This window comes from Cryptomeria japonica, chromosome 4 (assembly GCF_030272615.1).
Source record: "Cryptomeria japonica chromosome 4, Sugi_1.0, whole genome shotgun sequence".
Lineage (NCBI taxonomy): Eukaryota > Viridiplantae > Streptophyta > Pinopsida > Cupressales > Cupressaceae > Cryptomeria > Cryptomeria japonica.
Genome location: NC_081408.1, coordinates 209,631,315 through 209,703,403, shown reverse-complemented (window position 1 = coordinate 209,703,403; position 72,089 = coordinate 209,631,315). Strand labels below are relative to the sequence as shown.

Genomic DNA, 72,089 nt, shown 5'->3' with positions numbered 1-72,089 from the left:
AATTGAATGAGAATGGTCAAGTTATAAGGAATAAGGCTAGTTTGGTTTGCAAAGGATAATCTCAGAAGGAAGGAATTGATTATGGAGAAAATTTTGCACCAGTAGCTAGGATTGAAGCCGTAAGATTATTTCTTGCCTGTGCTGCTTATAAAAACTACAAGGTTTATCAAATGGATGTTAAATGTGCATTTTTGAATGGGGATCTTGATGAGGAAGTTTATATTGAGCAACCTGATGGTTTTTCACTATCAGATAATACAAATATGGTTTGCAAGTTAAGGAAAACTTTATATGGATTGAAACAAGCACCTAGAGCTTGGTATGCAAGGTTGGATAAATATCTTTTGAAGCTTGGTTTTACTAAGGGCAGTGCTGACAGTAATTTATATTATAAAATCACTTATGATGATATATTGATTTTTGAAGTATTTGTTGATGACGTTATTTTTGGAGGTGAAGATAAATTATGCATAGAATTTTCTAAGAATATGGAGAAAGAATTTGAGATGTCTATGGTTGGTGAGATGAAATTTTTCTTAGGTTTGCAGATTACTCAAATTGACAAAGGTATTTTTATTTGTCAAACTAAATATGCTAAGGAATTGTTGAAGAAATTTGGTATGGGAGATTCCAAACCAGTAAGTACACCTATGGTTACAAGTGAGAAATTGACAAGAAAAGATGTTTCTGCACCGATAAATCCTACAAGATACAAATCTATGATTGGAGGTCTACTTTATTTGACTCAAACTAGGCCTGACATTATGAATGTTGTTTGTATTGTTTCAATATTTCAGAGTGATCCTAGAGAAAATCATGAGATGGCAGTGAAAAGGATTTTTAGATACTTGCAAGGTACATCAAAATATGGCTTATGGTACCCTAAGGATGACAACTTTACTTTATGTGCATATACAAATGCTGATTGGGCTAGAGATGTTGATGACTGGAAAAGTACTTCTGGTGGAGCTTTCTTTCTTGGAAATAAGTTGGTATCATGGATTACCAAGAAACAGTCTTGTACTTCTTTATCTACCATTGAAGCTGAGTATGTTGTTGTTGCTACTAACTATACACAAGTTTTATGGATGAAACAAATGTTGAAGGATATAAAGGTGGATTGTGATGCATCGATAGTTATTCACTGTGATAACTCTGTTGCTATTGATATATCAAAGAATCTGGTATTTCATTCTAAGACAAAGCACATATCTATCAGGTATAACTTTTTGAAGGAGAAGGTGGAAGCAAATGAAGTTAAATTGGTTTATGTGAACACTAAAGAAAAGATTGTAGATATTTTCACTAAACATTTATCCAAGGAATCGTTTGAGTTCCCAAGAGACAGATTGGGGGTTTTTGCCCCTCCGGTAGACTTGATTGATGCGGTTTGGCATCAGTCCGACATGCATTATCAGAGATACTATTCATTCTAGCACTGATGTGGGATGCTACTGCTTAGGGGGAGTGGTCAACTTTGAGATTCAGAGAGTTATGCTTTTGCTTTGATATTTTTGTCAGATTTCTGGCATTGATGTCAAAGGGGGAGAGATAGTGATGTGAAAAAGAAAATGTCAAAGGGAGAGATATTATTTACAGGGGGAGAGACATTGATATTCAGAGCTATGTGCAGGTGATTGTTGGCTATCTTCCACAGGGGGTGACTTGTTTGGCATTTCTTGGTACTTAGATGTTTTTTACATCTAGTGTTGCCATCAATGCAAAAGGGGGAGATTGTTGTCCATTTGGTGAAATTAATTATGTGTTGCATTGATGTTTTATCATTGATGTCAACACTAGTTGTTTCGATGCTTTATCGACACCCTTTTGGTCTCAGTAGGTTAAGTGGTTTCTGGTTAACTTGGATCCGGTATGATTTGGTAGACTCCGGTATAATCTGGTGATGGATTTGGCTTGTTCATTATGCTTGTACTCATACTTGATCAATTGGTTTCGGTCTGGTGATTGGATACTATTCTTCTTACTTGGAAGATTTGTTTCTAGTTTCGGTGAGGGTTTCATCGGCAGAGCTTTTGGTGGAGATCTTTGATGAATTGCATGAGTGGTGTTGGTGTAGCTTCTGATGGAGTTTCAGGATGCTTTTGGTAATCATGTTCAAGACTTGGCATTTGGAGATCATTGTTGAAGCGTGTGGACCTATACTTGGTCCCGGTTGATCTAGGTTATGGACCAACATTAATGTAACATGTGGATAGGACCTATTGTTGTATTTTTTGGGATGTCTTATGTGTTGGATATTATTTGTTTTGGTCTAAGGCCGACATGGTTTGTAATTATGTAATTGGTTTATTGTCTGGTGGCTGACCTGATTGTTTATGGTCGAGGGTTTGTATAAATAAGATGTAAGATCTCATTGTAGATCATCAAGGTTAATGTAAGAGGTCATGGTCAAGGAATGTAATGTGTGAATAATGTAATATCATTCAGGAAGAGGAGTTGGTCGATCATTGGATATTGAATTGGGTTTGTGTAAGAGGATTTAGTCCTCTGGTATTGAGCTTAACCAAAACTGTACTCAGGCATAGGAGATGCTATCTTTTGCAGTTCATCACTTCTCTAGATTGTAGTCTGGATTTATATGTAGTCAGTGAGGCTCCTTTTGTGATGAGCAATGTGCTCTAGGTTGTTGGCCTTCCTGCAAGTGCAGGCCCCTTCATTGTAATTCACATACTTACTGCAGAAGTATTATCTAACTGTGGGTAGGCTTCCCACCGTGGTTTTTCCCTTTACTGGGTTTTCCATGTACAAATCTTGGTGTCATGTGGATGGTATTTATTCTATGATTATTGCTTATTCTTAATTGGATTAACTGTTATTCTGGTATTATTGTTTTGGGTTTTGGTATTAAAGTTTAAATTGCTAATGCTTCTGGTAATTTGTGACAACTAATTCACCACCCCCCCCCCCTCTCAGTTGTCTTTTGGTTATCTGAACTGTTGGTAGTGACAAGACCAAAAATAGGCTTGAAGATGAGCTATGAGAGGGCACACTAAAGTAATGGCCCAAAAAATGAGTGTGAAATTGTAAAGGATTACAATTTATGAGACTACAATTTTTTGTTTTGAAAAAGTCCAATTTTTTTTTTTAAATGCTCTTCCATCCAACATGACCCAAAAAAATTAATTTATTTTTATTTTTAAATTAGAGTGGGGATTTGAGAGGAGCCCTTTGTAGGGGTTTGGAGGCAACACCTTGAATAGGGTGGAAAGGTAGCATGTCTTGTGGGGTTCGACCTTTGAAACCAAACAAACCATCATAGTGCATGCCATTTTCATAATTTTTACTTTTAATCATCATCCAAAAGTCCTCTAAAACCTTGAAAAAATGCTTGACTTTCATGCTTTAACTTTTAATCATTTTCAACTTCGTATGTTTTTTTTGTCTTTCTAATTTTCATTGACTTGGTAAAGTTTACTCATTGTAACAATGATCACAACTCTAATATCTTATTATTAGCAACACTATTTTTAGACGTTAACTAGTTATTAATAAATTCATTTTCCACCAATTATAAGATTTAATTTATTTATTTATTTTAAATAATCAATTTAATAAAGTTAACATGTGAAATTCTTAATTTTATAATTTATAAAAACACTTTTTTATTCAATTGGATTAGCTAAAATCATTTGAGCGTTATGGGAGCATATTTTCAGGAATGATAGATTTTTTAGGCTTTTTATGAGATTTCTTTATATTTAAAAAATAAATATCTATTTAATTTTATTTTCTTTTTCTATTGAGTATAATAAGATCATAGTACAAAATAGAGTAGTCGCCGAAAATCCATCAATCTAAAGTTCATCAGTCAATCAACTCTGAAGGCTACATATACATAATTACATCATTACATCATTCGGTCAAAAAAGAAGAGAATATCAACAGCTCCAAACCATAGTTACAAAAAGACCACATTATGAGGAATCTCATAAGCCTAATCGAAGGAGATTTCACCATCCGAGTAGTTGGAATCTCCCATTGCCTCTTCCCATGTTGTCCATCCTTGTGGACTGTCGTTCCATACTAAGATCTTTCCCCATATAATCAACTCAGTGTAAGGGTGAATAACTGGTATTGTGACTGGAACAACCTAGTTTTGAGCCTAGACATTCCTATTCTGTTGAGAATTCAAGTCTCTAATGATGTTTTCAGTGCAAGCTCAAAGGGATATCTCTCACTAGAGTGTCTAGCCCGGGAGAACCCATGAGAAATTTCCTGAGTGAACATCATGACTGCCCCATCTTGCAAAAATCTTTCAAATTTCTTTCTCTCTAGCCTCATTGCCATGGTAACCTACAAACCAATGTCATGAAATATGAGTCTCCTCAGAGACTCGGTAAGGTTTCTATCCCTACCATTAAAAAGGTTATCATTCCTAAATTTCCAAACTAACCATAAGACTTCAGCAGAGAGAACACACCATAAAATATAAACATTTTTCTTAAGGCTTTGAACATACCCCCTAATAATATCAGAGCTCCCAATATTAACACCAATACAAAGGCCAAAGACTTTTCACACTTCTCTAGCAAAGAAACAGTTGAGAAAGATATGTCTAATAGTCTCAACAACTCGACAACAAGAACAAAGGTTGGGTTCACCACTATTATTTTTTATAGGAAGTTTCTTAAGCATGAGTTCCCAACAAAATCATTTTCTTCTTAGGCTCAATGGGTTTGCACCATAGATACTCAAAGTTCTTTTGCCAAGAGGAAGCATCAAGATTAAAGTTCCAACAAGTATCAACATGGGAAAGAATAAAGTCATTATCCACCAGGCAGGTATAAATATTCTTGGCTTAGTCACGGGCAAGGGAGAACCATCTGGCCATTGGAAAAGGCAAAATTTGGGGTTTTACTCAATGCAATGTTTAGGGAGACTGAGAGGTGAAGAAGCTTCTCTCATCACAGTATAGGTCTTTCTTTGGGAATCAGGGATATCATATTCTACCATGATCTCACTCCAACTCAACAGGTGCCCATATTTGATGATATTTGCTAGTTTGGATAGTCCTTTTCCAGCCCAGTACTTAGCAGAACATCCTTGCACTAATTCCAAGGGTCTACTGTTATACTTCAAGTTCCACCAAATGGACCGCTCACTGCAAAGAGCCCCATCCTCCCAAACTATACCATTATGAGAGATATAGCCTCTTATCACCTCCCAGGATTTCCAGATAGACCTGAAGACAGTCGATCCATAAGATATACTTCAAAACTTCCAGCAGTGATATCCCCAAGTGTCAGACCTCTCCAAGTAGGTCCTTTTCTAGGAGTGGAATTACTGATGTTATGTTGAATCAACACTTTATAGGGTTCATTCCCCCGTAGGGCCACAAAGATCCATTTAGCAGCTAACAAGATTCCTTTCCATCTTAGATCCTTAAGGCCAAGACCCCCCTTACTCTTTCTCATAGTGCACCACTTCCAATTAAAAACATGTTTCTTCTTACCTCCCTTCCCATTTGACTAGAGGAACCCCCTTATCATTTTCTGAATATGACAAAATTGATAATTACTAAACAACTAAGCTGATGTATAGTAGATGTTGTATGAAGACATGATCTTTTGAAAAACTTATATTCTTCTGGCCAAAGAGAGGAAGTGTATGTTCCATTTGCCTATCTTTTTATCAATTTTCCCCTTGACCCACTCCCACATAGCTTTTAAGTTAGGTTCGATGGCAAAAGGAATTCCAAGATATTTTACCAAATGGTTAGGGCCCCCCATAAGAAGGAGTACTTGTTACACCAATCTGGAGGGTGTGTTTTCTAGCTAAGAGTACTAATTTGGACATTGACACCAACTGCCTGAAGCTTCAAAGAATATATCTACTTTAGTCATTAACTCATCAATATTGGTCTCTTCTAGCCTAGCAAGAATAGCAATATCATCTGCAAACTAAATCCTCACCATTGGGCAAAGTAATCCCTTTTATTATACAGGTAGATCTAGATTCCCTTAGCAGATAGTATAAAGCATTGATGACTATCACAAAAATTGCTGGTGCTAGTGGACATCCTTGTCTAGTGGATCTTGGGAGCTCAAAGCTGTCATATTTTCTTCCATTGATCTCCACAGAGGCTTTAGCATCCTTCATTAGAATATTAACCATGTTACAAAAGTAGTATGGGAATCCTTCATTAGAATATCATATGCTTGCTCAAAATCTAGTAACAACATGACAATGTCCTGACCTGATTCCTTAGCTCACTACATAGCTTCCCAACAAGTGAGCAAGTTTTCTAAAATGTAACTCCCTTTGACAAATCCAGTTTGAGGGGACATAATATTCTCTACTCTTTTAGCTAATACCTTAGCCAAAATTTTGTAAGACACATTGAGTAATGTGATCGGTTTGCAATTTTTAATTAGGGATATGTCCCCTTCCTTAGGAATTAGTTTGATTAGGCCACTACTGATGTCCTCCCCTAGAGAACCCTTAGTAGCAGCTTATTAATAGACCTGGAGTAAATCTTCCCCAATCCAATCAATACCAGCCTTATAAAATTCCATCAACAAACCATCTGGTCTGGGAGATTTCCCATTATTGAGAGCCTGGATAGCTTCTCGAATTTCCCCCAGGGAGAGTGCTTTATTCAACACTTTAGTATCTTCCAAGTTAACTTTCCTAGGGATTATATCTCTGAAGTAATCCCTGGCTCTAGCCTTATCCAGGTTATTCTCTTCAAAGGAAAATAATTTCTGATAAAACTGTGCAAAACCTTTAGAAATATCTGATCGACTAGTGATAACATTAGCATCTTTCTAATATATTATCCACATTGACTCTTGCCTCTCTAGATTTCAATAGTTGGAAAAAGAATCTAGAACCCTTGTCTCCATGTTCCAACCAATTCAGCCTCGCTCTAGTTTTGGCACCTTGAATCCTTCTAAGTGAATTCTTAGCATGACACATAACATCCAAGGCCTCAGAAGCATAAGGGCAACCCTGTAAGACTTCTTTTGCTTTTGTGAAGTTTGAGGTGTGCCCAAGTTTCTTCGAATCTAGAATCCTTGGCTAGCTTCTTTCCTATAGTCTAAAACATTTTTTTCCAGCTACTCACCATTTGGTTCCACCTCTCTCTGAAGCTGCTGTGTTTTACAATAGTATTGTTATATTGCCTGATAATATAAACTGTTGCTTTAAGCTCTTCTCTACCTTGGAGGCTAGTGTTGAGTGAAAAAACCCCTCTACAGATATTATCATTAGAAGGTGATGGTCCTGAAAATGACTATGCAAAATTTTGATGTCCCTATCAAAATTTTAGTCATTTTTTAATTAATGACGCTCTCTGTTCTTACCCTCAAGGTTTAGGGTTTTGGGTTTGTATGTTTCCAAAAGTAAGTCTTTTGTTAAAAAACCCAAAGCCTATTATGTTTCTTCATTGCCTTTTTCACTTAAACGTGAGGGTCTTTTTCATCGTCGAGGGGACTTGGTCTTTTTTCCTAGGCATTATTTCTTATGGCGGCCCTTTTGAAATTTTCCTAAGTCTACATTTTTTTTCACCATGGTCGGGCCCCCCTTTATATTTTAGCAAGTTTTTATTTTCCCTAAGTCTGACCAAAATATTTTGGCTAATGTCTCTATGATTAATTATCGAACAACTAAATGTTCCATAATTCTGCACGTGCATCAAGTGGACGATGATGTTTTAAGCCAAGTGCATGAAGGATAGCGGTCAATGTTAAGCGGTTGTTGTAGCTGGTTTGTAAAGAGAAAACAAATCTGACAGCCTTCACAGTCTCGCGAAGGAAGATACAGGGAAGTTAAGAACCGTGACGTCATAAGATGATGTCGCGTGTCCTAGGCAGACCAAGAAGGTGCGATGGTGGGGCCGTTCATAGAATTGAGTTGGAAGATGACTAGATGATGCACAGTTAGACTTTTGTGGACCCATTTGCCATAGGGGAAGGTCAATATTATATTGATTGATGGTGATCATGCGATGTGCCATGTTGGACAAAATCTACAGTGGACGAAGAATGTATTTCAAAGTAGAGGTGATTAAGACTGTTTGTTGTCATTCGCGAAGAAAAAAGGGGCAAGAGGAAATAAGCTTGTCGACTTAAGATGAATAGAGACAAGTTGAGCCACGTGGACGCCGACTGATTTTCAAGAAACCTATTCTAGAGGTTGTTTTACAGATCGAAGTGAATTGGCAAGCAATGTTGGAATTTTTTTAGGGAGTTGTCTTAGCAAGCTCCATTGCCACGACAATGAGAGATTGAGATTTCTAGAAGTAAGGGGATAAGGATAATTTCTAAGTTCGCAATGATGTGATCAAGGACCTGTAAACAAGATCATAAGTTGCGTACTGTCAAGGATTCTCACAGAAAGGTAAGAATCAAGAAACTGTCTCCGAGAAATTTTCAAAAGGATAAGGACTCCATATCCAAAATAGAGATTCTGAAACAGAAGTTGTGCAATCAAGAAAATAATGTGATCAGAATAAAATCATTCACATAAGATGAGCTTTGTCAAAGGGCGGCGGATTGACAATTTGAATCTGGTGGTGTCCTGGATCTAAAGGATATGATTTCTTAAGACCATTTGCTGGCAGGATGAGTAGAAAGCAATGAAGTAATGATTTTTCATGCATGAGTACCACTAAGTGAGATAGTTTTGATTATAAATACAACCAAGTGGTGATTGTTAGGTCCCGGAGACAACTGAGAGGGGGGTGAATCAGTTGTTTAATAAATTCAAACCAAAAACCAATTAACCAACTTAATGCTTAATACCGGTAAATCAATTAAGTATGCTGGTAGACAATGTTAACAGTAAATTTCTATACCGGTAAAGATTAACGCATGAAACATAAACATAAAGTCATACACAACACATAACACCAATATTTGTACGTGGAAACCCTGTAAGGGGAAAAACCATGGTGGGAAACCTTACCCACAATCAGATGATACTACTGCAGATAGTAAGTGTACATAAATGGGGTCTGCACATGCAGAAAGGCTAATAGCCTAGAGCTCACTGCTTAATCACAAAATGGGAGTCACACTGACTACAGTTGGATGGTTAAATCCAATAAGAATGTACTGCACAAAAATAGCATCTTCATATGCTGGATTTAGTACCGGTGTAATGTTGATATGCTTCTACAAAAACCTAGCTTCACCTTCAAATGATGTCTTTGTGTATACCTCTGCTTAATCTCGCATATACCTTCTCACAATTCTTTTTCACATTCCCACATTCGATCTTACAAATAAGATCTTACATTTATACCATACCCTAAGACCAATTTTAATAGGTCGGCTCTACAAGATATTACAATAAAAACATTTTACAAACAATATAATATCCGATGCAATAACTGATTGAACATGCCGGCTTAATTTATTTACAAGAATAATAAATCATCTCCATAGCGTGCCATGCTGATCTGGAAAAGATAAACCTGCTGGTGTAACCCTATGTAACCCTGGACCTATTTGTCGATAAAAGAAAATATGCAAATATGAATATACCAATGATTAATTCTTCAAAACAAAGTGTCCATACGATGTCTTTGACATTACCAAGTGTCTTTCATATCATTCCAAGTGTCGGTGATCATTATATCTTGCCGATGAACCGTATACCAGTAACTGTGCAATAGTTACTTGCTTGCCGGTGAATGTTGCTGGATATCCAAAGTGCTAGTGTTCCAGTAGGTGTTGACATCAATGACAAAACCATAGCAAAATACCAACAATCTCCCCCTTCGGCATTAATGGCAACACAAGATGGAAAAACCATCAAAGTGCCAAAACAGAAATGCCAAGTACCAAAAACCAACAATCTCCTCTAAACAATTTCTCCCCCTGGGAGCAACATGTGTTTATCCAAAGATTTATTTTCAATACCAATCTTTCTGCCAATCTCTCCTCAAAAGATAATGTGTTTTTCCATAGATATCTCTCCCCCTTTGACATCAAATGCCAAAGTTACAAAAATCAAGTTCATATACAATATACCAATCAATTCAATATACCAACTACTCCCCCTGAGAAGTAGCTTCTTCATCAAAGACCGGAGTAAAAGATTTGTCTTTCAATTCTGCCGGTTGATGACAATCATCAACTGTCTAAGTTTCTATTGGTGGTGGTATGACTCCAAGCTAATCTCTGAGATATTCAAAAGTCTCCTTAGGCAAAGGTTTTGTGAAAATATCTGCAAGTTGTTCTTTAGTATTCACATAAACTAGTTTTATCTCCTTTTCTTCAACTTTTTCCCTTAGAAAATTCAGTTTGATAGAAACATGTTTTGTTTTAGAGTGTAATACTAGATTCTTAGATATATCAATTGTTGTAGTGTTATCACAATATATAGTAATAGGTTCCTTGCATTTTACCTTTATATCTTTCAACATTTGCTTAAGCCATAGTACCTGTGTACAGTTAGTTGCTGCGGCAACATATTCTAATTCTGCTGTTGATAAAGATGTACAACTCTGTTTCTTACTCAACCAAGAAACTAATCTCTTTCCAAGAAAGAATGCTCCTCCAATGGTGCTTTTTCTATCATCCACATCTCCTGCCCAATTTGCATCTGTATATGCACATAAATCAAAATTTTCATCTCTAGGATACCATAATCCAAGATTTGTTGTGCCTTGTAGGTACCGAAAAATCCTTTTTACTGTTGATTCATGATTTTCCCTAGGATTACTTTGAAATCTAGAAACAATGTACATACTGCATTCATAATATCAGGTCTGGTTTGTGTCAAATATAGTAGACCTCCTATCATAGATTTATATCTAGTTGGATTAACAGGTGTAGATTCATCCCTTTGAGATAATTTGTCATTTGTAGTCATAGGTGTGCTTACCGGTTTAGAGTTCTCCATCCCAAATTTCTTTAGTAATTCTTTCAAGTACTCGGATTGACTCAAAAATATACCTTTATCAATCTGTGAAATCTGCAATCCTAAAAAGAATTTTATTTCTCCAATCATAGACATTTCAAATTCTTGCTGCATTTTAATAGAAAATTCCTTACATAATCCATCTTCTCCTCCAAAGATTATATCATCAACAAATACTTCTATAATCAAGATGTAATCATTAGTTATTTTGTAATATAAATTGATGTCTGCATTTCCTTTAGTAAAACCAATCTTTAAAAGATACTTATCCAACCTTGCATACCAAGCTCTCGGGGCTTGTTTCAATCCATACAAAGCTTTTCTTAACCTGCAAACCATATCATTGTCATCTGTCAAAGAAAATCCATCAGGTTGTTCAATATAGACTTCCTCTTCAAGATCTCCATTCAAGAATGCACATTTAATATCCATTTGATAAACTTTGTAGTCCTTGTGAGCTGCAAAAGCCAAGAATAATCTGACTGCCTCAATTCTAGCTACCAGTGCAAAGGTTTCATTGTAATCAACTCCTTCTTTTTGAGAATATCCCTTACATACTAGTCTTACTTTGTTTCTAACAACCTTACCATCTTCATTTAGTTTGTTTCTAAATACCCATTTGGTTCCAATTACATTTTTATCTTTAGGCCGGGGAACTAATGTCCAAGTATTATTTTTCTCAATTTGTCCTAATTCTTCTTCCATAGCTTTAATCCAAAATTTATCTTCACATGCCTCGTTGATAGATGATGGTTCAATTTGAGAAATAGGACACACCTCTTCATTTGCCAATCTTCCTCTTGTCATAACTCCTTTAAATTTGTTTCCAATTATCTGATCTTCAAAATGATTCAATCTTACATACCGGGGTGTCTTAGTTTGTTGTTCTTCAATTGTTGTGGAATCCTCTGATGGTACAGGGGTGACTGGATCTTCATTCTATACTGGTGGATTTAGTGTAGGTTCATTTGTCACAATTTTTGTTATCGGTTCAGAGTCTATATACCTTGAAGTTCCTTTGAATTGTTCATCAATCTTTACAATTGTACTCTCAACAATTTTCTGCAATCTTTTATTAAAACATCTATATGCCTTGCTCTTAGATGAATAACCAAGAAATATTCCTTCATCACTTCTAGGATCAAATTTTCCAATATACTCATCTCTTCTAATATAACATTTACTTCCAAAAAATTTGAAATACTTAAGAGTAGGAGTATTACCAAACCATAGTTCATGAGGGGTCTTACCGATTTCACCTTTGATGTGAACTTTGTTCAATGTATAGACAACAATGCTAACTGCTTCTCTCCAATACACATGTGGTAGATTTGCTTCAGATAACATACTTCTTGCTGCATCCAAGATAGTTCCGTTTTTCCTTTCAACAACTCCATTTTGCTATGGTGTACGAGGTGCTGATAACTGTCTTCTGATTCCATTCACTTCACAGAATGTATTAAAGTCTTTAGATGTGAATTCTCCTCCTTGATCTGATCTTAAACATTTGATTTTCTTACCGGTTTCATTTTCAACCATTGCTTTGAACAGTTTGAACTTTCCAAGTGCTTCTGATTTTTCTCTGAGAAAAGTAACCCACACATTCTAGAATAATCATCAATAATTAGCATGAAATATCTATCACCTTTTAAGCTTTTAGTTCTAGCTGGACCACATAAATCAATGTGAATTAAATCAAGAGCATTATTGGATTTTTCTGGAATACTTTTGAAACTAGCTCTAACCTGTTTTCCAAATTGACATTCCTTACAAATTGTATTATGAGGTTTCACAATTTTAGGTAGATCTCTAACTGCCTTAGAAGTACTGATTTTCACCATGCAATCAAAGTTTACATGACATAGTCTCTTATGCCATAACCAACTTTCATCTATATGTGCAATTAAGCATGCCTTTTCGCTATTATTCAAATGAAAGATATTACCTCTAGTCTGATTACCGGTTGCAATTTCCAAACCAGTTCTATTCATGATTTTGCATTTTCCATTTTTAAATTGTAACTGAAATCCTTTCTCAACTAATTGACCAACACTTAAAAGATTATGCTTTAATCCTTCAACATAGTAGACATTGTCAGTGTTATGCTTACCATCAAGAGATATTGAACCCTTACCTTTGATTGAACAGGCTTTTTCATCTCCAAATCTTACTAAACCTCCATTGTATTCTTGAAAGTTCAAGAATTTACCTTTGTCTCCTGTCATGTGATGTGAGCATCCTGAGTCAATGATCCATTCATCCTTTACTTCAACTTTAGCTGCTAGGGCTTGTTCTATAGGTTGAGCAGTAGGTGCTGGTTGATCTTCTGTTATAGCAACAAAAACCCATCCATTGTCTATTGGATCCTCATCAGAATCATCAGTCACACCTTCATCGGCAATGTAACAAGATTTGTCTTTGTTCTTCTTAAATCTGTATCTCTGATATTCAGGATTAGGCTTGTATGTTCTTCTAGCTTCTTCTCTGAATCTAGCATGTCTATTAGGGCATCTCGAAGCCATATGACCAATCTTATTGCAGTTGAAACATTTAAAGGCTGCTTTACCTTCATACTTACTTCTAACTGGACCTTTTGGCATTTTTCTTGCAAATAGTGCTCCAAGTTCTTCAAGCTCTTCATTCTCCTTCCTGGTTTCTTCATGTTCTTTTGCATAAAAGGCTTTCCAGTCTGATTTGTCAAATGATGGAGCAAATGATGTTGATGCTTTAAAGGCCAAATCAGTCTTTATAGTAGCAACAGGACCAAATTCCTCAATTTCAAAGGCTGAAAGTTTTCCAATCAATGTATCCCTAGTTATTGATGTATTAGGCATTGTTCTCAACTCATTTATAGCAATAACCTTCATTTTATATGCCAGTGGCAATCCTCTTAAAAATTTTGAAACAATTTCATCCTCACTCAAGGTTCCTCCACAACATTTAATACCTAAAACAATTTCATTTACTCTTTCCATAAAAGAAGAAATCCTTTCATCTTCTTCCATTTTCAGATGTTCATACCTGACTCGGAAGCTTTCAAGTTTTGCAATCTTGACTGTGGAATCTCCTTCATTTCGTGTTTCCAAATGATCCCAAATAGCTTTAGCAGTAGACCTATCTGATAGTCCCATGATTTGTTGATCTGATAATGCGCTCAAAAGTGCTTCTCTTGCTTTGCAATCATTCTCCTCATCTTTAGCTAAGGTAGTTGGAGCAGTCTGACTAGCTACAACAACAGTATAACCATTCTTTGTAACTTCCCAAATGTCTTTACCAATGCAATTCAGATGTGTCTCCAACCTGATCTTCCATATCCCATAGTTGGTTCCATCAAGTTTAGGACTGTCCTTCCCGAAGTAATTAGTAGTCATTGGATCTCCTCAAGTTTTTAAACTTCTGCAAAAAAAAGGACTAGGCTCTGATACCAATTTTTAGGTCCCGGAGACAACTGAGAGGGGGGGTGAATCAGTTGTCGAATAAATTCAAACCAAAAACCAATTAACCAACTTAATGCTTAATACCGGTAAACTAGTTAAGTATGCCGGTAGACAGTGTTAACAGTAAATTGTTATACCGATAAAGATTAATGCATGAAACATAAACATAAAGTCATCCACAACACATAACACCAATATTTGTACGTGGAAACCCTGTAAGGGGAAAAACCATGGTGGGAAACCTTACCCACAATCAGATGATACTACTGTAGATAGTAAGTGTACATAAATGGGGTCTGCACATGCAGAAAGGCCAACAACCTAGAGCTCACTGCTCAATCACAAAATGGGAGTCACACTGACTACAGTTGGATGGTTAAATCCAATAAGAATGTACTGCACAAAAATAGCATCTTCATATGCTGGATTCAATACGGGTGTAATGTTGATATGCTTCTACAAAAACCTAGCTTCACCTTCAAATGATGTCTTTGTGTATACCTCTGCTTAATCTCGCATATACCTTCTCACAATTCTTTTTCACATTCCCACATTCGATCTTACAAATAAGATCTTACATTTATACCATACCCTAAGACCAATTTTAGTAGGTCGACTCTACAAGATATTACAATAAAAACATTTTACAAACAATATAATATCTGATGCAATAACTGATTGGACATGTTAGCTTAATGCATTTACAACAATAATAAATCATCTCCATAGCGTGCCATGCTGATCTAGAAAAGATAAACCTGCCGGTGTAAACCTATGTAACCCTGGACCTATTTGCCGGTAAAAGCAAATATGCAAATATGAATATACCAATGATTAATTCTTCAAAACAAAGTGTCCATACGATGTCTTCGACATTACCAAGTGTCTTTCATATCATTCCAAGTGTCAGTGATCATTATATCCTGTCGGTGAACCATATACTAGTAACTGTGCAATAGTTACTTGCTTGTCGGTGAATGTTGCTGGATCTCCAAAGTGCTAGTGTTCCAATAGGTGTTGACATCAATGACAAAACCATACCAAAATACCAACAATGGTGATCTCAGTTGGTAGAAAGAACATAAATCTTATTATCTTTTAGGAAGGTTTTGAGATGATGAGAATGATTTTTGAGCAATATCATGCAAGGATTTACAGTGAGATCCGTGATACTAGATGCAAATTCTTCTTGAGTGAGTATGCTTATAATAAGTGGAGCCTTGAAAGTTGGGAGGATAGTAAGTGGAGGCTTGAAATCCATTTTTCATCAGAACAAGCCCTGCATGACACATCCTCTGCCTCTCCTTCTGCCATTGGTTGGCAAAGGGTTCTACGAAGGGCCTCACGAAGGAACAAGAGCAGAACAAGGTTGGGGAGGAGGCAACAACCAGTCATCTTTGCAACGACATGGAAGCTGCAACGCCTTCCCTTCACTTTATGTTCCTTTGCGAGTCCCTTTTCCCACTTTCTCTTATCCTGGGCATGAAGGCTTGAGCTCCTCTTCTATTTGAGGAGCAACTTTACTTCTTGTTGGGATCTAAACCCTCTTCTTAGAGGGAAATGCTCTGTAGAACAAAATGACGCATCTCACAGTCCATTTGGAGGCATCAAGGGTGATAGTGGCACGACTCAAAAGGTTTTGTTTCTACCAAAATGCAGATAGGAATTTTGTCTCTACCTCATCATGAAGTGCTGGTATGGACAGTTTTTTGGAGATTATGAAGAATCACAAGCAGTCTTGTGAGCCTATGACAGGTGTCTCCTCTGGTCTGAAGCTTGTTTGCTCCCTTGTTTCTATAAAAGGGAATTCAAGGCCATGAGACGGGGGTCGAGAAATTTGGTCACAAATCTTGGGTCCAAATCCTTGGTCATGTACAATGAGTCTAGGTGAAAATGGGTAAGCTATAAAAGTCATTTATAGAGAAAATAAAAATGGGTCTTGTGTCATATTTTTTTACAAGTTCTTGAAGGAGTTATATGTAAGCTGATTTGTAACAGAAAATAGCTTTTAAATGAATGAAAACCTATTTCAAATCCATTTCTCCAGTGTGTAACTCTGTTATGTTTTGAATGAATTGAATCAAGGGTTCTCTCATTCGTTGCATTGTTATGATGTATGTATGTATGTTCTATTTTTGCTTTGATCTAAGGGGTCAATTAAATGCTTGGATAGAATTGCAGACTGATAGGGCTTATACATGGATTCAGATAAGTATTTTGGGTTGGGATATACAAATGGGAGATATTGCAAGGCAGTATTATCTTGGATCTTTATCTATTAGACAAAAGTTTTGTTATATTTTCATCTTATGTATTGCAATTTCAGTTGCCCCAATGGATAAGACACTAGTTGATGGCTTGTAATTGTCTTCAATCACAGTTTTGTGCTCACAATTCACCGACAACTCATTGTGAATTATGAATCAGAATATCCTTTCATTTTTATGCTTGTTACCTCTTGTTGAAAGTGTCTTATGCTCCAAAGTAGGTCAAGGATCACTGAGAGCTAGCCACTCTGTAGCATTCTCCCTCTTCGTTGAGCCCTCCTTAGAATGAGATCTTCTGCTTTGTTTTAATGTCATTTGCAAAGCGTGGTGCGGAGATTGCAGGTGCATTAAGGGATCACCCTCCCGGGTTCTACAAAGCTCAAAGTGTAGAAGGATTAGCGGAAATCCTTGTCATATGTTGGTCCAAGTCCTTGGAGATTTCGATAGTTGGAGTTGGCTTCTCCCCTAATAAATCTGAAGAATCAACTTAGTTTCTGCCTGCTCACAGTGTAAACCCCATTTTGGGAACCAACAAAAGGCATGCTATTGTGAGATAGAACTGCTTGAATAGGGTGATGATCTAAGGAGCAGGGTATGACTTTCACCCTAGATCCCTCACTGTCTTTAACTACATTGAAGAAATTCTTATTAAAGTAGAATCTATCCAACCTACAATAGATTCTTCTTCCCCCTTTCTAGCTATTGCACTAGGTAAACCATATGCCCTTATGTTCACTTTTACACCCCGCTAAAGGGTCTACAAGACCAAGTTTATTTATTATTCTATTCTGGAAAAATCTCTCCTCTCCTTTCCATTCAAATTTACATCCCCCTGATTTATCCACCCGAATTTCCACCATATTGAAATCCCCTCCTATGATCCAGTGGATGTTTTCCAATTCAAACATCCATCTCCAAAGTTCAGTTCTATGTTTGTACTCATTCAGAGCATAAACCGAACATATTCCAAACTCCATGTCTCTGAAGTTCAGAATAACCCAAACCACTTTATTACAAGGCGAGCAACCCCATCTAGTCACCATTCCTTCCCAATTAACATTAAGAAGAATGGTTGCGCCACCTTTACCTTTAGTGTGATTAGTGGTGTAATAAGTAGATTCCCTCCATATAAATTTTAGATTAATATCCAACCAAAAGTTCGTTGCTTTGATCTCTTGTAGAAGCAATACATCCATATTTTGTACAATTTCAAGAATCTCTTGACAACATACTTCTTGTCAGGGGTTTCCAACCCCCTAACATTCGAAGATGTAATGTTTAAATCCATGAAGCGGGTTACAAAGAGGTTTCCATTAGAGCCCGAAAGTTGTTAAAGCATTTGGACAACTTTTCTTTAGGAGCTCCCTTACGTAAGAGGCTAATAGAAGAACCATTAGGCCATCCTCTTTTCCTTTTGAATACAAATTCTTGCTCAACACCTAAGGGGGAAATCATTGCTAAGTTTTTTATAGACCCTATTCTTCCTAGAGTCCCTCTTCTTTTTTGGCCCTCTCATCTCCATACAGCTTCATAGTGCCTTCCAAAAGATCCTCTTTACCTTGTCCATCACATGGGGCAATGGCCCTATTAGCAATCTCATTGTTGTTGGTCACATCCACCCCTTAATCTTCAACATCCATGTCTCCCAAGGACTGGGAGTTTCCCTCCTCAAGAGTCCTCTCCACATTATTAGTGAGTTTAGTGCCAAGGTTGAATGGGGGGGGTGCACTGAGTTCCAAGAGGCAAGTTCTTCTCTTGTAAGCTCTAAAAAAATTCATCATTTTTATTAACACTATCATCCCTCTTAGGACATGGCCTCGAGGAGCACTCCTTAGATTCCTACGTGCCAAAGTTGGAACTACTCTCACTAGGCTTGTGGGTGGGATCCCCAAGGAGACTATCCTTATCCTTGATAGTAGAGCCCTTAGAGGGTGAATTAGAATCCATAGACTTATACAAATATTTTTTTGTTCAATTTGCTTAGCTAAAATCATTTGAGTGTTATAGGAGCACATTTTTAGGAATGATAGATTTTTTAGGCTTTTAAGATTTCTTTATATTTAAAAAATAATCTTTGTTTTAATTTTTTTTTCAATTTTTTATTTCTCAAAATATAGTTAAGTAAATCAAATAGCTATTTTATAGAAATTTAGATTCACACTATTAAAATAATAATAAATTATAACTTAAATTAAAGCACATCCTTAGCATAGGATAAATAATCTTCTCTATTTTATAAGGATTTGATTTTAACAATTTAATTAAAAAATTAAACTATTTCATTATAAACATTACCATTAATACTTTACTCCATAATAAATTATTGTATAGATCTAAAAATATTTAAAATTAATATGTATTTCCTATATATATATATAAAACTTGGGGTATCCTTGAGACTTGTTAAACTATCCCACCACATCTTACCTTGGACTTACTTTTTTGAGACTTGTTAAACTATCCCACCACATCTTATCTTGGACTTATTTTTAACATAGGTTTCTAACATTTGTGACTATGGTGTTTGAAATTCCCCACGGAGTTTAGCATAGTTATTTATAGATATGGAAAATGTTTTGGCCCCACTAAAATTCAAAATTTCAGTTTGAAAATGATTTTTAAACGGCAAGCATCCGTAGAACTTCCACCGTATTTGGCAAGTCGCTTATCATTCCCACTAAAAATTTGAAGTTCAAGTTCATTTCCGATGCCAATTTTTTACTACCCAATATTTTCTACTATATCTGGCGTTGGCCGTTATCCCGCTCGATCTCAATTCAAAAATTTGAAAACCTGTCCAACAAATAAAAGGATTGCTAGATTTTTCAAACCCAAGATTTGCAGAAGCAGGATTGGGGTTCAGGAAGGATGTATGGAGACGCGAGTGTCTGATTTTTATAAAAGTGTAGCGTGGGCATACGAAGATTTGCAGCAGTCGATCAAGATTGGGAAGCAGAGCGAGTCGACTAGTTTGAGTAAAGGCGTGGGAGTCGAAGTCTGAGGTGCCAAGTGAGTGGGCTAACTGAACAGAATCCTTCCATACTGTAATCTATGTAAGTAACCCTATGTGATTCATATTTTCAAGTAGCTTATAAACTCTGCACCTTTTATACCTAAATATTTCTTTTCATTCCATGTAATTAAACCTGTATAATTCACATCTTCTTGCAGTTTGGAAATTATGGAACCTCAAATCCTACCCGTGTTTCTTTGCATTGCAATTGATCATTTCTGTATGATTCACATGCTCCAAGATGTTAGAAGTGATTCCTTCTTTACATCCATCTTTTTCTTTTTTCACACTTAAATGTGATTAACCCTCTACGATCCACATCAGCCAAGATTCCAGTTCTGTTTTGACTCGAAGTTTGGTTCTAGTCTTCCGACATTGATTTTAGTCTACTTGTGTTAAATACACATTGTAGCAGCATAACATTTTACTGGGCGAAGTTAGGAATCATGGCAAACGAGCTTCATGTTTAGTGTTTAAATCAGTCTTTTACATTAGTGAAAGTTTGAAGAATTTATTTCTGAGGTAATTTGATGGTAGGGTTTCTAATTTTCCTAATAGTTTTAATCTGTTATGTGGCAGATTAGCGTTTTGAGGAGGGGATTTGTAAGTCATGCCAGAAGAGCGTCAGATTTTGGATGCTAGGCAGGGTTCACAAATGGACTCAAGCCATGGGTCAAATATTGGTTCAGGTCGTTCTGAACAACAGAGTTCAACTGAAACTCTACGCCGCCCTAGACATTCAGAAAGGAGGAACCCTGAGATGTTGGCAAGGGCTCTATTGAGGGCAAGGGAGGGCATTCAGGACAAAGAAAATAGGGTTCCTGAGAAGTCAGGGAGCCGAAGGCGAAGACGAAGGAGGGTATCTACATCAAGGAGTCCTTTACCTGCAGATTATCCTCGTGCTCCTCTCCAGGATATAACACTATATATGCATGTAAGCATTCTTTTTCTGAGTAACTAAAATTTGTGGCATTATGCATTAATGATCTATAACTCTATGACTTCATTTAGGGCTTACCTTAGGTGAAAAATAAAATGCAAGCTTCATTTGTTAGGAAATAAGTTTAAAACTATTGGCTGGAGGTACGTCACCAGGTAGCAATCGTAGTCTAAATTTCATCTTTGGTCTCGAGTCTGACACATTTTTAATATGAAACATAGATGAGGCAATTGCTCTTTCCTATCAACTGGCACACATTTTAGTCTTCCATCTCCATTTTCTATTAGCTTCTTTTAATTCAAAATTACTTCTATCTGATATCGCTAAAAGGATGCAAGCCTCCTATGAAGAAAGATTTTCAAACTTAAGTGAAGTCTTAGCCTTTCAATTGAATTCATTTGTTTAATGATCTATAACTCTACAATTTCATTTAGGGCTTATCTTAAATGAAATGTAAAATGCATGCTTCATTTGTTAGAAAGAACTTTAAAACCATTGGCTAGAGGTACTTCACCAGGTAGCAATCGTAATCTAAAATTCCATTGACCTTGGATCTGACACATTTTTAATACCTAACATAGGTGAGGCAATTGCTCTTCCCTATCAACTGGCACACATTTTAGTCTTCCATCCATGTTTTTTATTAGCTTGTTTTATTCAACCTCACTTATTTTTGATATCACTGTAAGGATGCAAGCCTCCTATGAAGAAATATTTTCAATCTTCAGTCAAGTATCGTTTGTTTTTTTATTCCTCTATGCGTGCCATCTAAGAGTCATCAGAGTGATAATTCTGCAGATAATAGCAGAGCAAGTTCAATGATGATTTGATCCAGCTTTCTATATTTTCTGTAAATGACAAGCCACGTATGGGACTGATTTCGTAAACTTCTAATGCGAATGCCAAATGTCAACTCGCAAAATTGTTAGGAATCTATTTCCTATTGTGATGTCTGTCAAATGATAAATACCAGCATCATACAATATTGACTGTACATTCAAAGGTGATGATCATAATAAGGAGTGAAATCCCCATATGTATATAGTTCTCTTTAGGAGAAAACCCTTGGTTAGCTATTAAAATGTGAAAATCATCAAATGGTTCTATAATATAAAAACAATATTAAATTTAATTGTGTATAAAAAACGGTTAACATATGTATATAATATAAAGTTGCAGGTTGAGGGCATGTCAATTTGCACAAACCATCCAGAATAATTGATCTGAACAAAAAAGATTGCAAGCTAGATATCTAGCATATCTCCAACCTAGCAATGAATACAAATGATTGTGTATAATTTACATCCTCAAGGCGATTCTTTGTATCTGTATATCTGCCTGAACAAAATTCCACTATCCCTCTTTTGCTGGATGTACAATACACCGCTGAAATTTGACTGGACTTAACTAGCTTCCAAGTGATGTGTTGACCATAATTATGTTCGAATATCATGTGTATGGTTACCTGTTTTCCATAGCACAAATGTAATGCAATGCAAGAGAACCGATGTTTAAACAACTGTGCAGATGTGGTGGAAGACCAATGTAGCATCTTCATTTATCGAATTCAAAACTAGGCTCAAGTTCTTTGTCCTAACAGAATCCATAGAGGTGGTAGTTATGCAATTGAATGTACTAAAGAGAATTGATTATCTTCTCGTGGGTTTATTGTATAGCTGACAAAACCCCCCATTGTAAAGTGCAAAACAGGCTTACGGGCATAGCTAGTGAGTTTCTAAGATCCACGAGTAATAGATGAAAAATACAGCAGCTGTCCCATTGCATGCCCTCTACAAAACTGTCAGTTGAAATTGCCACACAGATCCATTACGCACGAAACCCTTGACAACGTGTCTGCCACTGTGTTTGTAAACATACCTTCATCACAATCTCTTAAAAAGCCTGTAACCTATCTGAGAATGTGTCATCTAACTAGAATACAATGTTCGCCCATTCAAAAATTCACTTTGGAATCAGAATCATTGCCCCACTTTTTATTTTTACTTTTAAAAATGAAAACAAAAACATTAGAAACCGTGTAATCCGCACCGATTTTTGCTTTTCCCATACTATGTGATTGGATGATATTTTACATTTATTTGAAGAATATGTTAATTAAAATCCTTCTAGATAAAAACGTTTCCAACATTGGAAAAATTAGAAAAATAGAAGGAAACAAATAAAGGAATAGCTAAAACATTAGAAATGCAATATAATTTTCCACTAGGGCAAATTAATACCAAATTTAATGAGATGAAAACATTAGTCCCTGCTTGTAGGCAGAGAATAATAATTGGTCAGCATCAGATCTGTTATCGGATGACTTAAATCCAGTTAGCTCCTTTTGCATGTTTTGTTTGTCTGGCCAATGTGACTCCTCCAAAATCTTATTAAGGCATTATATTTGTAATTATTAAGAAGCCCATGGTTTAGTCTGAAGATTCTTCTTTATACACTACTTTTTAATGTGCTAATGTGTTTATATCTCTTATTTGCCTGCAGATTCTTCAGAGGTCTAGAACTAGGGCTAGGGCTAGAAGGCAGATTCATGGGAGAAGTCCTCCTAGACAGCCCATAATTCATGTCAGCCCATCCCAGGAAACAGATCCAACATTGGCCCTCGATGACCCCTTGCAAGAAGCAGAGACCACCACGGTAAATCCAATACTGGTTCTGGAAAGTCCTTTGCAACAATCAGAGCCCACCATAACAAGTCCCAGACAGCTGCCAGAAGATAGCACACCACCAAATTTTGTACAACTTCCTGACCAAGAATCCCATGGGCTAACAACCGACACCCAAACCGAAGAGCAAAACTATGCTCTAGACAGGACTTTGAGTTATCATGGAAATGTAAATACAGATGGTTCTTTAACAGCAGAGGTGGGAATGGGATTTCATCACGACTACATTACAGAAGAAGCTAGAGCAAGAGATGTTTCCATGTTAGCAAATCAAGAGCATGGCGCATTTGGATCTGTTCTGCAGTCTAAAACTTGGAATGAGCAAAGTGGAAGGGGCAGAGGAGGTAGTAATCCTCAACCAAAGAAGAAATCATCGTTGAAGCCATTGATGAAAATGCGTTGAAACAGTTCGTTTCGCAATGGTTATGTGTTATATCTTTCTGGGCCAAAAATTATGTTGGCAGTTTTAATTCTCAAAAGCTGCATCTCTGATCAAGAATAACCTTCTAGCCCATTTAAATATTTCACTTGATTGTTCACATGGTCAGACTTCTAATTAGTTTCACATATTTTGTGAAACTCCCAATGGCCCTGGCTTCTAAGTCAGGGCCATTTTCAAAACTACTTATTTGATGATTAATCCTCTTTTTCTACTGTGCCAAATTTATCTCATAATTTTACAAAATTGAAAGAGTTGTTTCGAATAACAATGTAAAGTTTTAGTTACTATTTGAGTGGCAACAAAAACCACGGGAGACAGATTGGAGGAATTTGTTCACCGCAAGAGGTGTTCGCTTGTAGTTCATTTAATCGGACTTGGATGTATGTCCTTCTGAAAACAAGTCCCACTGTTACGTAATATAATACCCATACTTCCAAGGATGAATGCGTTGGAATTTATTGTAATCTTGAGCGAATTGTCAGAATTATTTATTAAATTTGTCAGAATGTTCTTGGGATCTATTAGTTCCCATCTTCCTTGTGACGCTAGCTGCAACAATTAGTTTTAGTTGGCTGTGAACTAAATGCGCGCTTAGTGAGTTCAAATTTGATGCAAGTAGGTACTTCTGGGAGAAGTCAACAAGAGATAAAAGAAAGGAATGTTTTGGCATCAGTAGTCTTTGGAGGAAGATTAGAGAATTGCAACAGTATAGTGTTGAGCAGAGGAGTATTAACAGCAGCTAACCTGCATCAACTGCAATTTTGTTTGAAATTATTAGTGTCTATAAATCTATAAAACCCACTCCGCTTGTTAGTGGATACTTTTGTAATTATTTTGTAAACAATATCCCCTTAGTTTGTACTGATTGCTGGATGGATTTGTCTTGTGGTTTGATTCTCCTCTAATCCTGCAATATAAGCATAGAATTCGGTGTAGATATTTCCTCTGATAATAGTAATGGTTGGTTTCAATCCAATAGTATTATTGTTACGAATCCTCAGTATATCATTTCACAATCCTCAGGTACTTATAATTAATTCCACATAGTAGACATGAATTTTTCACAGTACATGAAGCTGGTATGAAAATGGAATGAGAAGCGCTTTTATACACAGTTAAGTCGAAAAGCACTTTCAATACCATTTCCGTGTAGTTTTTGTTTTTGACCTACTGCTCTGTTCTGAATTCTAGATATTAATGCTAGAATAAGTCATAACAGCTGCTACATATGTATATCATCTTCCAGTTTGCTGGCAGCAGTACTCAATTTGTTCTCAAACTCATTAGTTACCAGTCCATCTACAGTTCGTTGTCAATGTTCAGCAGTTAGTTGTCAGTATCTTTAGCAGTTTTGTAGGGAAGTGTGTATTCACTGCTGTATAGATAAGCATTATTTTTATACAGCATTATTTGATTAATAAGAGAGCATCGAGTTCCTTTGATTTATCTATTTTATTTTCCTTTGTTTTATCTATTTGATTTCTGCTGCTCTGTTTTATTTTCGTGCTCTGTTTTCTATTTAAATTATCTGCTTTTTATTTCTGTTGCTCTGTTTTCTGTTTATTGAATGATCTGCTTGTTCTGCTGCATTAATTTCTGTCACAATTTCAAGTTAATTATATCCTCCCTATGGCACAATTCACTTGTCTAAGCCATTGAATTTGCTAGGATCTCCTATCCGTCTCTTGGAGGACGGTCGATTGCAGCATCTAACCATTGGTTGCTGATGACAGAGACTTTGATCTACTGTTAATTTTTTTAATTATTGTGATTTACCTGTTTAGAGATGATTGAATACCTGTAGACAAAAAAGCCTCAACTCGGATATATGGTAGTTGCTGCTGCACAAATGAGTGGTGAAGTGGAAAGTGCCTAGAGTTGAAGAGTATCAGCATAGTGCGGACTGCTGCTGAAGAAATTGACTTGATATGTGAGCCGTTTTCTTAAATTTATGGATTGCGGAAGTTTATCTTTATAGGATTGGGTCAAATGGATGTGTATGTTGTGAAGCCTTGCTGTTGTGCATTCAGCGCTTTTGTTGCCTGTTAGTTCAAATGTGGGATAAAGGCTTAGCCTATTGTGGTTGTATTATCTCAAAGATTGTGGTAGAGGCATTAGACATGCTCTCAGGGAACTTGAAATCACTGGCATAAACCAATCTAAACTAAGTTAGTTCCCAGAATTATATGCAATCTTTGCCTGCAAACCTGGCCAAATTGTCCATTTTCAGATAATTAGAGGGTTCATGTATGCCAAAACAATGAAAAAATCATGTCCAAGTCCGGGCACTACAAATTGCCGATGAACATTTCATCCATGTTGCTGTACACATTTCTTGGCTGGTCGATCAAATCATTAAGCTGGTAAAGAAGTTGAAACACTATTGTTCATGTATGCCAAAACAATGAAAAAATCATGTCCAAGTCCGGGCACTACAAATTGCCGATGAACATTTCATCCATGTTGCTGTACACATTTCTTGGCTGGTCGACCAAATCATTAAGCTGGTAAAGAAGTAGAAACACTATTTTACTCCTCCCCAAAGGCAATTAAGGCTGGTGATCCATGGAGGGGGCTTCGAATATTTTAAAGCTGGTGGTCTAATAAATTTTGTACTCTAGTTCATCTTAAAAATTTAAGCTCTTAAATATAAGAGTGCTGGTGTTGCCATGAATTTTTTTGTGCATAAGTAAATTGATGATAAATAAATTTAGTTTTTCTTTTAAAATTCATATGATTGACAAATGGCATAATATATTCCTAAGCTGGTGGGGCAATTTCTAACCCCACCTCATTTTCACTGGTTTAAATTTTAAGGCCTAAAAATTAGGGGCTCTATTTTTAAGGAAAAATTTCAAATAATCTCGTAGCAAATTTTTTTTCTTCCATGAGACCACCTCTTCCTTAAAAGTAGTCTAAGAACTCTTGTTGATTATTCTAGACACTAAATCAAAATAGCTACATTGGACACTTGACCTCGATTATTTAATAATATATTGACTTCTTTGTAGTTTGCTTGCTTGCGTTCATGCTCTTTTTGTTGATTTACTTGATTTACTTGTTTTAACTCTTAGTGGTTGGGGTTACTTCACCAATAGTCACAAATCTCAACTTTAAATACTTTTAAGAATAATCGTAATTTTAGTTTGACTAGGTTATATTATTCATATACTAGATTAAATAAGATGGAAGGATGGAGGAATTATATGCTAGAATAACCTCTATTATGGGTTTAGTGAAGATACTTTAACCTTTTGTGTAATGGAAGTGTAGATAATGATATGATGATGAACACACTATTGGATGTGAATGTAATGAACACACTAAATGATCAATAATTATTTGTAGATGTCTTACAAGTTAGATTTGTAACATGGAAATTTTCTTATGGAAAGAGAACAAACTTCAAGTATCATTATTCAATAAATGAAGATATTATTTATCTACTTGAGCTTCAAAATATTAGTTCGAAGTTCAAAATGAGTTATGTAAGCACAAGTTGAATGCAAAAGCAATCACTAATAAGTTCGTTAAGGTGTCTCTATATCCAACCAACATTATACTATGTTGATTTTTTAATATAATCGACCCAACAAATAACTTCTTACCCTATTGTTCAAAAATAACGTATTTAGTCACTATAGTGAGGTATTGTATGTTGAATTCATATGGTAAAAATAGTTAGCATGATAATTTGAAAAAGATAAAAAAAAAATTGTTGTTGCTCTTTTGTCTAGGCGCCACAATGCGATGTGTCAGATATCTCTACCTATTATACTTTCAAGTATAAACCCACTGTCAAATTTATTTTATATTAACACTCCAATGCAACTAAAAGCATATACTCTATCATATATATTTGGTATTAGCACTTAAATGCAACTAAGATCATATACTTTATCATTTATGTTCTATTAGCACTCTAATGCAACTAAGAGTATACATTCTATCATATACATATTCAATATTAGTACTCCAGTGTAGCTCGGTGCATAAACTCTATCATACATATTTCATATTAAGTACCTTTCTATCACAATGCAATTGAATATTCACACTTAGTTATATCTATTTTAATTACCATTTTTTTGTTGTAAATATCACTAAATATTCATGTACTCTATTTTGTTGTTCTTATTATATTCTTCTTTATCAATAAATGGAATTACTATTGGGATTACTCAACAAAGTGCATATAAGGCATTGAGTACCATTGTGTATGTAGACACCTAAAATATTCCTTAAAACACCTAGTCCCAATCGACCAATTTCATCACCTAGGACGTGTACCTTTCACCTAAGGTCTTTCACACTTAATTAAAATAATCCTATTATTTAATTAATCATCATTTTCATCTCACCCAATAAATAAATAAATACTTATTTTCACCTATTTTCCATCTCATATATGGCTAAAATAATTAAATAAGATATTTAAGTATGTGTATATTCCTTCAACACAATCCAAGAACAAAAGGGACACAAGGACAAGTTCCCTCCACTAAAGCTAAGATTATAGGCCCACTAGATGCACATGTTCCTTATCTTTCTCATGCAAACAACCACTTACCAAATTTGGTAAATTAATCCTAGCTGTCCACATTCTAACTACCCCCATTTCATCTCTCCATTCCCTCCTTGATCCTAGGGAAATCCTCTCAAGTTGATGTCATCTTTAAACTTTGAACATTCATTTATCCTTCCCAAAATCTACAAATTGAGACACATCCTCTATTATTTTCATCCATTGTCACTTAAGCTAAGTACATGTTGTCAAATTGGTTATCTTCAAGCAAAAGAGCATCCACATACCATCTCGTCGTTGGAGCAAATTTTTCAACAATGGAGTCATGGTTAACATTTGAATTGGTTTTTGATGTTATTGCTTTGTTTGCACTCTCTTATTGAGTTTTATCTAGAGGTTTTGCATTGATTTGAATAAGAAGTTTGCATTCTTGTTTGCTTTCATTAAAATTTAAATCATTAGCACTAAATTAGGAATGAATTATGTGAGCATATGTAAGTATATGTGTATGCCTATACATATAAACAAACATGCTTATGTGGTATGCAACAAAAGTTATAAACCTTAATTTTACTTGCAACAAAAAGGAATTTTGGAAATTTTACTTGCAACAAAAAGGAATTTTGGATTAGCTAGCTAAATGAGTTTAAGATTGTGGGAAACTATCCTACAAAGTAATAAGTGAACACAATAAAGTTGTAATAGATTTGTTAAAAAGCTTCAATTTATTATTGTTGAGATTAATAAATGATTGAAATTATGTGTTATGCTATACCCTAGGTTTAAAAGTTGGAATGGTAATCAAGATTTTGGATAAAGAATTGTTAAACAAATATTTGTATAAAAAGTGTATAAATGTTGATACATATATGCATAAATATATATGTATATTCATAACTACTTATATAAACTTATATAAATAGTGGCCTATTATTATTTTTACTAACCAAAATAAAACAAATTTTCATGAGTTGAGAAGATATACGAGAATGTACCAATTATAGCATATGGAGAATCTACAAATTTTTTGGGGATTTTTTCTTAATTTAGTGGAATTGTTTTACTATCCATCGTAATTGTCTCTTGTATTAATTGTTTGTTGCTTTAACATGTTCAAGTGAAAAAAATGAGGTCTTTGAATGACTAGTTTAAGAAAGAGTTGTGTGAACTATAGCACACACATCCATATAGGAAATTGATTTTATATTCAAAACTTTGCCCAAAGCAATGTAAATATTTCTCGCATTGTCAAGTCACTATATCTAATATGTTGCATCTAGTCAAAGTTTTCATACTTAGCCAAAGGGTATCTAGGGTTGTATGGTAGATCATATGCAACAAATTTAGTGCACTACACTAGTTCTTGAATATCATGATATGATGGCAGACCCTCATTTACCTATGACCCTCATGAAGGGTAGGGCCCCTTCTAGTTGGGAAGTGTATGAGGGACCGTCGATTGGTGGTTATAGTTAAGGCACTCTAATGATGCTCTCCCTCATGCAGCTGAATATTGCCAAAGACTTTCGTCAAAGACAAATAATATGTATTCATATGTATAATGAAAGGAATGAAACTCTATGTGATCTTAAGGTGTATGCTTTATTGGCAGATAGATATATGCACATGCCAATGATTTATACTTGAATTCAAATGTGAAATGAGTTTATATCCAATTGAGTATGTGCATTTATTACTTGATTTGAATACATTTTTATTTGTGATTGAAAAAAAAAATGTGTTGCTTTGATAATTTTTATTTAATGAATGGTTGTTTGTTACATGGTATACAAGAAATGAATCTAGTGTTAGAGGTCCAATGGATTCATTCCCTCAAGAAAATATCACAAATTTACAAAACCATGGAGAGCTAAAATTTCATCCTAATACTAAAAAGGTTGCACTTTATGATATGGCCAATGGTGTTTCTAGAGAGATTCTAGCTAAGATGATGGAGAGAGCTTTCCGTAAGTGATCAATAAAGTGGGCAACTCAATGCTTTATGAAAGATACATCTAACTCGATGGTAAGAGATGTTATCTTGTTGAGATATAGACTACTTTGGATAGGCATGGTACAATGTTCGATGATTTATTTCACGGATTGCCTCCTAATCTAGGGTTTGAGCACATCATAGAGCTTGAGACAACTTCTAAGCCTATCACAATTACTTTTGTATTGTTGTAAATTGTAGCCCTGTATAATTTTACACTCCTTTTTGTGCCCTTGCCTTAATGTGTTTCCTCTTGGCTCTTTTCCAAGCCTATTTATGGCCTTTGCATGTAAAACTATCGTCATATGATCTGGGTCTTTTTTTGAGCCTAAGTGCACTTCAACCATCCTTGATTCACCCCTTTTTGGGAGGTTAAAGGTTCTAGGCACCCTTGTCCTAGTGGTCAAGGGAACTAGGGTTCCTCGTCTTAATGGTCATGGGCTAGGTGTCCTTGTCCTAGTGGTCAAGGGCGTTAGGCATCCTTGTCCTAGTGATCAAGGGCTCTAAGCATCCTTGTCCCCCAAATTGAGTCCATTTTTAAATATGTCGGTGCCTCAGTTCCTGCCAGTTGATCCCCGATCACAATATTTCAATATGACCATTGGAGGTCAACCTATTTTATGAAATACATTAGGAACCCTATATAAGAGCATCTTTTCAATTCATTTTGATACATCTTCCATTATCATTTCATCCCACCGTATCCTATACCATTCAAGAGTATAATTCCTTCATATCCGAGCATTATGGAGTAAGAGGTTGCAACAATCTTCATGCAAGAATGTTTTCATGACGATTCCTTTTATGTCTTGTCATGTTATGTTATTAAATCAACATTTATGGGTCATACTCAAAGAACATTGCATCATCGCCATTATCAACATCTACGAGATTGAAGTATAATATTGTGAATTATCCAACATTTTACTTTAGGGCTTTCCTTTCAATTAGTTATTTAAGGGTTAATTCCAAACTTAGGGTTTGACCCAGGCAAACCTTTTTCCCCTTTTATGTGTGTTAGTGATAGATTTTGGAAACAACAAATATAGATTTGGAAAGAGTAGAGTAAGATGCACATAACTAGATTTTGAAGAGACAAAAAGACCGAGTCAAGGCTGCCTAGCATCAGTGTCTAAGGCTTTTTTGACAAAATTTTAGGGAGATACTTAGAACAACATCTTAATTTCAAAATTATTTCTGTTGGTTGTATCCAAAGATTTTGGGTCAAGGTCGCCTACCATATTTGTCCTAGATTTCCAAGATTAGATTTCAACTATGTTCCTCTCTACTCCCTATTTCTAGATCTATACTTGATGTATGCATGTCTGTTTTGAAATTATTTGTGCATGTTGATTACTTACAATTTTCCTTCATTGGCCCTAATTCACATTATCAAATTCAATTTCAACTCAAACAAGGAGAATGAAGAAGTCCAATCTATGCTCAGTCATTTTTAATAGATTTGAGGCTGAGCAGATTAACTCTCATTTCCCCTTAATGTAATATGGTGGAAACAGGGTCTTGTTCCTAGTTCATATTAGACTAGCGAACCCTCATTTTTCACATATCACAACTCCATATATCATCATTTGAGAGCTTTCAAAGAGGAAATAGAAAATGCAATTAAGGAGTTGTTGGATGTGGGACACACATGTCCTAGTTCTAATCCCTTTGCCTATTTGGTAGTAATGATGACAAATAAAGATGGTACTATGAGAATGTGTATAGATTATCACACATTGAAGAAGACGATGATTAAAAACAATTACCAATTACATAGGATCAAAATGAGTTGATTGATGAGATTCATAGAGCAGTTTGTTTATCCAAAAATGATTTGAGATTCATTTATCACCAAATCAAAATAAGAGATGAAGATGCACACAAAACAACCTTCAAATGCCATTATGGTCATTTTGAATTCTCAGTTATGCCTTTTGGGTTAACCAATGCTCCAACTACGTTTTAGTCTTGTATGAATCATATTTTAAGAGAATAGTTGAGAAAGTTTGTTTTATTGTTCTTTGATGACACTTTGGTGTATAGAAAAACATAGGAAGAGCACCTAAAACACTTAGAGATATTGTTGGGAATTCTTGAGCAACATACTCTGTTTGCATTGATCTGATTATACTTTCTCTATATTTTTGACACCTAAAGACTAGCGGTATTTAGAAACACCTTGGAAGGGATATTGTTGTGTTACAAGGGGACATGTTCTCCTATGTCATCCCATAAAAGTATGCGTAAATGGTTAAAATACCCTTTACTCATGCATATTCTCCTAAAATGATCATGCAGATAGATAGATTCCTTTTATTACATTAATCAATGTGGTATAATGCCATGGGCACTAGATGATAGGAGATTCTTGGATGTTTAAGATGAAATGCATTGAATGCCCTAAAATACAAGGACGTAACAATAAATTGCACAAATGTTTTTTGAGTTGTTTGTTAGTAAAAATGAATGGGCAAGAACTAGCCAAAATTTGAATTTGAGGGGGTTAAGTCTACAACTATAAGGTTAACCCCATAGTTTGCAACAACGACACAAGACATGAAAAATACCAAACCAACATATGTACATGGAAATTTGTGCATATATAGTAGTACTTAATGTATTGACAAGGTGAATGCATCAATATACAAGGCTATTTGAATAAAGTAAGGATAGGGCATTGCAATGTGTACAATAATGCAAATAAATAATATGGAAAAAAACCCAACTTTACACAAAATTATGTAATCATTAAAACACTCTCATTAAAAGAAAAAAAGAAAAACAATGATAAAAATATACAAATTTTACAATATACAATACTAAATTCACTATTTAGTAAATTTGAATTTGAGGGGGTCAAGTCTACAACTACAAGGTTAACCCCATACCTTGCAAAAACAACACAAGACATTAAAAATACCAAATCAACATACATACATGGAAATTTGTGCATATATATATATGTGTGTGTGTGTGTGTGTGTACTTAATGTGCCGATAAGGTGAATATATCGATATACAAGTCTATTTGAATAAAGTAAGGATACTATATTGCAATGTGTATAGATATATAAATAAAAAACATAGGAAAAATACTTAACTTTACACAAAATTATACCATCATTAAAACACCCTCTTAAAAAAAAATCCAATGATACGAATATACAAATTTCACCATATATAATACTACATTCACTATCTATACTCTTAACAACAGATATAAAACTACTTTCACCTTATTAAGATAAAATGAAATACATATACCACGTCTCCTATTTATACTCTATTAGCTAAAAGTCCCTTCTACTTTCTATTAACCAATGTAAGGATAACTTTACCAATAGGTTGATACACCTATTCACACACACATACATTAAATTTAAATATATTTTTTAATATAAACTTTACAATCTATACAATAATATCTAATTTTATAGAACTCCATAACTAGAAATATGATATTTCTACAATTCATATAATACAAAATAATTTAAAAGACTACATTCTTGAAAAAAAGAAAGGAATAAAAATTCTTTTATATTCCTTGATATACCATTGACTCTAAATATATATTTTTAATATAAACTTTAACATCTATACAATAATATCTAATTTTATAAAACTCCATAATTAGAAATATGATATTTCTACAATTAATATGATACAAAATAATTAAGGGATCTATATAAACTATATCAACTTAGACTATAGAGACCAACTTAAATTCTCTACACTAAATTAAAAAATAAAAACAGAAAACGAAAAAGAAGAAGACTATAGCAATTTATGATACCAAACTCATTCATCAAGCTACGTAACTTCAACTTGTGGGCGGGGCACAACATTATAATTCACACCTAGGCTTTCATTTTAGCCGTTTATAGTGCTTTTCAGCTATTTGCGTTAGCTCCAAACCCCACAAATAACTAATTCAAATAATTTTTGGAGTCCACGTTTCTTTATAGATCTTTGTTTCGTCAAGTACTAATCTGTCACTTAGATTTAGTTTCTCTTGATTCTTATTTAGGACTGTCGTGAAATTAGGTCAAAGGATCTGAGTCCTGGATCCACCCAATAAATATTTTCCTAAATTTTTTGTGCTTTCGACTTTTGGATCCACATTGTGGCTGTCAAATTTTAAGCTTTTAAGCCCATTTTCATTTTTTTGTGAAGATATATAGATATTTGTGAACTCACGGTTTCACATATCGAAGCCAAGTCAAAAAGGATTTGAGGCTGATTTCGGCTGCCGTGTATTGCATTGTGGGTTTGAAGGATTTGCTCTACTTGTCCTAGGGTTTAGCCTAGGGTTTTAGCTTCAGATTTAGTCCAGGGTTTAGTAACCAGCTCAAATGGACCTTTTTGGATCTGGCCGCAAGAGGCCCAGGGGTGAGACTTATTTGCAGGAGAATGGAGGTGCCTATGCTGACGGCAACAGATTCAAGCCCTTCGGTTCAACCCCAGGTACTTTCATTTTACTATATAATTCATTCTTTCTTTGATTCATTTGGAAATGCCAAGAGAATAAGAGATTATGCATATACTAATCGAGCTCAGGCTTTCTGAATATAAGACCATATTTATTTTAACTGAATTCGTTTTATACGCGTGGCTTTACAACAGTAGTATATTAAAGGATTGTCTTCGTGAATATAGCTTCGATGTCGTCTTTTTTGGTTTCCCTTTCTCGTGGGATTTGAAATGGCAATATAATAGTGGATTATCCACAGGCAGCGTGAGCCTGGGTTTTCTCTTTGCTTGAAAGCCCTTTTTTTAAGTTGAGTTGTGTTTCTCCCGTATTCCTGAGATAAGAATAAAGGGCTAACCGCAAACAGATTGATTTTGGTTCTTCTGGGTTTTAAGGGCATCTATGTTGTAGCGAAGGGATTGGGGTTCTTGATCTGCGATGTTTTGATATACTCACTTTTCAGTCTGCATTTCATATGCGGATAACATAAAGGACCACCGAACAACAGATAGATCTTTAGGTATCCTATTCTTAAGATCATATCTGTGTCATAGCGACGGAAATTGTGATTTTTGAGCTTATAAGTTTAAAAGATGCGATGGGTATTTATGGTTTTGTTATCTTTCTTAATGGTATAGGAGGATTGTTAGTGAGCTTGGTTAGGGTGATGGTACCATGTAGATTTCCTACCATTTTTTTTTCACTGTACTGCTAGAAAAATGTCAAGAAGCAATTTTTTTGAAGTTACCGACATCAAAGCAATATTTTGCCATGCTTACATTTTCTTATGATATGATCAGATGGCATAAGAGTTAGTGCGTATTCTTACAGTTTGTTAAGGGATAAAATAAACATTATTGCTCAGTGCTCACTAAATGCAATAGATGTTATTGAAAAAGTCACCCTCCAGAAAGGTTGCTATCTTGATAATGTTTTCAAAATGGTCGTACCTGGTACTGAAAACCGTCATCTTTTCACTTGAGAATCTGAGATCTTCAAAAAAGTAGGTCCACTCTGTTTTTTGAGATACAAGCTCTAAAATTTACTGTTTGTATGATTTGAATCTTTTGTTAGGGCACCTGCAATTAAAGATGTTGACTGTACTTCCTCCCCTTTCTATTGAGCTTGATCTTTAGTTATATGCTTATCCTCTTGTGGTAAAATTTGAGTGAGGGTGTGTGCTATGTTTAATATAGTTTGGCTATGCATGAAACCTAATCTTATATCAACCGAACATGTCATAAGTGTACTCCTTGATTGTATACCACAACCTTGTTAAATTTCTCTGATAAATGACCTTGTTGTGCTGGGGGTTTTGAACATAGGACAGGTGCTTGCAAGCATCTCCCTCAATATCAATATTCTACCAAGGGATGTGCACATGCTCTTGCATAGATAAATATAGGCAACAGTAGCTCATGTAGGTTGGCTGGATGTAAAAAGTTATTTTTAGCTTCACCTTTTTACCTTTTCTAGTGTTTGTGACAAATCATGAGTTCCCTAAGCAAAGGAGAAAGTTGGGTTTTCAACCAAAGTTTGCTATTTTCTTGTCTCATCGATCTATACAGATTCAAGTGAACTTGTAGAGCTTGATTGGAGTGCAATCTTCATAGGCTTTTTACCCTGCTGGACCATCATGTTAGTTGATTGTCATAATTTGTTTGCTGCATTTTTCAACATTTTGTTGCTGACTTATTTGAGTATAGCAAGTGAAAATGCCATTGTATGAAATCAGCAGTTCCCTCTAAAGCAATGGAGAAAGTCTTCTGATGAAAGTTGGATATTTTATTTTGTCTCAGGTTACTTGATTGTTGTAATTTCTTTCTTTCTTTTTGCAACAGTTTGCTGCTGAATTTATTTCAATATGCCAAGTGAAAATAATATATGAATTTTATTTGCGGCGTTGACTATTTTGTATGGCAGTGCGATTTTGTCTAGTTTCCTATTTACTAAATTGAGATAATATTTTATTGTGCTACAAATTTTGAAAGATTCGGCAATTGCTAGGATAATGACTCTATTCTATGGCTTGGTTTCAAAACATATTGGGTTGATGCATATATTACTGGATATGATCAGACCTATACCATTATCTTTGCTTTATTTTGTGCACATTCTGCTTCAGCAGTCCCCTCAAAAGCATGGGAAAAAAATTAATATGTATATTAATAACAGCATGTTCTCTCTTTGTTTTTTAGGTGGTACTTGTAAATATTATGTTTTCTGTTGTACAAATTGCAGCTGTTTACATTTTGTTGTGCTAATTGAGTATTTGTGAGCCACTTAATGTTATATTATTTTCTTTTCGTTTTAAAGCTTAGTTGCTGAAGCAAAATTGGGCGATGTATGGTATGCTAATATGATAATTTTTGTGGGCTAAAAATGTTTTCTGTAGATCTGTTCAAAAATCTGAAAATCATAAATATTTACATATTTGCAGCCTAAAAAAAGGAATTTAGTTCAGAATACCACATATCATGCATATGCTAAACAACATTACCTTAAATAATACAAGTACAATATACTAATTTGATATTAATTTGTCAAATTTGAGTGTCATGATAGAAATTCAATCTTTTCTATATTTATTTCAATACCAAATACCATATAAAATGTTCTTTTTCTTTTATAAAGATTAATTATTACTTCTTCAATTGAATTGTTAATTTTTTTAATTTGAAGAAGTCTCCATTTTTCCATAAAAAACAGATGCACTATCGCTATACGTATAGCTGTGATAAAATATCTATTTTTTTCTAGAATGACTTATATGCCGTATTGAAACCATTTCAAATTATCCATAACATTAAAGGGGTTCTAGAGGATTTGAGGATTGATTAAGTTCTTGTTGACAAGTTTGATCATAGAGTGATGAAATAGTGTCAAAACCCTATGCCCGTAGATTGTGGATTTAGACTTTGTTATTTGTCATGGAGGTGTATTATAGCCCAATGTTGCTATGGTAGCAAACACATGACATTTAATGAAGAATTTGCTAACCCATGTTGAGTGAGTTGTTGGAGCATATGCAAGTGTATGTGGCAGCAATTGAGGACATGTATATGTTACAGGTGTTCAGAGTTACTATATGTTATTAGGAAGTTTGCTTTTGTTATAGCATGGCCATAGTTTAATTTTGGTCGAGTATAGGAAGATATGGATCATGTAAAAGTCTTTCTTCAAAAGAGTTTGACTAAGTCATTATGGATGATTTAAATTGGTTGTTTGTGTGAAGTTATATCGTTGGGAATGATGTGCGACATGATGATGCAATGATATAGTCATTATATGTTTTGTATGATGTGGTATTGCATTAGTGGTAAGAGTGTTGAGCTAGTTGGTATTCTAGGAAAATAACTCAGGGCTGCATCTAATTTGTGGTGCATATGGAATAGGCTGATGTAAAGTTGCTAGATAATATGATGATGATGTGAAGTGTGTTTTTGGAAGTTGTACATTATGGTTTTTAGATCAAGGAGGGTGTAAATATACTTATAGTATTTAGAGCTTGTTTCAGAGTAATACAATTGAAAACCTCCTTTTGTTGGTGAATTTCTCTTGAAAATGTTTCTCATGCAAATTCTTGTGTCTAATGTGGTTGCTAATTGAATTGATGCAACAAATATAATTGTATTTAGATCACACACTTTCTTAATATATCAATCATTGGTCATATTGAGGATTAATGTCCCAACATTTGGTAATAGAGCTTGCTTGTGTAAATAGGTTCATGTTGTTTGGTTTGAGAGCTATATGTGTTTAGTGGTAAAACACTCAATGGTTTTGTTCTAGGATTTGTTTGATGGAAGTAAGGGGATTTGGTTTACGTGTATAATAAAATCCTTTAGGAGATTTTGAAAGATTTTGTGAGAATTAAGAACACATGCTATTGGATTCATGGATAACACATCAAGGATTGAGGTTAAGAGATTCATTCATCAAAATTTTGAGTTATGGAAGTAAAAATCGAAGCCCTGTTTGTGGAGAGGGATTTGTCGAGGATGGTATCATTGTTAAAACCTACATGTATGTTTGATGAGGATTGCAATTGGAAGCTAGAAGTACATACCTTTTATATCTTTTGACTTTGTATTAATGAATTTATCAATTAGAACTAATTGCATATTTGTTGTGGAAGAAGATAGGAAACATTTGGCCAATAAACATTTCTTGAAAAGGAAGTTGGACTTTTTGGAGATGAAAGAGGAAGATTGTAAATTGTTATCTCAACACTTTCAATTTAATCACGAGTCAATTAATGTTAGTTCTAGTCAAGTTAAAAGAAGAGATTAAGTATGCTATATTACTTCGTTCCCTGCTTGATTCATGGTAGAATTCGATGATGACAATTAATGGTAACTAATATTCACTAAAACCAGGAGATGTTGTAGGAGTCTTGTTAGGGGAAGAAATCATGAGAAAATCTATGGATTAATCCTTTAGTGATGCCCTAGTTTGAGGGATAAATCAAAGGATAGAGGAGATAACAAGGGTTGAGATAAGAAGTCCGCGGGAAAGGGTAAGTTAAGGTATCTTGGTAAACTTAAAGTGCTAGAAGTTGGCATGGGAGGTAACATAAAGATGGAATGCATAACTAAGAGGATTAATACACTAGAAATGCACTAGTTTTGAGGGGTAGATCAAAGGATAAATGGGATAGCAAGGGTTGAAATAAGAAATCCAAGGGAAAGGGCAAGTCCAAATATCTGGGTAAAATTAAAGTAGTAGAATTGTGGCATGAGAGGTTACATAAAGGAGGAATGCATCTCTAAGAAGAAAGTTGATTCCTTTGATAAATACTTCTATAATAATGAATTTACCAATGATGCTTTATCTTTGCTAACATTTTTGGTGATGATGCTTGGTTGATTGACTCAGGTGTGTCATATCACATCGCTTCTTATAAGGAGTGGTACTCCAATTACAAGGAGCAATGGAGGATAGGTTTTCCTTGGGGATTGTTGAGACATGGACCAGCTAGGATTGTTCGCATAGTTGGCTAGGGAAAGGTGAAGGTTGTCTTCAAGGATGGGAGAGTGAGGATGATCTTTCATATTTTTCATATTCCATGTTTGCAAAGATTTATTTATTTATTTTTAAGATGTTTAATTTTGGAATGCAAATTATGTTTGATGTGAAGGGTTGCACATTTGCTAGAATAAATTTCCTCTTGTATGAATTCACATTTACAAAAATTGTTGACTTTTGTTGAGTTTGATGTTATTGTAACATGCTATATATTGTGTGCATCCCAAGCAGAGAACTCACTTTATTTTTTTGACCCGAATGTTTAATTATTAATATAATTGTTTGCTTGGGCTTATTCCATAAATGATTTGCCCCTTGCATTGGTGATGGAAGGATAAACTAAAGGCCAATGAAGGCCAATGCATGTTGAACAACATTCCTTACATTAGGTAGTAGTAGACTTGTAGGTGCACATAGAATGTCTTCCTAATTGAAGGAGGGGGATGATGGAATAAAAAGTGTAGTTATTTAGAATCTTTGCATTAGTCCCCATGTTTGTGATTGATGGTACCAAGATTAGATTGAGTCTTTGTCCTACTTGAAGATGATAATTGGTCAAGACTAGGTGGAAATGATGTACAATAGGTGCCAAAGAAGTAATTATGGATGTGGAATCTTCGTGAATGCCATGTTACATTGCCTATCCCTTGAGATGTTTTGTTGCAAGAATCACAAGATGGTCTTGGTAAAGCATCTTTGTACTTTGTAAAGTAATGGTTAAGGTGGAATCTTAGTGCTTGGCATGTGGCTACATTGTTCATCCCACAATAAGTCTTGCTGCAAAAAAAACATTGGAGATCCTTGATGAAGCGACTTTGAACTTTGTAGTGTCAACAAGAGGAGATGGAATTACAATGAATGCATGCATGTCATGTGTATACATTGGTCATTCCACAACGTGTCAATGTTTAATGCTCAATTTATAACAAGTGGCAATGTTGATAGAGGTGTTGGAATCTTAGTGCATGTCGAATGACTACACCGCATGTCACACAAATTGCTCACATTGGTGGTGTGAGTATGAATGTAAATGGGGTGTTAGGAGGATCAAATGTTGTTTTTTTACATTCCCATGTCAAAGGTTTTCTAAATGAACATCTTGATTTGGTCAAAGTTAAAGATCTCCATACAATTGCCTAATTAAGGTCATGGTAGTGAGAGGGCACTTTGTATGCTCTATTTGATGTAGGATGTCCTAGAAATTGTAAGACATTAGTTTTTAGACAACGTTGTTGTAGTTTAACCAAGCATGCTTTTGTTTATGGTCACTTGGCTCAACATTGAGTATGTAAGGATAGGATCATAGATCTTGTTCAAGGCTAATTTTTCATCCCCTTTTTTGAGGGCAAATTGTTCCCTATGTTTGGATGACGAGAAAAGAGTGAAATGAAATGCCAAAAAATATGTGTGCAACCCCCAAGACTAGCATATGTGATGACACTTAAGTTGAGTGCATTTGTGCATTAAGGCTCTCTAAATAATTTTAACCAAGCATGTTTTTATTTATGTTCACTTGGCTCAAGAATGAGTATGTGAAGATATGGGCATAGATCTTGTTTAAGACTTATTTGTTATCCCCTTGTTTGAGGACAAATAGTTCCCTTTGTCTAGTATGATGACAAAAGAGCGAAAGGAAATGCCAATTTTACATGTTTGCTGTCCCCTATAATTGAACTTTTATTATTACAAAGTACCTGTGTGGAAGTGTCCTCAAGAAAAGTACATGTGATGGCACTTAATAAGTTGAGTGCATTTGCATTAGCAAGTTTCTATTTATTGTCACTTGGTGCAACAATGAGCATTGAAGTAAGGGTATGGATCTTGTTCAAACTTCAAGACTAGTTGTTCATCCCCTTTTTTGAGGACAAATAGTTCCCTCTGTTTAGGATGACAACAAAATAGTGAAATGAAAGGCCAAAGAACATGTTTGCAACCCCCTAGAATGGAACTTCATTTTAGTTCATGATTGTAAAATTCCTATGTACAAGAGCCCCCAAGACAAGTGTATTCATATTAACACTCACCATAGGAAGTGTAGTATGTGGCATTTTTATAATTTAGTGATACTAATACTTGATTTGTTTTCCAATTTCATGAAAGTGAGAGAATGCTGAAAGTGTAGTCTCAGAACAAAATCAAATCAAACAATTGACAGCGTGGTATTGTGCTCAAGAAATTCCACGCTAAAAACAACTTGAGGATTGGAGTTCATTTGTGAAAGTTACAAGCATAACCATGCAATGAGTAAAACCAATTACATCAATGTGAGTTTTTCAAAATTCTAGAATATTTGAAAAATATTGCTCTAGAAATACTTGCTATGGTCGAGTAAAGGTCTCCTAAAGTTTGCTTATTAATTTGAAAAGTGCAATGGAGAGGGGGTCATTGCAGTTGGTGGTATTATCGATAGAGGCATCAATTGAGCATAACACCTGTAGTGCTACAGTTTAAGAGACAATGCAGTAGTGGCAATGTTGGTTGGGCAAAACTTTTCTGGTGGGCCACATGGCAATGGTGCTTGAGCAACAAATGGCGGTTGTGTGTTTGATTTTCAAAAATTGAATAGCACCTACCTATTGGTTTTTATTGTGGTGGTGTGGGGGCTTGACAAATCTTGCTCACACAAGGGTTGAGGGGCACCCTCTACACTATGCCCTTAATCAATGTTTAAAATAAAATTTCATATGTTGTTTTTGGATTTTTTATTTATAATTTCAAAATAAAAAAATTTATTGTAAAACCGAAGACCTAGAAAAATTAAAAAAATACATGTATAGTATTGCACAAGGGAGGTCGTACAAGCAAATTATAATTTGTCTTTTTCCCAAATTGCTCTAAATGAAATGAATTTTTTGTTATTTTGTAGGTTTTTGGCTGCTTTAAGCTTAATGATGAGGTCCTTTTTGTACCAAGTGGTTTGAAACCAAAATTTGTGCAAAAAGCAAATTCAAACCCTATAGCTATGTTGGTGGATTTCAGTTTTCTGAAGTAAAACTGGTGAATTCTGTGACATAGGTTGCTCAGTTCTAGTTGTTTTTGTGTTATTTGTATGTACCAATTTAATCTAATTTGTTATGGAAACCTAAAGTTCACTTTATTTAAAAAATAAAAAGATCATTTCTTCACAAAATCACTTCACAACCAAATTGCTTTGCTGAGATCAACAGTTAAATAAATTTTTTAACACATGTTAGCACATAATAACATATTTACAGATAATATGTGAATGTGAATATTACATTTCATTTTTGGAATTGAACTTGCCGAACTTTTATCTGAAAATTGTGGTTTCTGTATGTCCCTCTCTTGTATGAATTCACATTTACAGAACTTGTTTCATGGAATTTGATGTTACTGTAAAATGCTATACATTGTGTTCCAAGCAGAGAACTCCATTTTTTCAAATTGAATGTTTAAATATTAATATCTTTCTTTCCCTGGGCGTAATACCAATAATATGCATTATCGTGAAGGGATCATTGCTGCCATCTGCGCTATCATGGATATAGATTCACATGCTGTAATGCATGTTGTCTGTCAATTTTAACCTTCAATTTGGCCATTCATCTGCATCTGGTTGGAGGATGTTATTTGTGACATGCTTTAGCTGGGCTTTGGTTATCTATAGGTGCATCATTGATTCTGATTTGGAACTGTTAAGCTTTGGCGCATAAATACTACTGGATCCATGCTAATTACAATGCCCACACTAATTATAATGTCAACGCTATTTAGTGTTCTTGAGTTCAATTTTTGACTTAGAGTTCGGTAGTTTTGAAGGGTATATTCTGTGTTGAAGGGAATGGTTGCAGCAAATTACATTTAAGTACTATTGAAGCTCCATAAATGTTAGATAAATTTATTTAATTGCTTTACCCTGTATTGTAGCTGCCTTTAACATGCTTCTGTGCCTTTTTTGTTGTTGGGATAAACTAAATGGTACTTTGTAGGTAGTCTGTATGGGCATACTTGTGTACCATAGGAATTACAATGTTCTTGAGTAATGATCTTTGAACTTAAGTTTGTTGGTATAAAATTTATTAACTAAATATTGAATTTTATACTTATAAATTGGATTTTCTGCATGGGGCTAGTTGTAAATATTTTGTTGGTTAGTTTTGTTGCAAATATTTTGTTGGCTAATTGGTACTGGTTTACAATTATACATTTATTAAATATGGTAATCAGAATAATTATATAAAATAATTGAAATTTAGAAGTTAATGTTCTTGAACAGAAAAGGAGTCATTGCCAACAACTTTAGGAAGCAAAACAAAGGCAGCATGCACCAAGTTTTTCAGGTTTTAATCTCAACCTATCAAAAGAAGAAACTTCAATAAATAAAACTGCAATTTTTTACGAGGTTTACTCACAAGTAGTATCTATTTTTTAATTGAAAATTAAATTTAAGCACAAAAAACATATTCTAGCTAGCTATTGCAGTTCATGAATTGGATGTCAGACATCAACTCTTAAATACATATCTTTATTTGGTATCATTATTATTTTTTCAATATCTTCTTGTAAGGCTGTTGTCTTGAAGCTAGCAAGTGATTCAAGAACATAAAGATGAGATTAGCGCTTAAATTAGATAAGCCTTAGACAATTTCAACAACACATCCTTTTATTGAGTTTAGGCTTACTACAACCAACTTATATATTACATTTATTGAGATTGGTTAAATGATATGCAATGGGTGTAATTGTAACAAAACCTAGGTGTCAGTTTTTTAAGGTAATAGAGCATCATGTCTTGTTTGAAATGTCAAATCATGAAGGATACCTACGGTGTTTTTATTTTAAGCAAGCTACTATAAAGATTCAAGAACAATTCTAAAACAGTGTATACCCTATAGTGTTTTTATTTTATGGCAAGCTACTATAAAGAACAACTCTAAAACAGTGTATTATTACCTTTTTGGCTATATTTCCCTTGCAGGTGAAATAAGCTGTATATATAGCTTATGTGAAATCAAGAATTTATAAACATGGCAGTGAACAAAAAATTAAATCAATAAAGCCCCATGATGTCTCTTACTGTATGAAACTGGGAGAATTTTGTATAGAACCCATCTCCATATATAGATCACGATAAGACAAAGTTAATATCCATATGTTAATTTCTTAAGTTGGAAAACAAGGTTACAGAAACTTATCCTTCCTTCTATTGTATAAGTTATTGAATTAAGTTTGTTAAGCTGGAAAACACGTTTAGAGAAACTAATCTGTCCTTGCTTGTTTTAAATTATTGAATTATATTTTTTCTTAATAAGTTTGATGTTTGAATGTCCTTGGTTGTGTAGCGAGAGCATTTTTCTTGAATCTTTTAAGTGTGTTTCCTTGTTTGCTGCATATGATTTGATATTGGTTGTCGTTTGAAAGAACCATTCTGTACAAGTCTATCAATAGGATAGATCCTATGATATTTGGAAAAATATGAACCTTAGTTACTGGGAAATGGGGACTGGTACCAGTAAGCAGTGCATCATTTTGAGGAAAAAGGGAGACAGGATTTCAGAGACAAAAAATATAGAAACTGTTTAACTATGTAGATTTAAAAAAAAAAAAATGACTATATAACTTCAAAAAATGTAATGCCAAAAAAACCCAAATATAAAAACCAACATTGTAATGTATTGAAATATGTCAACTGAAGCAGAGATTAATTATATTGATATTTGACATAGCATGATTAACTTGGTTATAACCCGTGGTACACATAACTGTTGTACTATGTATGGATACAAGCAAAGAAGCATTAATTGTTTGGGTAATTAATCAACAAACCAAAAGTACAATATTTTTTGAAAAAATGGGGAAAAAATCGGATTTATAAAAAAAGGATAAAAAATTTGTAGAAAAATAGTCCAAAACTACTTTTTTTATATATTCAAGGGCGTTTCCATAGCATAGAGATATTGTAAGCAACTAAAATAGAGACTTCAACACATGAATTGTAGAAAATGGGTTTTCGTTATTTATATTCATATCAATGTTTACATTGCATCCTTAATATCAACAATATGAACAATCTAAAAGATGCAGATTCTATATCCCTATAACTAATGTGGATATAGGGTCTCCTATTTAAAACCCCTTTCTAGGAATGCAATGCAAGTCAACTTCAATAAAATTGAAATCTGAAGTTCCCCGAGAGATGATTATAGTTGTTTATTGGAGGTCATAATAAATGGGATTCCTTGTCATCGGAAGAACATATTACAGAGATATGCTAGATATCACCAGGTTTGCTCATGTCGGATGAAGGAAGAGGTGTCACATGACGCGATTTGTAGCATTTTCGCCTAAGTTACAAGAATCAAATTCAAATTTGAGTTTGGCAACAAGAAAATTTGGATAAAGTTCAGCAAGGGTAAAAAATTCGAAAAAAAAATTCGAGATTAAATTTGCCCAATATAAATTTTATTTTTCTAAATATAAATGATATATCCACAAAATTGTCAAATAATTTAACATTGCAAAATAGATTTAAAATCACTATAAACAATTATTAATTAATTATTATTTTCAAAAGAAGGATCTTAAATTTATATTTTTTATAATAAAATATTATTTTAATAAAAATTTAATACAAATAAAATAATATTTGAACTTTAATATTGACAACTAAGTCATTCAAATTGAAAATACAAATTTTAAAATGTATTTTAAAATGTGTAAAGAATAGTAAAAAAACTAAAATACCTTAAAACATAAAGCATTTTTAAATTTTCATAGAATAGCAAAAACGAAAAGAAATAAAATATGCGTAAAAAATTGTCATGGAAGTTGTGCTGGTTTTGCAACTGCTTCAGAGTTAAAGAGGCGCATCGAAGTTACTATGCTAGTGTTGCAGGGCAAAGCTGGTGAAAGACGAAATTGTCACGATTTTTTTCCGTGTCTTTGCACGTGTTTTAGGGTTATTCACGTCATTTTAGGGTTTTCACAAATTAATCATTTTTTTCCTGATTTAGTCATGATTTAAATGTGCCATTAATTGCTGAAAATTGTCAACGATTTTAATGTGATTTTTTTGGGAAGAAATAGGGGACAGGTCCGACACTCGATTAATTGCATTCAGTCGGAATTTTTTCCCTTTTTTGCTTCTATGGATACAAGTACTGTCCAATCTGAGAATTATATGACTATTGAATATATCATCCAGTTATTTGTTATGATGGATATGCACACATATCGAAATGGTAACTGGATATTCGATTAATGAAAACAAAGTTGCATTTAAAGACAATTACATATCGATGTTTCTAAACGAAACAATCGACAGAAATAGAAACTATCTAAAACAACGAAAGAAAACTAAATATTCCTAAATGACCATTAAAAAATAAAATATTACTTTTATAGATATGACACCCTTGTCATCCGTGCTGTATTTGAAACAGTAAATGTAAGTTGTTAAAAAATTCTAACTATTTTGGTGGGTGAACATGTTAACTTTCAAGTTGCATCGTGGAAAAACTATTGATGTTTGTAGAGATTTCAGAGGTGCAAGCAGAGGTAGAGCAGAATTTTTCCTCTCAGAGATTGCAAAAGTAGAGGCAGGTAGGGTTTCAAAATTTGATTCCTCTGTGTGCCTCTCTCTGCTGCTAATGTTTTTATTCAGGCATATCCATGCTTTCCTGCAGAGCTAGTAATTTGAGCTCCACAAAGGGTTAAAATAGTTCTCTGCTGCCTGCTTGTTCCTATTGCCACATTTCTCTCACCATACTTGCACAACTCTCTTGCAAACTTGTGAATCCTGCAATTCTTGCTGGTTGATCTCCTGCAATAATTGTGACTTCTTGTGCTCTCTCCCTTAGCGAATCTCCTGCAATACTTGCAAATACTTGTTTAAGCTTTATGATATTTGTATTTTTACTGTATCAATGTTGGCTGTTAGGCTTTTATTTGTTTTTGTTCATGTCTTTATAGTTTACAGGTTATTTTGATAATTTATTTCTCTGTTTTTTTTGGTTAAGCTTAATTTTTAAAATTTGATTTATTTTAATTTGTACTATTAAAGTCAAGTTTTTAAAATTTATTATGATATTATGTTATTAAATTTATGATCATCTTTTTATATTAAGTTTATTATCTAGTAAACTTTTTTTATATAATAATATTTTTGCTAGTCTTCAATATTCACCACCTTGTTGCTGTATTTGTTGTTGCTTTCGTTTGCATGAAAAGCCACTCCAACATTCCTCATTAGCTTCATGGCGACCTTGGCATTGTAAGCCCTAGATCAAATGTGGTAATATTTTCCATTGCATTGCCCTTGAGTAACAAGGGTGTGGATTTTACCCATTTATCTTACCAACAAAGGGAAACACAATTCTAATTCCTTGAAATAAGAGATGGACAACATCTTGTAAAACTCTACACCAAGAATAGAAAGCCTTCCATTCCATTTCTTTGAGCCACATATTTGGCAAGGCTTGATGAATCATTCAACCATTTTTGTTTGATCAACATTCAACTTTGCATGATGATTAGTAGGTTGGAAAGAATCATAGAGGTAATTTTGACTTTACCTTGGATAACTATTTTTATAGAATGTTCTAAAATTTAATTGATGACTTCCTAAATAGTGCCATCTTGAATAACAAACACTTATCCAAGGCTTAACCTAACCAAATAGTGTGGCTTGATGAAGGATTCACTCATTTTTTAGACAACATTTGACTTTGTATGATAATTAGTTGGTTTTGAAGGAACATGGAGGTGATTTTGGAGTCGACTTTGCTTCTGATATCCATTTTTACATGATCTTTTCACAAAATTCTTTGATGACCTCCTTGATTGTTTAAACTTGAATGGCAAAACACTTGCCCAATGCTTATATATGTAACAAGACACTTATATGCCATCTCACGTTTTTTTGAAAACAAATAGAAGATGGATGCCATGGATGCAACAATGAACAGATGTCTCAAAAAAATTATGGATGCACGTGCTTTTGAGGGATATATGGAGATGCTATTTTGAACCCTAACATGGCAAATAATGAAAGAAGCATGTGTGAAGTTTTCTTGGGAAGTAACAAGTGAGATTATAAAGGATATTTTCTCAAGGATGCTTCGATTAATATAAGGACACCACAATTCAATTTGAAATGGGAAGAAATTATTTACGGAGTTTTCAAGTCCATGACTCCACCTAGACCCTAGCTGTTGGTTCACTAAGTTTTCATTAGTTAACTCTATGTTAGAATAGAGGATTGACAATTTGGTTTGTTTCAAGATGACACGTGATTGCCTTGGTGATTATTAAAGGTACCCTCCACACAAATTTGCAAGTCATTTTGCTTGGTTGTTTGAAGACTTGAGATGGAGGATTTGATGTTAGCCTCATTGTTAATTTGAATCTGAATTTTTATTAAAGATGCCAAAGTTAAAGCCCTTGAGCTATTGTGGGTAACACAACTAGCTTTTGAGGGATCTATATTGCCCCTAGTATTGTTGTGAAGGCTGATTTTGAATACTCCTTAGTGGTGAGGGAATCCATCTTATTGATCCTTTGTCATATTTTTTTGGTCTTACTATAGATTGTTATAGGTTAAACCTCACTTAACTTCTCGTAGGAGGTCTTCCCCTCACTTGTGATGTGGTTGGGGTTTGAACACAATCAATATATGCATTTTTGAATAGCTTACGATAGTCTACACCTTCAGGGTCAAACTTTAATAAATATTGTATTAATCTACTAGGGGTATCTATGAATGCATAGAAAACTGAGCAAAATACAATAGATCTAATTGAAAGGGCACTTAACTCACCAAGCATACAAAATCCTAGACCAATTGATTGTTTTACCACTTTGTAGAGACCAATCACCATCTTGAAAGAAACAAACAACTAAAGAAACAAGCAACCAATCAAAAGGAGACTACAACCAACACATAGAGAATATAAGGCAAAGATGATACAAACCCAAACTCCAATTTCACTTGTATTACTAATAGAAGGGCTTGCTTGAAGGATCTACACTTCAAACCAGATGAAGAAATGTGAATCCATGGATAACTTCCTTACATTGAACTAAGCAATGTGTGGCCTCATTAATATTGGTAGGGTGAAATAACTCGTAACCTAGAGTGTATCTTTAGAATGAGTAACTTAAAGATACTTCATGATTGAGCAAAATCCAAACAAATTGACTCAAATCAAGTAGATGGTGATAAATAGAAAAAATCCCCTTGTTGAGGAACACATGGATGTTGTCCTCGAAATTCGGTCTGAGTAATTCAACTTGAGCCTAAGGAGGTATTGCTGCCAAAGATTTAGAGAGGTTCCTTAGGGAGCAGGAACCTTCTAATCCAATTAATCATCTCCATCATAATCCTTTGTCATTAGACATTGCAAAAAAATCGTCTTGAATAGAGGATTTGCTTTGCAATCTTCTCAAGCCCCCCACATCTTCAAACTCCAAGATAGATTTTACTAAATGAAGAGAATCAAGGGCAGTGTAGTCAAATATTATTGCCTTAAAATGTTGGTTTCAAACTACACCACAAAGAAAGGGGTTTGGAGGTTTTAAAACCATTACAATTCAGGTCCATATGAAACCATGGTAGAAAAATATTTCTCCAATCAAGCACAAAGGGAATGAAAAATGAGGCCAGTACAAAGCCTTGAATATTACTAATAGACAAGCAAGCAAAGGAGAGGCAACACTTTAAAGAAAAACTTTGGATTCCAACTTATAATTGTCAACAAACCATTGCCACGTGGCAAGCTTTGCATTACAAAAGACATTTTAATGAAATGGTGTGGCTCATGAGCCTTAACAAAACACACAACCCCTAGAGTTGAGGACATTCCCCTAGAGGAAGATCTAACTCAAGAAGAGCAACTGAACCATCTAGGCATTGCCATGAGCAATCACTAGACAAGAAATGAGAGAGGCTGATTGCAATGGTGGTCAATGAATTTGCTGCCTTATTGCTTTCAAGATAGTGTTAGGAAGGAAGACATCATCAAGACTTATGTTAAAGCTACTCCAATGCTGGTCAATGATTTTTTTTGCCTTATAGCACCCATGATAGCATTGGGAGGAAAAACATCATCAAGACTACCATAAAGCTACAACCCAAGTATGATTTAGCCTTATAGTTTGTGTAGTCCGTTTTAGGCAACCCTAGAACAATCACCAAAGAAGGATTCTCGCTTGAGGCACCATCAAAATTCAACTTGAGACAACCAAAAGGTTTTTTGCTCCCTAACATTGTTATCTTTGTACCCCTTGAACAAAAGGGAAATATTTTACTCAATTTTAATAGTTTAATTTGGCTTAAATTTTGAAAGCTGCTTAATTTATTTTAATTCAACTTGAGGAAACCACAACGTGGTTCGCTCCAATGAGTTTGCTGCCTAACTTGTTATCTCCCACCCTTGAACAAGAGGGGGATATTTTACTCTATTTTAATAGTTTAATTTGGGTTAAAATTTTAAAAGCTGATGTATTAATTTTATGCTTAATTTTGTGAGATGTAGACAATAAGAATTGTAAGTTATTTAGATTTAGATAGATGTAGACAATAACAAATGTAAGTTATTAGGTTTAGATTTATTTTACAAATTTGGTTTGTGTTTCTAATTATTTTTTGAAATTTAATTTCTATTATTTAGATTTAACTTTTTAATTTATTTATTTTAATCTTTTCAATTTAATTTACATAATATTCTTTTGTTCCATAATTTGTAATAATTTATATCTTTATGTGCTTAATTTAGTCTTTTTTTAATATTTTTATTGTGTATTCTATAAAATTTAAGGTTGTGCCTTTACAAGATTTATAAATTAAGTTGTTTAATTTTATTTCTTTATGATTATTTATAATTGAAATTTAAAAATTATTTGTTATAATATAGTCTATAAAGTTATTTGTTTTTGTTTTCTAGTTTCAAACTTCAGTTATATCATGGCATCATTATTGTCCATTTTTGGTGAAGGGAATAACTAGTGGATCAAGCTTGGTCCTATACGTCCATTGCCAATGAATGAAATGTTTGGTGGATAAAGCTTGATTGTAGATCTTCATTTGTGAAAATTTCATGATTTTTGGAAAATTCAAGGTTGTGAGGTTATAAATGAACTGAGTGCTCAAAGGAATAAAAAGGTTCATGTAGTAGGGTTCGTGGTCATCTTTGCCCTAAATTAGAGATATGGTGTGCTATATGTCATAGATTAAATGTTGATGGCTAACCAAGGAAGGAATTGTTAGCTTTGCAAATTGCAAATTATTAAAATGATCAAATCAAAGTTGATTATCTTGTAAAAGCATCAAAATAGAGAGGTTAACTCCATTTAGAAAGTTTCATAAGGAGTTATAGATGGGTCCCCCTTTGCACCCATAGTGACATCTACAAGTCACAAGAGGAGCAATGTAGGATTTCGTGGAAAATCATTTAATTTGTAGGGTCTAGAGGATACATACCAAACGATTCCTATTTCTTCAATGCAAATGGTATTGTCTTTAATGTGTTTTGCTCTCCTCATTGGTAGGAGGGATGATTAGGTCAATTAATAAGATACAAAATCTTGTGTGCAAAAAGGTTCATATCATCCTTTTGAATTAAGAGGGACATTAGTGAAACATTGGTATAGATGATGTGAGCTTTGTGGCTTGTTTTGGGGCTTTTTGTCATTTCTGATGGATGTAAAAATGTTAGACATAGGTCATTGATCGTTGTGATTACAAAGAGTCTGAAAGTGGGTTATCTTCTTGAAAGTAATTGAATAAAAGGTTATACCCAATTCATTGTGAATATTTCAATTGAGGCCATTTGAACCAGTTGAGTTGGAAAATATTACCTAGGTTGTTGTGGATGATGCAAGGGTATGAAGAGCAAAAGATTTGGTTGTGGAGTCAAGATATTCTAATGTTTGGACTCCCTTTGTAGTTCATGATTTAAACTTGATGTTGCAAAAAATTGAGAAAATATAATAGGTACAAAATATTTATGAAGGGGCAGATGTAATTCAAATGTTTGTAATCAAAACATTTCAAAAGCCATTTATAGGCAATTTATTAATTGAAGCTGCTGAAGGCAATCTTTCTAAATTTTCAGTTATATTTTGTATTTTAAATCAGATTATTTTTATGGAATGTTAAAAGTTTTCTTTTTGAAATATTTAAAAATTGAAGGTGGTTGAGACTTGCTTTCTTACACATTATGTTGTTTTTAAAAGGCTCGTGGATGTAAAACAAGTCTTAGAAAAAATGGTGATTAGTGATTTTTTGGTAGTTTATTGGTGATTCCTAATAGAGAGAAAATAATATAATGACTCATTCTTGATAATGATTTGTGGGCTCAAATAGGCTATTTTTTCTCATTCGTTGAAACAATATATGTTATTCATTATAGTGACATAGGTAAACTAATATTAGGCAACAATTATAATTGAATTGATATAGTGGTGGAGCAAATTAGAGATTTTACAATAGCAAAAGAACTAGACCCCTCCAAAATTTTTACAAGTATATAGATGAGATATTTAAGAAAATTTTTGGTGTATGCTTTGGATATCGAGTGATGCGATGTGGAGATGTTGGCAATACCAAATATGGATATTAAAAGTAGTACATGGATTTGAAATGCCTTAAAAAAGATGTATATAAATCATAGAGTTGTAATGGAGATTTGAGATGAGTTTGAATATTTTGGATCCTTTGATTGTACTAGCAAAAGAACTAGACCACTCCAATTTTTTAACAAGTATATAGATGAGATATTCAAGGAAATTTTTGGTGTATGCTTTGAATAACGAGTGATTCCATGTGGAGATGTTGGCAATGCCAAATATGGATATTAAAAGTTGTACATGGATTTGAAATGCTTTAAAAAATATGTATATAAATCATAGAGTTGTAATAGAGATTTGAGATGAGTTTGAAAATTTTGGATCCTTTGATGGAACATATATAGACATTGTTGCAATGACATACAAAGAAATGGATCTAGTGAAGTGGTAGGGTTTTCTCAAAAAAATGACAGTTAGGTTTTTATCGCAAATTTGTCATTCTATGATTATATTATAATTTAAATTCGTTTTTTTTAATATTTCATTTGTTTTTTTGCTTCTTTGTTATTTGTGACATTTTTTTAATAAGTTTCGAGTGCGTCGACTAAAAAGATTTGGAGCACATATGGCTTCATTCATTCGATGAGACATGGTTGGTAACGTATAAAGGCGAGGACCTCATTTTTCCTTTCCAATTTTCAACCCCTGTTGCATTTTTTCACATAATATAAGAAGGAACCTACTAAGTTCTGAGATGTGCAACTTGAAATGAGTGACATTGATATATTCACACATACATTGATACATCCTCCTATAGGGTATCTTCATTTGGTTCCTAAGAGGAGTTGGTGGTTGAAGTCAATTCAATTTTTGCAACTCTTGAGAGAATCTTTATGACGTGGAGCTCCAATTCTAAGAAACTAGTCTTGACATTTTTTTGTAGCATTTGATTCTATATTATTTCTCAAATAATGAAAGTATCGTGTACATATTACATGTGTATGTGCACAAATACATGCATTTGTATACATGTGTATATATTTGTTTGTGTGTGTGTATATATATATTTATATACATATATGTACATATATACACATGCACACACTTACATGCATTTAGTAATATGAACATATGTATATAATACATTTGTATAGATACATTTGTGTATATACATGTATATTATACATAGACGTATACATGTACATGTGTATTTTCTAGATGTGGATATCTAAATCTATATGCACGTATATCTCAAACTATATATTAGTATTCCACAAGTGTGTACATAATATGTATGATCATATGTGCACATACACATATATACATGTATAAACGTGTATGCTTATGTTAGGGTTCCACAGTTTTGGAATGAGGAGATTGTTCTTAAACTTGGTGATGACAACGTGAATATTAAATATATTATTGATGTATAAAATATAGATAAATGTTTATTATAGTTAATTTATATAATACAATATAGTATTTAAATAATTAATATAATATGAGCACATACATAATATATATTAAATTCCTCATATATGGGAATGAGGTTTTATCTTCTCCCTACTTGTTGCTAACCAATTTGAGGGTTGGTTTAGTATGAGTTCCATTGCTTGTTGGTTGGGCCACATTGAATTTTGATGGAGCCATTAAGGGTAACTTGTAAGTATTGGGTGTTCGATTTGTAATTTGGATGGGAAGCTTCGAAGAAGCTATTGGATGGTTTGAACAGTGAAAGCTAAAGCCCAAATACTTCTTGTGTGGTTACATATTTGGCAAGTGTTTGGGGTGGATGGTATGGAAATAGAAGGGGTTTCAATGATTACTATCAATATTGTTTGAGATTGGAGATTCGTGAATTGGTAGATTAGCAACATTTTCTTGTTGGTTTGCTCCTCATTGATTACCTTATTGATTTTCGTTTAGTATATAGGGAAGGCAAAGTTGAGGTAGACTTTTTGAGGAATTATGCAATTGACATGGCGAAGGCGCATATCATAAGTAATGCTCCCAACATTTTCTTTTTGGTTTGCTCCTTATTGATTCCCTTATTGATTTTCGTTTAGTCTATAGAGAAGGCAAAGTTGTGGTAGATTCTTGGGGAATTATGCAATTGACACAGAGAAGGCAAAGTTGTGGTAGGTTCTTGGGGAATTATGCAATTGACACAGAGAAGGCGCATATCATAAGTGATGATCCCAATATTTTTGATTCATTCAAATCCTTTCTCAAACTTCAATCAATGTTTACATGTTTTGACATGGTTGAGGGGATTAAGTTACATCAAAGATTGTTATGGCATGTTCATAGAGGAGATGGTTAGATTGTTTTGTTTCACTCACATTTGTTTGTGTTTCTTCTATCTATTTGCTGTGTCATGGGTATGAATGTGTTTCTAGTCAAAAGATTTGATAGATGGCTTTCTTGGAATGATTTTAGAGCTTTGGCTAATGAACATTTTCAAGTGCCTTTTGGTTTTGTGTTGTATTTCATATTGGTTGCATATTGTTACGAAGTGATCTTCGATATTGCTTCAATATTTGTTGGATCTTTGTTGGATGCAGGCAAAGTAAAGGTGGTAATTTTGCAAATTGTCTCCATGTTGGTCAAGCAATAATAGTTTGGTGGTTTTCATAACATCTCGTAGTTTGCAGACTTCGGTATGGGTCTTCCTCCTATCGCATTTTCTCATGGTGTGGTACTTTGTTCTTTGCATCCCTCCTCATTGCGTGTTGTGCATGGTCGGGATGTCTTAGGAAAATGCAGGTGCAAAAGGGCATCAATTTTCCTAACCTTTTCTTGGGTATGACAGATTTTGGCAAAATCCTTTTGTTGTTCTCATTGATAGATGAAAGTTCAGATTATGGTGGAGATTGATGGAACATAAAGCCTTTCCTTTTAGTAGTTTGGGCAAATTTGTCTTATGCCCATAGTTACTAGGATTTGGTGATTATACAATTGATATAAAATACAAAATATAAAATACTAAAATACCAATATTAAATACTTTGAAGAATATAAAATACTAAAATGGTTAAAAATAAAACATCTTGAAGTGTTGAAATTTATGAATGAGAGCAAAGGTTTATTATATTGGTATTAGATTAGCACGATTTTAAAATTTATTTTAAACCATATTCAATTGGAGATGGTGGACAAAGACTAGGAGGGGATTAGATTAGCATGATTGTAAAATTTATTTTCTAGGAGGGGAATGCCATTGTTTTTTAAAACATGGTATAGGGATTCCTCAAATATGACTACATTATCAACAGATGCTTCTTGGAGACATAAAAATGCAAATGAACTGCATATGGTTCTCGAGATAGACACATTTTTGCTAAGACAGAGGAGTACCAAGGATTTTGGTACAAGTAGCTCGGTAGCTATGATATATATATACATATATGTGTACGTGTACATAACGTATGTACAGACGTAATATCTCCATTTAAAAGTTGACATAGGAAGCTGTGTTATACTGAACTACTAAATGAATTATGTGCGTGTGTAAATATATATGGAGGAGTATGTGTATGTGCTCATAAAATGTGCGTGTGCACTTCTGCGTGCATGTATGCACACACACGTGTATATAGAAATATATTTTGATAGGCAAGCTGCTGCCAAGGGAGCAGCTCCTATATGTTGAAAATTGCGAAACATTCCCCTGATAAAGGGTTTACATGAATGTGATACAGTTTCAGCACTTAAAATGATACGCTAATCCTTTTTTCAATTCCTTTAGCCTCTCCAGCTGATGTGGAAAAAATGTTTGAATCTCCTGCCAGAAACTTTCAGAAATCCTCAAAATGGCTGAGCAGAATGCCTTTGGTGAACAGGTCTAGACACTCCTTTAATGCTGTATTATTCTTCATATCTCCTCTGCTAAACACACAACAGATATCCCTGGTCATCCCCTGCGGTCATAATTTGAATTGGCATTGTAGGCCTTCTTTACTCACATTCCTGCAGACAATGATGAGCAGCTAAGTTTGTGAACATTTTCCTGCCCAGTAAATCCACAAATGTTGCGAGGAATTCGGTAACAATATTATAGTTGTGGACATTATACTCTCTCACACACACATACATATACATATGCATGTGTGAGAGTTTTTTAATTAATCTTTTGTATTAAGTATCATAGAATCACAAAGCTCATTTTTTGTTCATTCAAGCATCCACGTTACAAACTTTACAAATACCAGCTCCTTTCGAGCAAACTTATTACAAATACTAGCTCCTTTCGAGCACCAAACTAGAAACAACAATTGGAAGACCAAGGGTCACAACTTAAAAATCCACTTTAAACAACAATGGAAGACCAAGAGTCGCAACATAGAATTCTACACAAAGGTGTCCCTTATGGGAGTTGAGCTTGGGTCTCCACATTGAGAACTCAATGCTTTAACCAACTAAGCTCAACCCCTTGGATTTTTTTAATTAATCTTGTATCCAGCCATATTGATATTATGTGGCCATGAAAAGTAGTCATATTCATTTCTACATCCATATTTGTATTTGTATCCATATCTCTGCCCATGCAACTCTGGAATAATAATCAGCATCATGATTTAAGCAATTGAATTTTGAGTCGTAATCATTTAGAGGCAGGAGACAGGAATGGCAACGGTTATATTTTCAATCAACTGATAAAGCTTAAGTGCACATAGATGTATTAATTATTACTATTGCTTCTCCTACTATTACCTTGTTGGGCATCATAAGAAAATTTTCTGCTAGGAAAAACAAAAAATAACAGTTACAAGTCCTGGTGTATTTGAAACACGGGAATGTGCCCCCTCGGCTCCCCTAAAATCCAGATGTTTTGGGGACAGGTATGCCCCTATAAAGTGAGGACACCAACATAGTATGCCAACGTTTCATTTGCAGTTCTTATACTTTTTCCTTACACATCTTTTTATAACTTCATCAAGTAAACATTTTTTTTTTCCTGTATTTTTTATATTTTTGATATTCTTTAATTTTTTTGTATTTTTTTGATTTTTTTGTATTTTTGATATGGGACACTCTAAAAAAGTATGTGTAAAACTTGTGAAGGTGCATGCTATTGATAGGATCCTTAAGAGGTTCTCCATTTGGCGTTGAGAGCTGATATGCACCTAATCCATATATTGCTGTGATGATATAAGGGCCAAGCCAATTTGGTTCAAACTTACGCTTTTTCTCTCTATCTTGTTGATTCAGAGGGTTTTCTCTAAGCATTAAGTCACCCACCTCAAATGTGCAAGGCTTTACCTTGTGATTATAACTGTGACTCATACGTTATTGATATGCCTTGAGATGATTAAAAGTAGTTTGTCTATGCTCATCCCAATAATTCTAAATCTTGTAAGAGGGAGACTCTGTAGTCTTCTTTACTGATAATATCATGCAAAGAGACCCATAGGGATGGTAGCTTGACCTCAATGGGCAAGATGGCTTCTACACACCACACACACACACACATACACACACACACACACATACATACACACACACACATACATATACACACACACATATATATATATATACATGTACATATGTATATGTGTAACTATATACCAAGTCACCAGGTTCAGCCGAATTTCTTCCTTGAAGTTCGAAATTCACCAAACTTAAAACAATCTATAAAATTCGGTCAAATTCGCATCAAATTCATATGGAAAAATAGGGATGATGTGTTTGCAGGTTTTTTTTCCTTGCATTTTTAAGGTTTCATAGAGTTTTTTTAATAAATACGGAGGCAAACTTAGAGTTATTTTAAAGTTCTAAAGTCTTTTGACTGTTATTGTACCTTTTTGACAAAAGAACATCATTGCAATCGTGAAAGCATATGTTTCCTATGGTTTATATTTTATAAATGTGTCATTTTTTGTAATGATTTTAAATCTATTTATCAATGTTAAACTATTTAGGCAATTTAAAAAGATATATTACATACATTTATTAAAAATTTTAAAAAATTACATAAGGCGAATTTAATTCGAATGTTATACATTTCAAATTTTTTCCTTGTCGAACTTCATTCAAATTTCAAAGTTGTCAAACTTCGAATTCGAATTCGAACCTGGTGACTTAGTGTATATATATATGTACATGGACAGAAATATATACTATACATATATATACATGTATGTGTATATGTGTGTGTGTGTGTATACATATGTACGATATATATGTACATACGTACACATGTATAAAATCTAATGTATGTACATATATATGTATATATATGTCTCTGAGATGAGATTACATTTTTGATATGGAAGACATGTACTAAGGATCAGGGTTGTGTCTCCAGGTAAATATTCTGTAAACATAATGTATGTTTATATGAGTTTGTATGGCATTTGAAGAATGTGATGATAGGATGAGCAACATTTGGGAGTTGCAAGCAACTTTTATGTGTTAGCATTAATATTCATATAGTTCAAGATGTTAATGTTGGTCAGATAGGCACAGACAAGTGTTTTGTATATCATATTCCAAATATTTGGTCATCACTTACTTATTTAAGCTGTAAGTAGCTTCATTTGACTAAGAAGATTGACCGCATGTCAATGAAAATGTTATGTTTTGTGTTTTGTGAGAAAGTGGCATAAAGAGAAATGCATCTAAAGGGACAAGTCGTAAGAGAATTTGTATCAAAATGTGTGGGGGTTAGTTTGTCATTCCAAATTATCTGTATTTATGATTACTATATGAATGTAAATTTTGCTGGGTATTTAGGAGTAGATACATAACCACCCTTTTTGCAAATGCACACTATTTATTATTATTAATCTTTTCTATTTGTTCTGAAGTGTGCACAGTTTATGGGATAAAGATATTTCTAGTATGTTGCTGCAACAAGTCATAGTCTTGTCAGTAATTGTTATTGCGATGAATTTACTAGCTTTAGACACATTTTTCTAATGATATATAATAATATGTCTATACTAAAGGGTTCTTTGAGAACCATTCAAGATGGGCACAGTAAAGATCTTGGCAATTTCTGTAATGTCCCCTTCTAAATTCTGACCTATGAATCATGAATTACATAGTTAGGGTTAGAGATTATACCTTGTCAACTTAGAAACATAAGATTAAATGTAGATTCCTACACACAACAATAAAAGCTTATGTAAATAGATACATTCCTCTGATAAATAAGCATGCAAGAGTTACATTATGATACGAATTTCCAATTTATATAAACATGATGTTTGGAAGGAGGATGCTATGAGGACTGCTTTATAGTCTCTTTACCCAAGCCCAAGAGAGGTTGTTTCCTTCAACCAACTTGCTCCACTTGGTGACTATAACTGATCTCCTCATATATCAACCTTCTTCATGGCTTACATACCTTGTGAGTTTGGGATGAGGCTGTAACCAGGTTGCTAGACTCCCCAAGGTAAGTGCTCTCAAGGTCCTAGACACCTCTGGGGTTGTTCTAGGACAGCCAACTTACGAGTCTCTCCCAACCTCTCCATTACACCTCAATTCCCTCCCTCACAAGTAAGCACTGCAATTCTGATTTAAATACTTCATATTTTTATCAGCATTTTCTTAATGATTTTAGAATCCATGGTAGCCTTTCATATTACTGTATACATCTTGTATTCATTGTGTGAGATTACTAATACTCGTTGAGATAGTATTTATTTGGTTGTTTAAGTTACCATCAATTGTAAATCAGTTTTCAGTATATTAACCTGCTTATGTGACTTGTGCCTGTTGTCTTATGATTGATGAAGCTATTTAATATCGTTCCTCTATGACTGTAATTCTGACCGTGGATCATAACAGCATACAGATATGATACTAGTAAGTAATCAGAATGATGTTACCGTGGCAGAGTTGCTGGAGCATTGCTTGTCTAAATCCCCTCCTTGCACCCGATGGCTGGTCTTTATATATTGTTGCCCTTGAATGGGAAGGTTGCTTGGGAGAGGTTATACCCCTTGCCTTTTGGCAATCACACCCTCCCTTAAACTTGTAAGCAATGATTAGTTGATTGCACCCCTTCCATAACTTACCCTCCTTCCATAACTTATCTAATTGCATTTATTGGTTAAGACTTGGTTGATATTCGTTAGTAAAATTCGCTGCTTTATTTCCTGACTTAATTTGTGATATTTAGTACTCTGAAAATATCTCCTTTTTTTATATCCCATTTCAATTGAATTCTTCTCCCTTCTATATCTTCCAATATGAGGGAGAAGTCATGCCTCTTCATTATCATTGCCCTTTTGAAAGTGTCAAACCCTTGAGCATTATTATATTTTAATTTTCTTCTTTCTAGGTATTGCTGTCTTGAACTATTTTCTTTATTTAATTTAATGATCATTATTTTCCTTAGACAAATATTCTTAAACTGGTGTTATCTTATAAGCCAGCCATCTAGAATACAGTTTAAAGGCTATGACTTTATGAAATCAATAATGCTGCGACCTCTCAATTTGTTGGGGACATGACAATCCATTGAAATGAATATTTGGTTAACTCTATTGTGAAGCCATAGTAACTGGGTTTATCATAATTGCTATGGTCAGAAAGTTTTCAGTGAGATTTTTTGGACCTGAGCTTTTAGTTAGTAGACCCCTACAATCTGTACTTGCTTTTTAGACAGGACATGCTCTGGTGAGTGATCATTATAGATGGTAAAATAAAAGCAACTTTATGCCGCCGCCTAGCCAGCGTGCTGATCTTCATTTTGCTTATTAATTTTTTTATTTTACCTTCTTGGGTTTTGACTTTGTAACAAGGCTTGGAAATAAACTTTGCAATTATCTAATGTTTGTCTCTGATTAACTTTGAGTCAATGTGCTGGTCAGTATGGTCAGGAAGTTGTAACTGGAGTAACTCATGGGTTTTTGTCAAATATTTGTTACACTTGGTTTATTATGCTGTATTGTTGATGGTTATGTGTGTTGGATAAACATTTACCACACATAGGAGCTAACATTTATTTAAACCTAGTTCATTAGCACTTGAGCCTAATTGAATGTCATGTATAACGGATTTGCACATTTAATTAAAGCAACCACAACCAACCCTGAATTGATATCAAGAACAAATAATAAACTAATTTCAAATAGCCTTTCCACTTACATGCCAAAAATGTATATATAAATTCCTTCACACATATTGAAGGAAAGATAAAGGTAAGAGTAGATGAAATTAACTCTATGTAAACCATTTACATATAAGATCTACTGTTGGAAGTTGATACATCCTGGTCTTTGAGAGATGTCTGTATTTCTGAATCCGAAGTAATAGATGTGCATATCATATGCAGCTGTCAATCATAATGTCAGAATTCTCAGCTTCTCAGTGAGTGTTGTCTCTATAAATTGGAAGGTGTGCCACCTCAGGCATTTTTGACTTTTCAGGATCAACATGGTTCAGTTTTTTGCATTAGTTGAGTTGCTTAAGAATAAATACTAATCAATTTACTATATACTTGTGTATGAGCCTCCTGTTGTTTGTGATTGAAGTTTTTTTCTAGTTTAATATAAACTTGCATTATGGCTGGACTTAAAAGACTGTTTTACAGGTAATTCCATTATTTGACTGAAGATCCAGTTTTTTTTGTTTTTTGTAAAGATGCTTCAGTTGTATTTAATTAAATGTTATTATATGCAGTACATCTGGATGCCCTTATGGTGAAAGCTGCCATTTTCTGCATTATGTTCCTGGTGGGGTGAATGCTGTTACTCAAATGGCAAATTTGGGAAGTGGATTGGGTGCAGCTTCAAAGAAAACATCAGGAGTATTGCCTTCAGACCAGACATTTCCTCCAGCAAGCTTCAAGACACGGCTATGTAGTAAATTTGGTACTGCAGAAGGATGTCGGTTTGGAGAAAAATGCCATTTTGCACATGGGGAAAGGGAACTTAGCAAAGGAAATTCAGCTGCACATGATTTGAAAAATGAGCGGACTCCAGGACCTTTTGGTGGCAGGCTTCTTTCCACTGGCTTTGATGGGAAGATTGGAGGCCGTGCTGGCTATCGTGAGGTTACTCCACCAGCTGCAGCCACATTTGGTCTTTCTTCCACGGCAAAGATAAGTGTTGATGCTTCCCTTGCTGGTGCTATAATTGGGAAAGGTGGTGTAAATTCAAAACAGATTTGTCGTTTAACTGGAGTAAAGTTAGCCATAAGAGATCATGAATCTAATGACAGTCTAAAGAACATTGAACTGGAAGGTGCTTTTGAGCAGATACAGCAAGCCAGTACCATGGTTCGTGAGCTGATCATACATACAAGCAGTGCGCTGCCCCCAAAGCAATCTTCATTTCCTACAAACAATTTTAAAACCAAGCTCTGTGAAAACTATGCACAAGGCACCTGCACATTTGGAGATCGTTGTCACTTTGCACATGGCAATGGCGAATTACGAGACAATTCAAAATCTGCATGATTAGCTTAATAATTTTCTGTCCATTTTGTCTCGTTAGTTTAACATGAGTTTTGAGTGAGCGGTTGTAGTTTTACATTAGTGAGGAATAGTTATTAGTATTACCGCATACTAACTTGGATGCTCTTTGTTTGCGTGAACTTGCTTATGGCTACTGGAGGAGGATACTCACAAATTACTAATTTATTTTCAACTCAAAATTTCAATTTATTCACTAAGAATTGTGTAACTGAGACTTATTTTGTAGAGACATCTGCTTATTAAGAACAGATTTCTTATCTACTACCATTTCCCAGTGTGAATTTTCTTGATGTGGGAAGTAGGTCAAATAGTAATTTACATTGATTATAGCTCATGAACTCAAATCAGGTGAAATTTTAAGTTAATTAGGCCAAAGTTTTTGTATCTAATTAGGCGAAAGTTTTTGTATCTAAGTAGGCTAGATGATGTTAAAATTTTAACTCTCCTAGTCGATTTAATCCTTTGTTTGATAAAATTATGTATGCGTATCATTTGATTTTTGAACTCTTATAAACTATAAACTATGAACCGCATATACATATCATTTTTCTGAAATCTCTTATAAACTATGTGTGCATTTCATTTGATTTCTAAACTCCCTTAAAAACTATGTAATCATATCGTTTGATTTCTAAACTTTCTTAGGTATATGAATTTATTGGAACATATCCATATGATGTACAGATATTAGCTCTCCTAGTTGATTTAATCCACTATGTATGCATATTATTTGATTTCTGAACTCTCTTAGGCCTATGGATTTATTGGAACATAACATATCCAAAAATATTTGCTTCTTGCTGGGAGGTCATCTCTAAGATTTGTTAGTTTGGCAATACATATTTGTATTGAAACTACTGCTTTGATTAACTTGTAAATACAATTGGTGTACTGATTTGGTGAACTAAAAAATGAGTCGTGGGACCAACACGTATTTTTGAAAACATAATTTCACTGTTTTTCTTTTTACTGAAAACTGTTGAAACACTTTGCTTTAATTTGCTTTTAACTGTACAAGTCTAAACTGTCTGGACCAAGGTCACATGTAGGCAACATGTAAAGTTATGATGTGCGAATAGAAAATCATAGAAATAATTAATTTCTGGTAGGATTATAATTTAAACAATTACTGAAGCATGTTGAATTATTATTTGAACGGTAAAGAGTATTTCTAGAGCATCATTCCAATATTTCGGGGTTTGCTGCTTTTTTAGTTAATGTGTTCAGATTGTGGGTAAGTGCCAATCTCTGTAGCATACAGTTGTCTTTATTCATGCTACGTTTTGCCATGTGATACGAATTGGATTTAGGTTTGTGGTTTTGCTTGGCCCTGTTTCACCATTTGGTGCAATATAAACAAATGTACTTGATGTTGTTTTGTCATTCAATTGATTAGTATTTTCAAATAATTTAAAAGTGGAGAGTATGAAATAGAGTTTGGCAATTGAGTGCTTGATCAACCTGCTGCTCTCTTTACAAGGGTAGCAACTACAAGTTAGTTGCATAAAACTGTTATCCAACTATTTAATAACATAAATTTTAGGTAATTGATGAAAATGTTCTCATTTTTGATTTTGCGGGAACAACTGATATTGTATGATGAGATTGTGGCGGGATCCCTTCAAGAAGAGAGCATGACTACGAGGTTTTTTGTGAATAAAGATGACTAAAGCTAGCAAGGTCTAAGCTCAAGAATGTAATTGGTTGAATCAAACTCTGGATATCAATGTTTTTACGGCAGATAAAAGAAATACATCTGTTGCCATGGAAATAGAATATTTATTGAAAGGCAAGTACCATGAATAAATAAACAGATTTGCCTCTAAGCAAATATGTGAAAGAGAAGCTTTTTGTAAGCAAAGAAATCAAATCTGAAAGAAAACCACCTTGCAAGCATAGTCAAAGCTTGAATCTATGGTTATGATACATGCTACCGTTTGTTAGTCTGCAGCACATAATGTTAACCAATTTGAAGGCTTTTGGTTGGACCTGTAATCTGTTATATAATAAAGATGTGTCAATTGTTGACTTCTTCAGGTCCTATTTTCTCAAAGCTTCCAAGATTGCTTTTTATCAACAAATTAGAGTGGCAGCTACAGATTTCCTTTTGTTTCCTGTGGTAGCGAATTCGTAATATGAATTTCACTGTTTCTGGAACGGGAACGTCTCTCTGAGAAAATGCTTCGAGGCTAAATGCCTGAAAGAGGTATGCTATACATTTAATAAAAAGACTAGCTATTTTTCATGGTATCAAAATGACACCGACTGTGAAATGCTTTTATTAAGAATGATCAGATCAGTGTAAATGCCCCATTGGTCCTGCTGCTTGTAATAATAATGAAAATGGAGCTCTATGTAAAGAGGGAGGGAGATGATGTTAGTTCTTTCAACATTTCCATGTCTACAAGTGAAGCGAGTCTTGGTTTCATATCTCTTAAACACATTGTCATCTTTGACATCTTAAAACATGAAAGTGTTTGGTTTGTTCAGAAACAATCTAATTCTTTTTTCCTCAGGTAATTAGTTTTCTTTTGGAGATTTCTCCATTATTTAGTTTAATTATTTTAGGGTTTTTATTTTTTATTGAAAAGATGCATATATTAATTAAAATAAAAAGAATATATAATATAAAACAACAGCCTGATGGAGTCACCTCTAAGCTAAAAACCTGAAGGTATCAATACAAGCTGGATATAAAGGACTATTGCATTAGCAAGACAGCTGAAAGTTGTAGTCTTGATTCGAAACAAGTTACAGGACGAGAAAGTAATATCTTGCTCCAAGTGTACAAAGCACAAGATCTTTTGTAATAATATCAAAGTTATCAAGTAGAGGCTGGTTGTGGTCAATAGCAATGACTGCTAACGGGGATTATACTCTTGATAACTGTATTTGGAATTCTGAATTGTTGCTGTTGTTCTCCTTCAAGACTTTAGCAGGCAACTTGCCTGCTGCAAAATAATATCGAGTACCCCATGCATAATCACTTTTGTTGGAAGACAAGTGTTTGAAAAGATAGTTTCAAAGTTATCAAGTAGAGGCTGGTTGTGGTCAATAGCAATGACTGCTAACGGGGATTATACTCTTGATAACTGTATTTGGAATTCTGAATTGTTGCTGTTGTTCTCCTTCAAGACTTTAGCAGGCAACTTGCCTGCTGCAAAATAATATCGAGTACCCCATGCATAATCACTTTTGTTGGAAGACAAGTGTTTGAAAAGATAGTTTTACATTGGATCACCCAAGTAAAAGGATGCATTGACGAAAAGATCTTGAGTTACATTGGATCATCTAAGTAAAAGGATGCATTGACGAAAAGATTTCAAGTTACATTGGATCATCTAAGTAAAAGGATGCATTGACGAAAAGGTTTCGAGTTACATTGGATCATCCAAAGTAAAAGGATGCATTGACGAAAAGATTTTGAGAGCAGTACAATCTAAAAGAGCTGATTTCTATTCTAATTTTTAGTTAAATAAAATTGGAACGAGATTCATGATTTCTTGCCAAATTTGTTGTATGCTTGCAAGTTAAAAAGGCACGTTTAATTGTCTCTAGCTTGTGACGGCATATGGAAGGCACGTTTAATTGTCTCTAGCTTGTGACGGCATATGGAAGATCTGCAAGTGCGTACGATTTATTTTATTTGCCAAACTTGTAGGCAATTAAGTTGTCTGGGTGGCAATCTTAAACGATAATTTATAGAGTTCTTATAGTTTTTGGTATAAGGATGCAAGGATGTGTTGTAAGGTGACAATTAATGGGTATTTAAACAATTTGAATAACATAAACTACCATAGACTGGAAACTAAATGCGTTTAGTTAATGGTCATTTAAACAATTTGAATAAGCTGAAAGAACTTGAAATTTTGAAAAAGTAAATACAGCGTGTTGAATTGAACATATAATCCACGCCTTTTATTTATTTTTGATTTTGTAACCTTTTTTGTCCCATCCAGAAGTCCTAGAGATGTGTCCAATACGTTCTGTTGACATCGAAATTCAAAGGGCTTTAAATTTAATAATTTTTTTTTTTTTGGTCACGTTTAAGGAAAAATAAAGAATTTGGGCTTAAAGTTGGGTGTTCATTTTTATTTTATCACATTATATTATGTTTACCTAAAGTAACTATATCATTTATTTAGGTCTAAATAAATTAAGAAATATGATTTTAAGAAATAAGAGCACATGCCACTTCTATACCTCATTCGATTCTTTGATTGATATATTAGGTGCTACATGTTTTGAGTTAATTTTTCATTTTATTGAGAGTCACTCAACCTCTTTGGGACACTTGTCATATTGGCTCCATGTAGTCATTATGCAAACTATATAATTGTGGTGTTAGATAATTACCTAATCTTGCCTATCATCTTAGCCCCACATACGTAAATTAAAGTCTTGAAGGCATTTTTAATTAAGAAAGTATTTATAATGTGCATTCAATAAACTTTCTCTAGTCTTTATGTGGTAATAGAGAACATAAATATTCAAATAAAGAAAGCATTTGTAAGGTAGTTATATAACACACATTTATGAACCAAACCTTGCCATTAAATATACTATATCCCAAAAATGGATTATTGAATTCAAAATTTGAAACACATTCTTTTAATAAATGAACCTCATTTAGCTTCACTCGTATTTTGAAATCTGATTTTCCCCTTCATCTTAGAGCTCTCATATCCACCTTGAACACCTATAAATCGCATGCAAATTCTTCTTTCCCTTCCTTTATATTTCTCCTCATGACAAACTAATTGCCTACATTATTCTTTATGCAATTCTCTAAATCAACCTACAAGTTATTTCTCCAACTTTTCTGTTGTTGATTGTTGCTTATTAACACCATTAAAGGTTATATTGCATAGAGTTTAAAGCATTTATGAGACACCAACAAGTGGCATTGAAATTTGCTTTTTTGTTTCCCTTAACTTGACCTCTCAAATTCCTTCAAAAACATGAAATAAAATATACTTCTTGCTTTCAAAATTTTGTTGCACCATATATAATGTCTTGTTTATATATTTTTCTTTTTCCTTTGGAAAATGAATAAAATACTAAACCAAGTTGCACTCCTTGGGTAGTTGAAGGGCCATTATTTTTATCTTTCCTAAATTCAACAGTTTTTGTCTCCATTTTTTGACACCCAACTTGAAAGAATAAGACAATGATGGAATGCCAAAAGTCACTTGTCTTATGAACACTTATCTTGGCATCAAAATTAATAAAAAAAATATTAATTCTTCTTTATAATTTCCCTCTAACATGCCAATAGACCCCTTCAATTCTTCAAACCTTGAAATTTGTAATATAATCACATTAAACAACCTAGTTGCCTTTGATTTTTAAAATGAAAGCCAAGTATTGATGAATGGAGATTTTATCTTTGTAAAACTTCAAAAGATACTTTTGAGGTTGAAGCCTACACAAAAAGTGTAAAACATAACATAAAAAAGAATTTATTTTTGGTGTTGCAGGATTGCTTGTAAGCTCAAGTGCTCTTAATCAGACACACATAGTAAGAAGTTCGTGAAAATAGGCTCACAAAATGGAGCTGAGTAATAGAAATGCCCTTTTAGATTGTTAAAAATCTATAGAAAACTCCACGATTGCATTAGGCTCATTAAAATACTTCTTCCTTCGCCTCTTCCCACATCTAGCCAGGACAAGTGTCATCCTCTTCCAACATGCTTACTTTGGACTCCTCTTTCTCATCATGGAATCCAATCCACTATAATATGATCTCTTCTTCTAGTTGAAAATATCACTCTTCGCTTCTCTCTTTGGAATCCAACCCACCATATTTTGACCACCTCCACCAACATGTATCCAACTATTTCCTACAACACAATACATCTATTTCTTTGCATATACATCAACACTGACAAAATCCATCTTTGCATTCACTTTTTTCTCAAAATACAAGCCATATTTCAAAAATTCAATAAAGTATGATTTTACCGATTCCTTTGTTATCATTGCAACATTCTCTTTTTCGTTATCTACTACAATATTTTCATCTTCATACAATCCAATCTTTTCTTCAACAAAAAATGAAAAATATTGTGCATTAACTCTTTCTGTATCGCTATTGCAATATCTTCTTCACTCTTAGCTACACTTTCAAATACCTTCATGGCCTCTAAAGGACTCTCATCCATTGTTGCACTCTCCTCTTTCTTATGATCTACCTCTAGAACTTCACTTTTGCTCTCTTCCATCATGCCATCATTAAGGAATATTATTGTAATACTTCATCTTTCTTCTTCACTTGCATACATAACTTCATTTATAAACACATCATTTTTAGGAAAATAATTGGATTCCTTAAAGCCGATATTTTTCTCTTTTCCTCTCTTTTCCTTTGTTGCTCTGGTTCCCCTTAAAATTTCTAGCATACTCTCCATTTCATTTATTCTAGGCCTATAAGTTCTCTCTCTCTTGATTAAGACTAAAATTCCTAAGGGATTGCCCACAACCAATCCCATACACTTCCTCTTTTTCATCTTCACATACAATTTCCAACCTGCAACAAAAAACACATACATACCTATTCTCTACCCAACAAAGATTTTTAGGAGGCACACGTCTCACTTCCTCTACCCACTCTCTCTTAGTGGAGGAACTATGTGCACCTTCTACCCAACTTCAATTTCTATTGGAGGACAATCAACATGCTTTCATACACATTCCATCCAACCCAAGGTTTTGATGCACACGACCTCATGTTCAATAATCTGTTTACACACTAAAGATCTCTAGCTCTGATACCATTTAATGTTGAATAGGATTGGAGGGCCCCATCAAACTACCCACTCAATCTTGTAGCCTTAACAAGCAAACCAATCCACTATGTGGGAGCAAAATATAAAACATTATTTCAACCTTCATATATACATTCATACAATAAAACTCCTAAAAAATAATAACATATGAAGTTTTCAATAATAAACATAATTAATAAATTTTAGAATATTACTAGGCACTTCATACCTACAAGTCTTCAGATCTTCATGCCTTCATAACTTCTTGGTTTCACTCATATTTTGAAATATGATTTTTCCCTTCATGTTAGAGATCTCATGGCTACTTTGAGTACCTACAACACACTTGCAAACTCTTCTTTCTCTTCTTATATTTTTCTCCTCTTGTCAAGCTAATTACCTACACTCTTCTTTATGCGATTCTCTAGAGCAACTTGCAAGTTATTTCTCCAACCTTGTTGTTGTTTTTGATTAAGGAAAAACAAGTTTTTAAGGGACCAGAAACCCTATACAAGACATGTTTTAGAAGGACCTGCAACCCGAACCGAAAGATAAACTTGAAAGTCCACTCAAAGAAACAGGAAACACAAAAGAGACTCAACACAACCAATCAAAAGAAGGGGAACAACATTACCCCCACCAAAAACCAATAGGCTGCAAAACCAACAACCCTAACCCAACTAGGAAGGATCAAGAATTTGTCCTACCCTTGTGGGATCGAAGGGTCATATCAAAAGAGGACTGGGACAATTTAGATTTTTTACTTTTAACAGTAATCCATCCCTCCTCAACCCTAACAGCAACCTTTTGCCAAGAGGATGGGTCCAGAATAGAGGACCTCCCATCATCAGGAGGAACAAAGCCAACATCCAGAGATGCAGGGACAATAGAAGATCCAACAACAATTTGGGACGCGGGAGGGTCATCCATCGAAGAAGAAGATCCAACATTTTTCAATCAATCAGTCGGGATGCCACCGCAAGCATCCACACATTCCTGAGGCAAGACAACACCAGAAACAAAGGCAACAACCAGAGGCACAATACCATCGGCTTGAGGAACCTGTGCCACCACCTGGGAGAAGCTTTTCTTTTTAACAAAATAGTGTTTAGAGGATGCACCCTTCCACCAAGAAGCAGATCTTTTTTTCTTTTTATCTGTTGTGTAGCAACATGTCCAGTCTGGAAGCACTTTCGACATCTAAAGGGGATACCTTCAAAGTCGAGCGGTTGGACCTAACTGAGCTGGAAGCCCTTTAGAGACATCAATGTTAACCAAAATCCGAGCATAAGTAGAATGATAAATTTGGAAAGAATCTTTATTAATCATTAGGAATTCACCTAAAGCCTCCCCCACTTCCTCTAGCAGAGAGTCCATCCATAGATGAAGGGGAAGGTTAGGGAGCCTAACCCAAATAGGAATCTCATTAAATGAATCAGTAGATGGGTTAAAACCCGAGAACCAGGGTTTAACCATCAAAACAAATTTGTCCTCCCAGCTGAAAGGATTAATACCTAAGATTTTTGATCTATCCTCTGCATATTCAAATTTAGCAATGAAAAAACCCTTGGTTGAAGGAAAAATGTTAACTAAACCTTTTATGATCGGTTCCCAGCTTTGGGAAATCCAAGTGTGCAGCTAAGGAAGGCTTGGTCAAAAACCCCGAAACCTGCA

At 34.3% G+C, this 72,089-nt stretch overlaps 2 protein-coding genes across 3 annotated transcripts; both read left to right on the top strand.

Moving 5' to 3' along the window:
* The first annotated feature begins 19,285 nt into the window (after nucleotides 1-19,285).
* Nucleotides 19,286-24,137, top strand: LOC131061152 (uncharacterized). Of its 2 annotated transcripts, none has more exons than XM_057994662.2 (3): nucleotides 19,286-19,603; nucleotides 20,187-20,541; nucleotides 23,050-24,137. In XM_057994662.2, exons 2-3 carry the CDS (start codon nucleotides 20,218-20,220, stop codon nucleotides 23,632-23,634), a joined length of 909 nt encoding a protein of 302 aa, XP_057850645.2. In that variant the 5' UTR covers nucleotides 19,286-19,603; nucleotides 20,187-20,217; the 3' UTR covers nucleotides 23,635-24,137. The 2 variants fall into 2 exon arrangements, with proteins under 2 accessions (XP_057850645.2, XP_057850644.2); XM_057994661.2 differs by having other exon boundaries at nucleotides 19,287-19,647.
* A 9,997-nt stretch (nucleotides 24,138-34,134) lies between these two features.
* Nucleotides 34,135-63,909, top strand: LOC131061151 (zinc finger CCCH domain-containing protein 14). Its single transcript, XM_057994660.2, has 3 exons — nucleotides 34,135-34,657; nucleotides 43,927-43,990; nucleotides 62,853-63,909. The coding sequence occupies exons 1-3, from the start codon at nucleotides 34,546-34,548 to the stop codon at nucleotides 63,628-63,630; spliced, it is 954 nt and encodes a 317-aa protein (XP_057850643.1). The 5' UTR covers nucleotides 34,135-34,545; the 3' UTR covers nucleotides 63,631-63,909.
* Nucleotides 63,910-72,089: the final 8,180 nt, after the last annotated feature.

Bases quoted from the DNA above. Each gene is read 5' to 3' on its own strand.
- LOC131061151 (XM_057994660.2), top strand. From the start codon at position 34,546: ATGGACCTTTTTGGATCTGGCCGCAAGAGGCCCAGGGGTGAGACTTAT. The intron at 34,658-43,926 runs GTACTTTCATTT...GTTCTTGAACAG, and splicing joins GCCCTTCGGTTCAACCCCAG to AAAAGGAGTCATTGCCAACA. The intron at 43,991-62,852 runs GTTTTAATCTCA...TATTATATGCAG, and splicing joins GCATGCACCAAGTTTTTCAG to TACATCTGGATGCCCTTATG.
- LOC131061152 (XM_057994662.2), top strand. From the start codon at position 20,218: ATGCCAGAAGAGCGTCAGATTTTGGATGCTAGGCAGGGTTCACAAATG. The intron at 20,542-23,049 runs GTAAGCATTCTT...ATTTGCCTGCAG, and splicing joins ATATAACACTATATATGCAT to ATTCTTCAGAGGTCTAGAAC.